At 40.2% G+C, this 72,089-nt stretch overlaps 1 protein-coding gene across 1 annotated transcript; it reads left to right on the top strand.

The window, feature by feature from the left end:
- Window positions 1-36,473: 36,473 nt before the first annotated feature.
- Window positions 36,474-69,254, top strand: nkd1 (NKD inhibitor of WNT signaling pathway 1). The gene is made up of 10 exons (XM_085158149.1): window positions 36,474-37,036; window positions 37,159-37,191; window positions 37,419-37,558; window positions 56,120-56,177; window positions 60,698-60,801; window positions 60,927-61,022; window positions 62,631-62,778; window positions 63,639-63,720; window positions 64,171-64,298; window positions 65,061-69,254. The coding sequence occupies exons 1-10, from the start codon at window positions 37,012-37,014 to the stop codon at window positions 65,591-65,593; spliced, it is 1,347 nt and encodes a 448-aa protein (XP_085014275.1). The 5' UTR covers window positions 36,474-37,011; the 3' UTR covers window positions 65,594-69,254.
- Window positions 69,255-72,089: the final 2,835 nt, after the last annotated feature.

The following is a 72,089-nucleotide window of genomic DNA, read 5'->3' as shown; positions in this document are numbered from 1 at the left end:
AATGTTCTTTTAGCTCTGTTATTGGTCTTCTTGGGGGCTACAAAGTATTCCCCTGTGTTCACAAGCTAAATACTGTGTCTGTACCTGTGCTTCGGTGCTAGTTTGGAGACAAACTAAAGCATATAGGTGTTGTTTTATTTGAATCTGGATATAGTAAAGATACTGTATTTGTGAAAATGAAATATGGAGATTTTTGTCCAGAAGCAGATGTGAATATTGAGCTGAACCGTAGCTAAGTTCTGCACAACTTCTTCATGCAGCTATATGAGTTACCCCTTACTCGACATTAGAAAGGATGCATGTTTAAGGCACTTCAACTTTGTTTCAGTTTTTCAGACTGGAGACTATTTGTGCCTACTGTCCTCCATAGCCATACACATGATTTTCCAGTTTACTGTCAAATACTTATCCTTTTTTGGAATAAAATAAATATAGTGAATACCTGAAACACAGAGGTAAGATGTTTTCAAGAAAATTAAAATTATAAATTGTATTTTGTAGCAAAGCACAGCATTGGACTGGTACACAGTGGCTGTGGTGCGTATGATCAGTGTTGGGTTACATCAAGTGTAGAAGACTAATTTGCAATTTAGATGATGAAGGCGAGATTAAATGACTGAAATCCACCTTTATACCAAATGTTAGTGTAGGCAATGTAAATCAAGTAAAATAACTTGTGAAACTGCAGACATCTTATTGAATTCATATTTGTAAATCTACAAAGAGCAGCAGGTTAGCTGAGCACATGTGTAGGCTAAGAAGATCTACTGGAGAATTTTTTGTGAGTTATGATCCTTTTTCCCACCTTGAGCCACTCCAACTACAACCAATCTTAGCGTTCCCCCACACCACATAGCTCGCTTTAACCCCTGAATGTACTCATTTTCCTGTTCAGGTTTGGAGGCAAAGTCTATCTACAATGTAGGAAACAGAAAACAGTTATTTTATTTTATTGCTTGTGTCCTACATAATAGGTTCAAGCTGAGCACATTCATTAGAATAAGAATTTAGATTTGAAATAACATTTGTATTCTCAGATACTAATATTATTTAATTATTATATTAATATACCATAATGTCCAGCTACCTTTGCAATACATTTCAGAGCCTGTACTTTTTCACTTTTAATTTTGTAAAGAAGTTGATTCAAAACTTCATTTTTAACTTGAATATTTTGTATCTGTACTTCTTTTTTCCTACCTCGGCAGAAACATTATAGATACATTTTATTTTGGTTTGTGCCCCATGGGGCACTGCAGATTCAGGTGATTCAGCGTGCGCTCTTTAACACTGTCACATTGCTTTTACATTGTTATTGTAAATTTATAGCTGAATTAAGCTGAATGTACACCTAACATACTGATGTAAATCACAAAATAAAGCTGAGCCTGATGAAGGTAATTTTAATCTACAGGGGACATTTTCAGGATTTATAATGCAGAAACATCTATTATATGGTTAAGAAAATTTAAGAAGTCCAAATTCTAATTCTTATCTTTGACAAATAACTCCCAAATAAATGTTGATAATTAGCCTCTGCAGGCCGTTGCAGGCCATGTTATCATTTTTCAAAGATTACAGCCCTTTGTGCCCTTTTTAACTACAGCCGGCTAATAGTTTCTCTTTGGCTCTCCCACAGGCTGTGCTGAACCTTTAATTGGGTGACACTGTTTCCTGCATGCTCCCGCTCTCTTTCTCTCTGTATCTGGGTTTCATAAGCAGACAAAGTTATTTAAATTGTTCTAATACTTTCATCTCATATTCTCTTTGTATCATTGTTATGCAACCACATGGACTCAGATGTAAAAGACACTAAGGGTACAAAGAGAGGATTTTTTCGTATTACTTCTCTTCAAATATCTTGCATTCTCACCAGACAAATTATATTCCAGATATGAAGTGGCGGGGGGTGTGCGCGAGGTTGAACAAGGCCAATTTGTTTAAAGGCTGGTCTTCAGGATGAGGCACACCACAAAGCTATATTCATTACATTTGCGATTTTACACTTCTGACGGGCGCTCTATCGTGTGGCCGTTTTCATCTCTGTGTTTGATGATGGTTAAGGGAGAAGGCAGGCATTGTCCTCTGTGGCCTGCAGGCATGTTCGCAGCTACGCAGAGTGAGTCAATGGAGAGTCGGGGGCCGGCTAAATGTCAGGCGCACATGGCCACGCTCGCATAGCTTAATGCAGCCCTGTGTCTGGCCCTTGTCCTTGTCCCCCTCCGACTCTGTGTGTCTTTATCCCTCTGTCTCCAGCTTCTCCCTCTGTCTCAGATGTACACGCCATCTGGTCTGGCTCCACATCTGTGGATATTCTGTCTACAAAGCCCGGACAGCAGCGCCCTTTGTGCAGTAACGCTTTGCATAGAAGCTCTTTGCACTCTCAGGCACCTGCCACGGCTTAAATCACTTTACCCATGCAAAAGAGGAAAGCCCATTAATATTGTCTACCGTTAAACATTGCATGTTGTAAAGCACTTGCTCAATATTGTTTATAGCCTCCGGCTGAGATGTAGCTTTGCTTGGGAATACCATAGCAGCTTTACAGAGGAAGACCATTTGCAATCCTGTCAGCGACCTGCATGACCACAGTGCGCGAGTCATTAATATATCAGCCTTTTGCCAAAGAGGGAAATGTGACTGGAACTACAGTCACATTAATGATATAGTTGAATCATTAATTAGTGTTTATCAATTGAGTGCCTCTCTTTTGATAAATGCTCATTTCTTTCTTTCCAGAAGGCTTTTACTCCCTTTTTTGGTGACTTCAAACAATGATATGAATGCAAAGACTAATTGCCCTTCACTGTTTTGGCAGCACTTTGCTCCACAGATGTGTTTGGTATGGAGCAGTCACAGCAAGTACATGTGCACCAGGAATGAAAATACATGACGCTTCCCACAGGGACAACTGAGTAGCTGTTGGATTCATATAAAGCACTGAAATATCTATGTTTCAAGGTGTCATTGTGATTGCTTTAAAGATGCAGTGAAATCCTTTTTTCTTTTAGCTTTTTTCAGGATTTGCGTCAAACTGACCATTAAAGAAGAATATTGTATTTATTATAGCTTTCTGACATGTGCACATTTCTACAGATAATTTAGTCTACTGTTTTTAACATTTTAAATCCCAGTTTGTTATATGTTGGGAATATGCAGAATCACTCACAGACATGTTTTAAATAAGACCAAAAACAGAAATATTGGGAGATTCACTGATTAAACCGCAGGTGCAAACAAACCTTTCGTCACTGCATTTGGAGTACTGAATTGCAGTATTGTAATAGCAGATTTTTATGTGTGTAACATAAGCAGAATACTCGATTCAGCACACACTGTAGCCTGTTAGAAAACCCTTGAAAACATGGGGAAATTAGTGTTTTCTCATTATTTTTTCTCCAACTGTACATCAAGAAGTAACGTGGATATTTCTGTAGCATACTGCAACATAAAGTAATTTTAACAACTACAAACATAATTCACATAAAAATAATATCAACATTATGCTAATTATTAGCTTCTTTTAAAAAAAGTTAGTCTTTATGCTTGTGTCGCTTAGTCACTATATTTCCCTTGAACCCTCTTGCATTCCACCACAAAGCTATCCCATATGGAAAAGAAATAGTAAAAACTTATAAAAGACTTGCATAAGATGTTGCCTACTTCATATAGTAAATCATATGAGGCTTATATGATTTACTCATGAAAGTGGCCACTTTCTCATTACTTTCATATATTGTTTTAGGAAGTATCCAAAACATACAAGTTTCATTTATATAATTTTTCAAGGGATCTTATATCTGTTTTCACTCTTGTATGCTTTTCATACAGGTTTCACACAAGACAGATACAAACTTTATAAGATTTATATATATCTTTTCCATATGGGATTGCAGTATTCCCCCAGTGATATTTCTCCTTATACAGTTCTCCTTATACTCTTTCATAATACAATATACTGCTCAGCTGATGAAGATAAACATGTCACCAGTCCTCTTTCAGCAGCTGTAATCACATGGTGGTGCTGACTTTGACTGTCTGCATTCATGTACTGTGTCAAAAACTGTATTGCAGTGATTGTTAATGTTAGAATAGCACATGCAGCACCCTTCTATGGGTGCACTCTAACTACAGCAGTAGGTAATCAAAACAGAGACAGGGAGAGTGCTGTTTGGTGTGGGGATCAAATATTTATAATACTTCAACAAACTTAAGCCAAGGCCACTTAAAAAAAAGATGAAAAGACCTTTATTAAATTGCTGCTTTGTCCAAAAACAATAGAAACTCTCATCATTGTGCTTCAGTACATTGGTGAGATATGAGATTCAAGCTCATGGGGATGCGAAGCCTGCAATGGGCAAAAGTCAGTGACATACTCTCAAGAAAGTCCACTATGACCTTCCTTGCTTAAAGAATATTTTATTCGAGTACTGTGCAGATATTTTTGAGAACTTTAATTTTTTTAATCCATCTTGACGAAGACAGCACTATAAAAGAGGTAACTGGTGAGTCCAAAAGTCATTAGGCAGCAAGATAACAAACATAAACACAAAAACCTATAGTCCTACAAAAACAACAGACCCAACTCTTAACTTCATGGAGTTAGTCTGAAATTACATGAAGTGTAAAAAGAAGTGCACTTTAGTCTACCCAAAAGAGCTGGTGTTGTTTTTAAAATAGAGGGTGGACAATACTGATTTTGATTTGATTTTTGTCTATGTCTGTTTGTATCAGTTTAATAGATAAATTATTTCATATCTATTCTTCTTCTATCTTCTGGACAGTGCTAAAATGCATTAGGATAGACTGAAATAAATACACTGTGGTTTCCTGATAGGCAGTGAAGGTACTGTATGTAGGCTGCGATCATTTAAATAACCATAAAATGGTATTATAATCGTATATATTGTGTATATATATGTTCAAATAATAAAATTATTTAACATAACCATGTAGTTTAAATTATAAGTTGCTCTTCATTTCTTTAGACATATTATATTTCTATACGACAGAATATCTAATTAGTCGTTGAGATGTGGAGCAATGGCAAGCATCTGCAAATGAATTGTCAGAAGAGGTGAACAAGCTAAAACAAGGACTCAAAGGAATTCCTATTGCTGGGCTTTAAAGTGTGGGACCAGAAGACATTTTAGTCTTGTTTGCTGATTGGAAGTCATTAAACATCTGGTTGGGCCACAGAATTTCAGATTCCAAAGTTGGCTGTGGAATTCATAACTTGGGAATGGCTGTTTTATAGGCTGTAAAATTTCCAGCAGTGAGAGAAGAAAAACTTCACAGTTGAATTAATAAAATGCATTTTTAAAGTGTAAGTGTGAAAAGTGTGGATTTTATTACTGAGGCTGCATTAGTTTAAATGCAGGTACTGCATTAAAAAGTGAAGTGCCAACAGAGCAGAACAGGAAAGCAGGGCAGAGAGAGGAAGAGGCCAAGACAGTGTCAAACACTGTGAGCCTACTGGGCAGTCACCCTGAACAGACAGCACATACTCAGGGCGGTACTGTCGGCCCTGTCAAAACAAAGGACAAGAGCCTGCCTACAGCAGCATGTCTGATGACGGTACAGGGTTATGGACTGTGGCCTGTGGGTAATGTTGCACCACCAAGGCTTAACTGTGGAGGTTTATTTCAGAGCACTTATGGACATTTAATTACAGTTTATTGAGACCACAGAAAGTAATTATTTCTGTTTGGCTGACAAATATAGTATTTGTGTGAATGATTGAAAAACACTTCTTCTTTATTGTATTGTGAGTTTAGAGAAGCTAAAAACCAAAGCCGCAGTTTAAAATCAGAGACAAACTGAATCTTGACAAACTGCATTGCATGTGTAACACAATTTCTCCCAATATTATTGTGTCTTATTAGTATGAAAAAGTTTTAGTGTGACAATTAAGAGTGAAGCGGGAGATAGTGCTGCCTTATCTGCTCTGCTGTTTGGCTGCTCAGAGGACTCCAAATGCCATCACGTTGGTAAAGTCCCATGCCTCTTTCAGCTCTTAGGTCAGTGTGCTGTTCACACTGCTGAACACAAACCACTGGACACAGTAGTTTACAGCTTAGCAATCCAAACATGTCAGTAAGATAGAGTATGTTGGTTGTGAACTCATATTTCAGAGAATTAAGGGAGTAAAGTGTATTAGTTGGCTGGTAATCTTAAAACATCATCGTCCAGGCAGCTTGTTGATCTGCTTGCCTTTTTTGGTAGCCTTCTGTCTGCTTACAGGGAGATATAAGAGCAATGTGAATTTGGCACAATTCGATCCAAAGCTAGAGTGGTGGGGTGTTTTCTGCTATTATAAATATTAACAGTGCACACCCAACTCTTACGTGCATTGAAAGAACACTCCCATATTTTCAAGACATCCTTTTTTGGCAGAAAAGCAAGGCTTTAAGTATGCACCAGCACACACACACTCGCCTGCTCACATACACGAGCGGCAGATCCATCTACAGTTACTCATGTTTTCAGTGGTGGTTCTTTCTGGAGTTTCTATTTTATTTTGCAGAAGAATAAGCATATCTGGGCTTAGAACGCCAAAGAGACAATGCTGGAGCTCTCTCAGTGGTTTGATGGTGTTGCTGAAGTCCTTTGGGAGTGGCTCTGTTACAAAGCTGACTTGTTAAAAGTGATTGCTCAGTTAATTAGTGCTGTGAAATACTGTATATACTTATAAGTGTGTAGCTGAGTGCTGGAGGCAGCATAAAGCCACTGAGCTGTAATCTTACTTGCATCTCCATTAAAAGGCCGGAGTCGGGAGAGACTCTGATCACAACTAGCTGCGTACTCTCTGATAATGCTGCTTCAGACCCTCTCACATAGGCCTTTCATATGTACTATTTATGTAATTATTATGCTCATGAATTGCGGATTGTCAACAGTAGTTTGAAGATGAAGCGCTGTGTCAATTAAAGTGATCCGCATTTGAAGTCCGCATCATCCACCACTACAGAGAGAACAGTTCCTCTGATGTGCAGGCATGAATACAAGCAAATGCATGTGATTAAATATTGTTTCCTATTATTGTTTACTTGGAGATTTCTCTGAAGTTAATTCAGAAAGTCTTTCACATTGAATCACTTTGAGCTGCACATCAGAGGGAGAACTTGAAATCAAATGCTTTGGGTTTTTTTTTTGGCTTTCTCATGGAAAGTTATTTGAGAGATTTATTTCAAACAGTTACTCTTGTCAGGCTGATCTAAAGCTTTGGAATTTCAGAAATGTGTGATTCTCTCCAGAGCCATCATCAAACCAGACTGAACTCAAACTTTCCACAACATGTGTTCAGCCAAACACATGTTGTGTGTTGCCTTCTCAGAATTTATCTCCGGAGTGGACAGTGTGCATCTAACATTGATGTTATTTTGTTGTGCACTTTTAGATTTTTCATTAAACATTACAATACACCTCTGAATTGTTATTTACTGGAGGTCCCAAATATCTGCACTCCATTTAGAGAACTACTCAAAATTAAATCAGACACTACACAACTCCATTTACAGTAGGGCTGCCACGATTAGTCGACTAGTCACGATTACGACGACTAATTTAATAGTCGACGCGCCATTTGAAGCTTTGTAAGATCCCAAAAGACGCAGGAATAAGTAGTAGTATTTAAGAGTGTAATAAAGGACTGAAACAGAAGATGGCAGCACTGCATGTACAAGGATGCCAGCTGCCGTTAAACCCTGAAGAAGAAGACTATGTGCACTGTCACTACCCGATCCGTACCGGAAACCCGATCGGTACCCCGCATGCGCGAAAGGTGTCTACTTCCGGTCGAAGCGTTTTACGATAGTTACGGGTCAGAGTATCTGTTAAAATGTTAAGAATAATAAGTATCTCTTAAAATGTTTGCAATAATGAAGCATTTCAGTACAATGTAGACAAAAACGAAAAATAAAAAGATAGTTACGGATCAGGACTCCCCGATCCTTACTGCGCATGTGCAAAGTCGGACCGTACAAATCGGGTCTACCCGATCCGTACCGCGCATGTGCAGATGTTTTCTTCTTCTTCTGTTCGTTTAATGGCAGTGTACTCCCCAGTGTACGAGGATACCGCCACCTGTTGACTGAGCGAAAGAACCCTATTGTAAACTGAATTAGCGTCATTACAAACGTGTGTTAAATTTGATTTAGTGATAATCGAGTGTGTTTATGCTTGTCTGTGTGGAGAGGATTGATTGGAATAGTGATGATGATGTCCGCTATCACTGTTAATTGTCAGTAAACACTTCATCTGGCTGCTGAATCTTCACGTGAAACATTGCTAAATCAATATTATTAAGTCTGTAATTAGGCGCCATTCTTCTTATTTTACGGCGCTGTTGTTCAATCGGGGAACGCTCTCTGTTAAGGAGAAAAGCATGAATTTGTTTGTATACGGATTATCCATTGTTTAAATATCCCCGGCAGTCAAAAAGGAGGCAGAGCTGTTGAGAAATGCTAGGAGCTAACTGGGCGCTAACCGTATCATTCAAATATATTGAGTGTCGCAATGTTGGCAAAGAGAGGAAGTGACGTAAGATTTGCGCATGCGGGGTACCGATCGGGTTTCCGGTACGGATCGGGTAGTGACATGCACGTTAGCATATGCTACTTCCGGAGCGGAAACTCCTGTGGGGAGCTTTGTTTCCGGTGTCCTATTCACGCCTGGTTTACGGTCCAAAACAAGTTAAGCAAATGAATGAATCAAGCGGCGATTTACATTTCTATAGATGTCTCAGGCATTTACCCAATATATCTGTAAATGGTGTTCATCGACTTGTCGATACTTTTTTCCCTGCGCCTCAGAGCAAAAGAGAAAATGGATTCAGATGTTATATTTCTCAGCTGTCCCTCGTTTATCGCGGGTGTTATGTTCTAAAAAAAAAAAAACAGCGATAGGTGAAATGAAGTAGCCAATTTTATTTTTTGACGGTGCAAAATGTTTCGTGGACATCGTGGACATACAGTACTGCACTTAAGAGTCACACTGCTAGCGATCATGCAGCGATTCTGTACTGTTCAGGAGAGACGTCACGGAGGAGATCATCTGCAGCGATCAGGGCAGGACACAATGTGACGTAAAAAAAACTTGCACTAAAAAATCTGCGAAACAGCTAGGTGAAAGGTGAACCGCGTTATAGCGAGGGACCACTGTAATTTTTAAGGTAAGTCACAACACACCCTTTGTACATACTAATGTATAGAAACCCTTACCAGCAATCATTCATTTTGTGTGTGGCTTTTTTCACGGTTTGTTAACATGCTGTGTAGGTGTGTACTTGACTAGCTGATCTGGACATAACGGGAAACATCTGGTTTGACTATTCTTCACCTGTAGTTTGAATGCTGAACATTTGCCTGTTTAAATCATAAGACCAGTCACTATACAGAGATGTGCTTCTGAATGTGGAGATCTGTCTTCTGCATGCAGTAATGCAGTTCTGCTTGTGTTGAGTGATGTAAACAACTGATCGATCTAAACTCTTTAAACGTCAAAATTGATCATTAGATTTTTTGTGACACAACAGTGGTGAGTGTTCCCACCTTCTCCTCTTTGTAACTTAACACGATCTTTCCGTTTTCGAGTTTTGGACATGATTTTGGAGTATATCTTCGCAGTAGGATTGACCGCAAAGTAAAGCTACCGGAAATGTACAACCCCACATCCGGTCTCAAACCAGGAAGTTAGCATTTTCTCGTGCACAGGGTCATAGCGCTGCCCAGCGCAGTTGCCAACAATGGCGGCAGCTAGTTAGTTTTAATATTACTCTTATTATTCTTTTTGGGTCACAAAATAAAGTTTAACATATTTTCAGGCGAGAATGTAGCTGTGTAAACCTCAAATATCTGCTCAGTTTATCAAGACACCACATATTTTCAAAAGCGCTCCGACGTTTTCGGAGACGTCTGTTACCCACTAGCTCGATAGCTAGCCGGGGGCAAGGCTCACTAGAGCCCGTGAGAACACCGGACTCCCTGCAAATGGTTTTCAAAGCCACTGCTGTCTTTCGTTACTCAGGTTAAACATATATAAGTCACTTAGATAACTTAAAAATGTCATTGTTTGGCTTTTTTAGTATTTTATTTGTTCCTGAGTAAATCGGTTTGGCTGAGAAATAAAGTTATAGTTTTTACACAGCTGAATAAACGTCAAGCAGACAACTGATTATCAGAAGTGTGAGATGCTTGAGAATATACTCCGGTGTCCTGTTATATTTTAGATAACAAGGAGTTTATTAAACTTCACCGAAACAATCTGCAAATTTCATTAAACTTTAATAAACTATCATCTTATCTTTATTTTTAGTTAGCACATACCTTAAACACTTCAAGCTGTAAGCTAATGATAGTTATATAAGAGCAGATGCATGCTGGTGCAATAAGCTGTACATTTTACGTCCAATGGATGCATGATCTGATTAGTCGACTAATCGCAAAAATAATCGGTGACTAGTCGACTATCAAAATAATCGTTTGTGGCAGCCCTAATTTACAGTTGTGTTTTTGATGGGGTGGAAGAGTGGTGCAGTGATTAGCACTGTGGATTCACAGCAAGGTTTTCTTGTGCCAGCACCTCTGGGTAAGCTGGCTTCTTCCTGGGGTCCAAAGACACGAATATTAGGTGAACTGGTGATTCTCAATTGGCCATACATGCAAGGTAGTTAAAGTGCTTAAAGTTCACAGAATAAAACACTCCACTGTATGGGTAATGTATGGCTTGCAGTCTAAAGTGCTTTTAGTGCTCAGTAAGAATAGAAAAATAAATACTCATCCATTTTCATTTGTTTCCAGAAGGAAACTGTTTGACACTTAGGTTTGACTGTTAGGGGTGGGGAAAATTACTGACAAAATAACCTTTTCATAATTAGTAGATTACCTTTTGGTAGCATATAACCTGTCCATCACCACTGCAAACAAGAAGGGTCTCAGAGCTGATCCCTGATGTAATCCCATCCCCACCTTCAACCCATCAGTCACTCCTACCGCACACCTCACCACGGTCTTGCTGTCCTCTTACATATCTTGCACCACCCTCATAAACTTCACTGACACTTCCATGCCACAGGCACCCTATCATATGTTTCTCTACAAAGACACAGTACAAGTCCTCTTGACCTCTCTACACTTTTATATAATTCATCAAGTCTCATAGCAAATATATCTGCAGTACTCTTTAGATATGCACCAACACAGCCCACAAAAACTGTGATTATCCTTTTCAATACTGTCCTTTCGTCCTCTTTCTTCCAGCCACTTCTTCTATGACCACTTTTTAAATTGACTGGAAGGCAGTGAATGACTTTGAAGATAATATCTCTACTGCCAAGTGTTTTTGTAGTGAAATTGCAGAGGTATTATATGAATGTTGTCATAAATGCTTGGCTTTACATACATTTAACACAGAAGTGAAAATGAAACTTGGCACCTAGCAACCATCCCATAATTTTAAGTTTTCATAACAATTAAGGCATAAATCAACCTTTTCATGCAGTTGTTATACTAAACAATGAGGAGGTGACCATAACTGATTATTTGTGCTGTAACATGAGGATCAAATCCTTAGGTGACCATTAGTGGAACTGCAGTTTTCAGCAATGCTATTGCTCCCTTTTATCTCCCTTTTCAGCCACTTTACTTGCCCGGAAATGTAAAGAATCTTCCGGAAACATGGGCGGACCACCTTTTATCATAAAAATATTTGAATGACTTTTTGAATCTTCAAAAACCTTGCCAATCTCTAGATTTTAACTCTTATAATTTAGCGTTGTATTTGCCATAACCTTTCAGGCAGATAGGGCTCCCACACAGGACTCCAAGCTCAAAGCTCAACATTTTAATAACAGGATTACAGGGAAGCAATCATACAGGCTTGGGCCTTTGTTTAGTTCAGGGTTCCAAAAAGTTGGAAAGTTCAGTTTCTCATTTTCACAGAAAGACTCCTCAACAGATACAGGTTCAGCTCAGCAATCCACAGATGATCCCCTTCCTGTTAAAAGGGAGTTTTCTTTCCCACTTTCACCAAGTACTTGCTCATATGTGGTCATCTGATTGTTGAGGTTTTCTTTGTATTATTGTACGGCCTTCCCCTTAGAATATAAAAAGCCTTGATGCAACTGTTGTTTTCATTTGGTGCTATATGAATAAAATTTAATTTAATCATATGCGCAAAAGATGACAAGGTCAATACAATTGCAGGAAAACAGATCAAACAAAGAGCAAAAAAGCAGTGCGTAGAGCAGAGGGTGGGAACCGGAGATAAATCCCATCCTGAAAAACAAGGCGGGTTAACTCTCACACACCCACACACAACAACGACACATGTACAAGGAAGAGGAGATGGAGAGTGAAAGACAGAAACAGAAAATGAAGGACAGAGGAACCACGACAATTATAGTCATGAGCATAGTTTCATACTGTTATATTTAAACAAAAAGCGTAGCAAATAAATCTGCGTCTGCCAGGTCAGTGCTGAAAGGTCAGAAGCGTTAAACTCTTATTTAGTGGAGGGAACAATTAAAGCCCTGTGGCTTCGGTTAACATACCAGGGCTCTCTAACCTCTAAGGCACCCACTCACCATCTATATTGTCCATCTCAAAAGACTGGATGAAGAAACCTTTGTTCCTTTATGACTTTCTATTTCCATTTCTTCATTTGGATATGTAACAGTCTGGCTGTTTCGAGACACAAATGTTTACAGATATCCTAAAATTTGCCAACCATTTGTTCCAACAAAGCAAAGTCATAATCTGTGCAGAACCAAACAGTCGCTGTGCACAACTAAGCATCACACAAGCCAAGTAATTAAGAATTAACATTGCACAAACTCTCCCTGCTTGTTTGATATTAATAGGAGGATGGGGGGAAAGGAGGAAAGAGGAGTGGATGTCCTGAGGAACTTTGAGGTTTCAGAACACAAACTTTGCCAAGCATTCTTAAACTTTGTCTGGCCAAGTCTGAATCAAAGGGAGCGGACAATCTTCCCTTTCATCTCTCGGAGGATGTGAAGGAACGGACTGTGTCCTTCCAAGGCTGTGAACTTGTACAGCTTAGCACTTTCGAGGGCCATGATGTTTTTTTTTTTGTGAAGGGTCATCCTTTGAGTGTTTTTTTTCACTCTCTCTAACCTTTTGATCTAAATCTTCTTAACTTTAAATGAAGTGCTTCACCCTCTTGAAGATTCAGAGCTTTCATGTCACTGTTCGTCTTGAGATGTAAATCCTCTTGGAGACAAGATGACTTGACCATGTTGGTCAAGTGCAGTTAGCACTTAAGTAAGGACGTTTCATCTCTATCATTTTTCTATTCGGTAAGAAAAAAAAGCGTTTTACAAAAAAAGGAATGTAACTTAATTCTTGGGCTGAAGACTTCTGACATATGTATGCTTTTGTATGATCTATAGTTACAGTACCACAGGTGAATACAGTCCGAGGGCCAAAGTGAGAATTGAACACTAATCTTCTTACTGCTACACTGAACATTTTTATTTTTTGCAAAAACAATCTAAACAACCACAAACAACAACAAAAACAAAACAATATGAATATTTCTTTCTAAGCGAACACTGGAATCCAATTTTCTACTTTATGTCAGAGTCATTTCCTTTTAGCTAAGTGTAAATTAAATCCAAGCTTCTTATATGTAATAGCGCTAGTCTAACTTCTCTTGGGTGGACAAATTTACTGAACAACGTTCATTCTGAAATAAGTTTACTTAGTTTCATTGTAGCATAGATTATGTATAGATCATAGATTATCATGGGTTTAAGTTTAATGATCCATAAAAACACAGGAATAAAGGGGCTTCAACTAAAAATGCTGTTTACTAAAAGACAGAAAAAAATCTTCATAAAAAGCACAGCAAACATAAAACTATAAATTGTTACCAAATTAAGAAATAAAGACTCACTGAATGGTTTCACAAGTATGAAAAAGATGTGAAACACGTGTGTTGTACAGCAAGCGCCACCAATATTCAACAAAACAAAACAATTGGGGGATATTATTTTGAATAGCACTGCTACAATCCACCACCAGAGTTTCAGAGCGCTGTGCCAAATAATTTTAAGTTTTTTATTGGGAGAACTCACTACATTAACCTCACACATTATGCTGTCGCCCTCTGTGCTTTATATGATTATATGTTTTATAGTAAAACTGCTACACAATGTAATGTGAAAAGAAACTAAATGCATCGTAAATGTAAATTTATGTCTTTAGAATTTCCTGCTGTATTTCTTGTCATATTGAGGTCTTCCATTTTTACTCACACCTACTCGCCCATTTGCCCCCGTCTTGATGCACTAGGCACTCAGGTGAGTTTGAGTTGACTGAGCCAGTGTAAGATACCACTGGTTATATCAACACCACAACAAAACTAATTTTCCATTAACGGTCAATCTATAGCAAAAATACAGATTGAAAGTAATACCCTGCTCTGGGCTGAACCTCTCTCAAAAGACCCAACTCTTCACCCTACCTCTGAGACACAGTCAGATGACCATTCAGAGGAAGCTAATTTATGGTATTTGTATTTGTGATCTCAGTCTTTAACACTAAATTGTGCATTCTGTTTCTGTGTTATTTTCAGATGTGCCATATTCATCCCCAACATGATCTGCTCTGTGTGTCAGTTGTTCAATGGTAACTTTATTGTCCCCAATGGGAAATTGATTTGCAGTATGTCCATAGAAAGATATAAAAACAAACAAACACAGCACGTACCCACAAAAATAAGCCCAGAGAAAACAACCTAAATTGTATCATCAAAAAAGTGCAGCGTGCAATGGCAACAACCCTTATGGTTTAGTGTTATTAACCATGATAATAGCACTGGGTACAAAAGATAATCTATGTCTCTTTGTCTTCACTGCAGGCACTTTATACCGACGACCTGATGGACGCAGTTGAAAATCATTAAAGAGGGTGATCTGAACGCAACATGACAGAGGTTGCTTTCCTCAGCACCCACCTGTTATAGAAGTCCACAGGCTGGATCTGAGACCTCCCTGAAATCTGACCAGCCACTTTAACCAGGTTACTAAGTCTGGACTTATTATACAAAGACATATTACCATACCAAGCAATGATACAGAAGGTTGCAGGAAAACAGCATAGCTATTGCTTTTTTCCTTATTATAGGAATTGCTTGGACAAAGGTGTGGCATAAGCAGTATATGGGAAGTTAAGGTGGTAAGGGGCTATTCAATGATTCCGAACCCACTTTGCATTCATGTACTCTGCATGATGTACAGGACAGTGAGAAACACACATTCCTGCACCCAGGCCTATCCCAACCAGACTGTGCCAGTGTTTGGCCAGACAGCTAAGGAAAAAAAGAGGAATCCCTGGTGTTCTGTGCTTAGTGCCACTAAACAGGCTTTTGTATGTGCTCTACACAATGGTCCACCACTGGCACTTTGGACAGCGTGAGGGCTCTGCTGCCAAGGGAGCTCCTAGCTGTTGTTCTTTTCATCTTAGTTAAGCCACTTGGCCTGCGGCAGAATGGACATGGAGAAGAAAAGAAAAGCAGAGGCTTGAGGGAGATGGCAGGATTCCTCCCCTTCTCTCTCTGGGACATGTTTCTTCTGCATTTTATTCTTGCACCCTTGGTCTGATTCACCATGAATTCTTTGGAACACTTTGGTACCGCTTAATTTACATGTATGCCAACAGGCTTTTAATGTATTTAAAACTTGGATGATGTTCAAAGGACGCTACAATTCCTCTGAAATAAGCCTTTTGAAGGCTTTATCTTGTTCTTTCTCTTCTGGCTAATCTTGGAGCCCTCAGTATGCCAGAGCAATTTTTCTAATGCCAATTAAGCTTGACATTAGCATAAAGCAGCTTTTAAAGTTTTTTTTCTCTTTTGAAAGGAAGACTGATGTTAAATGGACACTTATTTACACTCCAATCGTCTGTTTTTGGAGTTTCTACACAGAGCAACCTTGGTAGAAGAAAGGACGCTGGTCTTTGTTTCCATTATCATAGCATTAACAGATGGGAATATAAAGGCTAAGATTTCTCATAATAACAACTCAACACATTTCTTTGCAAATTAGCACTCCCTGTGGTACGACATCACACGTTTTGTGTCCAAAAGAAGGTTATGCTATTAATGCAAAACACGCTGGCACTCTCTTTCATTTCTCCCTAGAACTGTATAATTGCCATGGAGTGCAAGGAATCAATTAATTACCATTAGGATGTCTTCCCAGAGCACAGTGAAACACACACCAAATGGTTTTTCATTAGACACAAATGTGCAAATCTGACCCAGAGGAGAAACATAAATTCTTAGCAGATTTCTTGCATTTTTGAGTGGAAGTTAAAAGTCTTGTTCTTTCGCCACATGGCAAGTTGGGACACATTCCAATCCCTGGGAAAAAGCACAGGTTCCACCCAGGGGAACGGTGCGGGAAACTCAAGATGTTGTCTTGCCGGGATCTTGTTTCTCAGTGCTGAGGAAAGTGGAAACAAATAAATATGCAGTGTGACTTTGTTACTTTGTGTGGATTATTTAAATTATGATAAGTGGCTTCATTAACCAAATCTTTTGAAGTGAAGTCAATTCTTTTAGTCAACTTGAAAAACAATATACTGTGAAATAGACGAGCCAATATGCAGGGTTTGAATTAAAACACAAACAAACAATGCCTCTAGGTCATACACATTTCTCAGTAGTTGCTGCAAGTTTATCTTATCAGTCAGACCATTCTCATTCCCATGAAATAATGCTGTTTCATCAAAGCTGCTACTGTCTCTGAGCGTTGTGACCTTTCATGACACACTGGTGATGGGACACAGCTTTTAGAACCCAATTCCAGGCAAGGGCAAAGCGAAAACAAAGGTAAAAAGTGAGATGGGTATCAGAGTGAATAAAAAGTAAAACAAAATGCAAAACACAAAGGTCCAAACAGGATAAAATCCAAAGTCTCCTGGCTGAAAAAAATCCGAGTTATCTTTGTAAAACTGAGCATCTCAACACTGAGTCTATGGAAACTGACTTGTTTTTGAGCCCGCCCTAATTGGCCATTTAATCACATCACAAGTTGCCACACTGGTCAAAGGGCTAGTACAAGGTTTTTTTGTTTTTTAATCATGCAAAGGATATCTGGCAAAAATAAAACCTACCAGATAGCGGCATATAGATAGATTTAAAAAAATATATTAAACACGCTCTTTTGTGCATGTGCAATTTTCCATGCCAGTTTTCTACCCACACATTTTCTCCTTAATCGTCACTTTTTTTTCTCAATAGTTAATGGAACTGAGCCAAGCAAAATATGTTGTACCTGTGATATTGTTTGTATGGTATAGTATGTGTCTTTTCTACTGCAAACGTCTGCACTCTTTTATAGAGATATGTGTTACCCTGGTTTATGTACATTGCAGTCTCCTCAGTCCTATACAGCAGATTTGCACATTTCTAATTTCTTCCCACTAAACGCTATCTTGGATTGACATTGTGAGGTGCCCTCACAGCTGTAACTAATTATACCTTCATATAAGAATACTCTAAAGGATGTCTTCTATTCAAACATATAACATCAAAGGCAGCGAGAGTAATTTTCAGTTCAAGTTTTTTTGTTTATTTTTCCAGTTCCAGTTTCCTCACCCTACTTTTAGGTGTTACTACTGCAAGCAAGACATTCAGTAGTGAGTGATAAACCTTTGGAGATGAAAAACTATATGAGAAATTATACACTGCTGCACACCTCAGTGACTTCGCTTCCCCACCAAACATTTCATTGTTCTGAGGTATATTTATAGACTGAGGAAACAGCTTTACACTTTTCCATTGTTTTTGGTATATTTTTATGAGGGTCCCCTTTGATAATCGATCATTATACAAACTTTTACATTATGGTAAAGGTCAAAATTAACTACTGTCCTAATGGTATAAAGACTTTTCATGTAATTAGTAGGATCAGTTTAAAGATAAATGCTAATTAGGATCTTGTCCTTAAAATATATTTACACAGGTGGAACGTGAGTAAACAGGTCGATACCCTTAAGTAGTATTTTTAATGCATTTTTTTTTTCAATTTGTGCATAAAACAACTCATTGGTTCTGCAGACAAAATCTCAACATTTTCTTAGCTCTGTATAGAAAAATAGTGTATTTTGACAAACTGAAGCAAACAGCATGAGACCTGAAGCTTTTGCTCCAATGAAACGATGCAAAATTATTTTAGGTAAAAAAAAGTATTAGACCTTGTTACTATTCAACCACTAAATGCTTGAGTAGCCCATTTTAAAATGTGGGGCCCGCTTTTCTGCAGTAATTTCATTATACCAAACTGGAAAATTAACCTCACCTGATCATGGAGTAGAATAAATTAACTGTTTATTCTACTCCAATGATTCGAGAGAAATATGCATTACAGATTTTATTTTGCGGAAAAACAAACAAACAATAACATCTCCTTTCATTTGCAATGTATTGGGACTGAAACTTTCTGAAACCTCACACTTGAACCACCAGTTAGCTTACCCTGCTTTTAACCTTAATGTTTCCATTAGACTTGTTTTTACCCAGCCCCACAACAACATTCTTATACTGTTTTCTGTACTTAAAATGTGTTTTTCAAAGCTACTGAACTGAAGTGAGCCCATGAAGGCAGTGTTGTTTTGTAGGAGACTCTAAAATGTTGATAGGAGGTGGTCCTGCATTGAGGTCAGCTAACATAAAGAACTTTGCAGGCTGCCTGCTCTAACTACATGCGGGAAATGTCAACCAGTCAATACAGCTTTTTGCCAACCGCTTTTCTTGCCTGCCTGTTACTGACCATCATAAGCCTGACAAGCTAAACTGCCTTTTAACTCTACCCACACTGTGTTTTGCTGTTGTTGCCTGTTGTGTTACCTGCTGCCAAACTGACAGTTTGATCATAAAGTATTGATCACACCTGGCCTTGAAACCATGTTGAAGACTTTTGGGGTGTTATACACAGACAGCAATGCAAAACCATGGCAATCATTCCATATTTTAGAGCCTTGCACAGGTCGCTGGCGCGTAAAGCATTTGATTATGTTTATGCCATCCTACAAAGTCTAGTGCCAAAGTAGCACTTTACTGCTAGACATATTTCCACACTCCCAGCATTATGGGTTCATGAGCTGAACCAGGCACTTCAGTGTTATCTGCTAAGTGGGAAAAAGTGACCAATCCATCACGAGTAAGGAATGAAAATACAAGTCAACTGCAGTGTGAAGCTGAAGTGTAAAGCTTTTGCTTTTTGGTTACTGAGCAAAGTAAACTCAGACAGAATGCTGCTCACACATTCCTGAAAAAAGTTGGAGAAAAGAGTAGTGCTGACAGCGAACAGGTCTCCAAGTAAAGAGGCTCTGAGCTCGCTTCTGAAGAGTCCGTGAACATGTCTCTCAACACTCTCTTGTGTTTCTGTCTCGTTATCTGATTCTTTAATCACATTTCTTTTTTTTTCTGTGTGTGATGCCGCTGTGACAGTGCTTTGCTGCTGTCACCTCTCAGCTACTGTGGGGTACCGCTGTGAATCCGAACCGATTCACTGTCTAAGAACAGAGCAACCAGAATCATAGTAGGAGAGACTTTAAAAGGAGCGCCACATAAAGCAGGGTGTCAGTCTGTCTCAGAAAAAAAGGAAAGAAAAAAATCTGAAATACAGGCGCAAACAAGGTAATTTGCAAACTGCATAATTTTCTTTAAAAGAAATAAAAAACTGCTGTTCTTAAGTATCAGACAGACATCCCCTTCCACGTACACACACTGGAAAAAAATGGGAGTGCAACCCATTAGCAGCAAGTCACTTGCACTGAACGTCAGCATTAGAAAGTGCTTTCAACTCTGCTGGCTGTCAGCAACTCTGGCAGCTTCGAAGAGCTTTAGCTTCGACTGAGCATCTCAGCAAAGGGGCTGTGGTCGCAGTGACAAAATCAGTTTGAACTCTTGCATGGAGGATCTGTTAAAAGGGGTTTCGGATCAAAGCAGCCTAAGTGGGTCAAAATTACCTTGACCATCTGAGAAAAGTCACATTTTGAAGGAGGGCGGGGGTAATCTGCAATGTAGAGGGTAGATTAACATTTTGCCTAGAAGATTCCTCCTGCAGGCGTCAGATCAAAGCGGGCGAAGCTTTTATTTCTTCTCTTCCGACGTTCAAATGGCTCTGTGTTAATTTGGTAATTTGGCTGGTGCTTTACTCTGTGTGTAGCAAGGTGAAAATGTGTTTACCCTTTCAGTGGAGAAAATGTCCCGAGGCCTTCATTGCTTTGCTTTTCATATGAAATACAACATAGAGGTCTACGTTTGTTTGGGTCCTTAGGAATATGAATGTACTTAATACCACCTCCAAAATGTGATAGCGTAAACTTTTTAGACCAAAAAATGTTTTATTGTCTACATCAGAGAGAATTTATAGCAGAGGGAACACGCTCTGCTTTCATTTCGAGGAGACTTTAATAAACAAAAATCGTAGCAGCACGGCTAAACTGTGTAAAAAGCCAGTCCAAAGACAGATGGGTACAAACAATGCACTGAGCCTTTCTAAAAAGGGATTTTTATATTTATCTTTTGTTTGTTTTTTTTTCTTTTGGTCATTATACCAGTGTGGCTTTAAAGATGGAAACACTGCTTGTTTGGATAGTTCTCCCTTTTTTTATTACTGACTGAATTATCATAACATTTTGTACAAACACTCTCAATTCCCTGACTGCTGCTTTGGTTGACACTCGTGGTAGTTTTCAATAACTCTTTCCAACAACTCTTAAATGTTTGGAAAATTTGATGCAGATGTTTGTGTCCCACAAAATTAACAGCAGTATCTTTAGTGGTGTTTATCATCTATTGCCACCATTAGGTCATTTAAAAAACAACAACATTATTTTAACAAAATGTGACCAAATATCTGCAAAATTAATTACATTCTAATCCCAATAAGTATTATCATGCTAACATGGTAAAAACATACATACCATAACAAGGCACAATATATTTTGCTTGGCTCAGTTCTGTTAAGTATTAAATAGTTTAGTTTTAGTTTTAGGATCTTATCATAATAATTCCCTGTATTTCAAATTGCTTCCTTTCATGCTTACTTATTATTTTGACAGCTTTCATACTAAAACATGTAAATCAAAGTTTTGAACCTTGAAAGCTGAACACATTTCCCCCTTTATTGTCACCATCTTGAGCTATGTCCACACATACACAAGTATTTTTTTAAACAGATTTTTTTATGAGCTCATTTTGAAAAAATATCTTTGTTCACATGAAAATGCAAAGCAGCAGGCGGCGACATCACCCCAATTGTGAAGAATCATCGGCTAATCAAAAGCTCACAAACAATAACACAGCACAGTCTGATAAAGTTGCACTCCTTGACTTTGGTAGAGGTTTCCTTGTCCACATAGTAATGAAGACACAGAGGTTTTGAAACTCTTCATGCTGGCAGGAGTTTTTCAAAAAGCTCAGTTTTCAGTGACAAAAAAACATTTTGGTTTTGACGAGGGCCAAAATGGATAGACAATATTAAATGTTTACTAAAATACCTGCGTACATGTGGTGGCAGGTTTGGCCATGTAACGGAAACAGAGGAAAAGTAAGATGGCTAAAAGAAAAGTAATTTATTTACAAACTTGAGTTCACTGACTGTACCCATCTTTCTTCTACCTGCCATTTTAAACAATGAGCCTATTCAGTGCCTTTACCTTTAAAATAGTGATTATTTTTCATCTCTTCCCAAGTGTCAATGGCAATGCCAGTGCTAACTTGCTGGCTAACAGGTGCAAATTTTTATATGTGATAGACGTTCAGCATTATATCAAACGAGTATTAAATGATGTCTTTACAGTAAAACAACATAGTATTAAGTGTGGTCTCAGGGATGTACTACAAAGTGCGATTAACATTAAATAACTTAGCGAGCTATGTTGAGCTTAAAATCAGGTTATTGTTTTAACTGGCTAAATCCCCATGGTAACTAGTGCTGAGGGTCAGGAGCTGGTTATGTTCAGAGTTTGTTTGTTTTTAGTTAACTGGAAGTGCCACTGATTCTTTTTCTTAAGTGCAGTATAGATTTTTCTGAAGGGCAAATATGTTTTATATGTGCAAGATGTTAAGCCCTGCCTTAGTAACAATATAAATGAAGCCCAGCTGTGGTGTTAAAGCAGCGCAAACTGTGGATTTGCGCTGGAATTTGCATGCATTCCTTTGGTGGTACAGAAAACATATAAATGTTTTCTGATCTGCTGCTAAGTCTGTCTGCTGAAGTGCAGCAACTAGAGCACAGAACACACTCCAATAATATCTGATCAATCAAAAAATGTACTGCACTTTGGTCTACTCAAGCAGTTTTCATGTTTCCCTTATTAGGCTGTGGGATGCTAGCCTTTAATGTTTAAAATGTATCCACTTTAAAGTTTTAGAGTTCTAATCTGCAGCCATGGCAGCTTCACAAAAAGAGTTATTTGACACACGAAATGCCCCTTTTTATATGAGCAAACAGAGGCAGAAGCCGATAGCTTGGCTTAACAGACAAAGTTGATAACTACTGTTGTGATACACATTATTTCCTGAGGTTTTAGGTTTTGTCAAACCAGCTAACACAAAGAAAGCCTGGTTTCGTAGTATACCTCTCAGTTACTTGAGAAATGGGAAATGTTTGCAATATTACTGGAACTAACATAATAATCCCAATTAATGGTTGATTGGGTTCTCTTTACTCTCTCATCTTTTTAATACCTGTAATTAATTAATTACATATTGTATAAGTGAGGTTATTATTCATCTAAATCCCACTGTACTCATCCTAAAGAGCAAATGCAGCGATTACTTGCTACAGTGTGTGTGAGCCCAAGAGAAGCCAGATCTTGAACAAAACCTTTTTTTAGTCTGTCTAGAAAAAAAAAAAATGATATTGAAGCAATAATGAACCGTGGCAGTAACGCAATGGGAGCTCTGTATGAGTAAATGGACAAGAGTAGAGGAGCCATAACAGATTAAAATCAAACAAAAGGCTGTATTGACAAATTACAGTTCTTCCTGTGCTCTCTGCAAAGAAGGGAACAAATATTTGTTTGCCTTCCCCTCTTCCCGAGAACCTGTCAACTTTGTTTATACAACCTTTATCTTTACAATAGCTGCGGTGCTTTATTTGAAATCTACAGCTGCAAAAAGCAAACAGAACTGAAATGCGTCTGCTTAAAAAGTGCTCATGTTTTCAAGTTATATTAGCAATACATATTTGTCTGTATTAGAAAACACAAACCTATATTTTTTCTCATGTTTTCTTTACTACTCACATGTATACATTGCATACACGTGCACTTGAATGATAAATGACAGAAGCGATATCTGTTACTTTATCAGAGGATTTACTGAAATCGTCTTTCGCCTCAGTTCATTAGCAGAGGTAATTTCTGTTTTAACCTAGGCCGTGCTAATTCCAGCCTGGCCTTTGGTACATGCAAGGCAGCCCTTTAAAGATGGCTTTCTTTTGAAGCCTGCTGGTCGAGCTGTTCAAAGCTGCAGCTGTTTTTGGTGGCGTTTGACAGCTTTAATTGATGTTTATTTTGGCATCGAGTTTCATTCCTTTCATGCAAATGTCCTGCATGCAGCGAAATGGGTCAGGGCAGCACTAGGTGGGCACAGTTTGTGTGTACTAGGATAAGAGCAAAGTGCTTAACGAATTTACATTTTAGATCACAGAATCTCAACAAGCAGGGCACTACAAAAAGCAGTCACACTAAAGCTTAAAATGGGAAAAAAAAAGCTTCACGAGTCTCTTTGATTAGATAATAGATGGTGAAAACATTGTGCGGCATATTAATATGTCTTGTGTAGCAAAGAAGCATTTTGCTTCGTTTCCAATACCATAAAGAGACCATAATTTCCATCATGGAAAGAAGAATCTATCTCATTAACACTACCCCAAAGATGCTTTTAATTAAGGATTTAAAAAAAAAGAAAAAAAAAAAGGTTTATACACATTTGGTATCTGTGTGAATGCCTTGACTGTGTTTCGTAATGGTGCTGATGGCAGTTGGCCCACCTGCAGATCTGCAAAGAATTGCCCACCTTTACTTAATACATGTATCTGCCCTGAACCCATCCCCTTAACCCCCTCCTCATCGCTCAGTCCTTTTCTCTACACCATGGCTGACATCACTCTGGAGGCACGCAGGGGCCTCTTCATCTGCTCCCAATTACAGCCTTGCAAACTTTGCAGTGGAAAAGACTTCAAACTGTGTTGAAACCAAGAGGAACAACCGGAGACATTGAGCAAACAAACCAGTGATGAGGCCTGCCACGTCAAGGTGTGGCTCTGTGTGTGATCTTCCAATGACAAAATGCTTTAAATGAAGGTGCTGCCAGGTCTTAGAAGATAATATTAGATGCAATATTATGGGGATGTAAATGTGGACATGTAGATGTTCTGATGAAGGGGGAAAGATCTGCGTGAGCAGTAGTTAAACAAGAAAGAACAGAATATGAATAGGATATTGTTTGTTTTCCCATTTCATCTGAATTTGCGTGAGAGCAAATAATGTGAGTGGCTGTATCTAGGGTTGTCCTGAGGTCAGAAATGGCCTTTTCAAATTTGTTGCTTTTTTATCCTCACAGATTTATCCTTGGGCTGTTTCTCCAATTTTCAGAGCATTGAACTTTGATAGATGGAGGGAGATTTGTACTTTGTACTGAGAAAACATGCGTAATCTTGGATTAAGCTGCACTACCATTTTAAGGTCAGAGGTCTACTAGCAATAATCATGCCTCAAAGTCAGATACAGCAAAAACAGCAGAGAAACCAAAGAAGCTCCTCTTTGATTCTGCTGTGCTGGAACAGACCAAGAGAAAAATACCAAGACGCGGTCGCAACAGCGAATTATTAATTATTACACTTGTGTGTTAAGCTTTTATGTGTTCCTTCGACTCTATACACAAAAGCAACGATATTTTTAAAGCTTAACTTTTTCTATTTGTATTTTTTAATACTCAAAGATTAAGGAAACACCAGTGTGGAAAGTCACTGGCTAGTGTGGTGATGTAACCTATGGCAGCAGAGGACATCTGGTCTAGCCAGATTATTTGGATGGTGGATAATGGATATCTGGGCTTACAGAGATTTCCTTCTCCATGTTCTAGCCGTTGTTTATAAACATAGAAGAAATTTTAAAAAGCTAAATTGTCTTCAGATGATAGCCAGGGATTTTAAGAGAGAGTTTGCATTTTCCAAAACTCTCTTTTGCCCAGCATGTCTACTGTTTAGTTGCACACAACCAAAACCTGATCAAGCATAACTGGTCATAGCGTTTATACTACATGTGCATTAAAACAGAAACAAAAAAGCTTCTTCTGCCAGAAATATTTTTTCCTTGCCAAGAGATTTTGCATATTCAAATTCCTGTTAAGTTATGTCAGACAAAATTTTTTTTGCATGAATAATATTATTAAAAAATAGCCTCAAAAACTCTGAGATATTAGCATGTGTTAAATCACTTGCATGTTTCCTTATGTGTTAAAAAAGGATCGCTGAAAGGATTTGGTGCTTCTTTAGTCTGTAAGCCAGTGAACGTTTGAAACTTCCATACTGATAAGAGTCACTGAAATAGAGCATTATAAGGTACCTGGCACACAAATTTTTAACAGGTGATGGTGAAGGTTACTGACATTGAGAGTCTCACAGTCAGAGACTGTACCGTGACCCATACGCTTTCCAGATGTTTCCCAACATGCAAAGGGAGACAAACCTGACCCTGCTTCATCCTCCAAAACAAAGACTCATTAATGATGTAGTTGTAGAAATTAAATGAGGTTTTACCTGCAATTCAGCAGTTCAACTGAAGATGGAATCTATAAGCCATAATGGCATAATGGCAAAGTCAGAAAACAAAACATTTTATCAACTATATTGTGAATTCAGATGCATTAAAACTCAGTATTTGATCATGGGGAGCTGGCAGATACTTCACTTATATTTAGCCTGGGGGATGGGGTCATGCTCTCTCTCTCTTCCTCTCTCTCTTTCTCTCAAATTCACTGACCCACAAAGTATTTGGATCACTGGATGTAAAATAAAGTTTGTACCAACTGAAAAGCATCATGATTTTTTTTTTTTTTTTATATCTTAAGCCAATAAACAATGTACCAATTCCAGTCCCTGCTCCTCTCTGAATTTCCTCCTGGTACCCAACTAAATGGGACAGCCTCCAGCAGAATGACATGACAAGCCTCTTTGGACCCTTCACCCCCTCTTCATTTACCTTCAACCCCACCCCCAGCTTTGGAGTCAGTTGTTTGACTGCCAGACATCCAATGGGCCAGCCTTTCTCTCTCTGGGAAAAAGACTTCATTACAGAGAAGAATTGCGGCATTGTGAGTCCCCAACTGCCCCTTCTCACAGGAGAGGGTGGAGCCTGGCTGGACACTGGGGCATCATGGAGTGACCTGGCTTCAGGGGTCAGTTCACTCACTGTTTGGAAAGCATCTCACGTAACGCATCATTGAGTGACTGCCCCCGCTCCTTAATCCAGAACGCTTTCACAGCCAAACAAGTACCAGTGTACTGAGCAGCACTCCACATCTTTTGCAATACTTTATGAGTCACATGTACGTACCGAAATACTTTATCATTACCTGTGTGGCCAGTTTAGTTTCTTAGCAGAGGTGGTAAAATATTTAGTTTCTCTAATGACTCAAAGAGTGTTTGAATTTCTTTTATTATTACATCTGAAAATGTAAATGTGTAAGTATTTAATTTCCACACTTTCAGTTTGACTTTGGCTTTACTCTTCAACATAACTCTAAAGGTATAACCTCCTCTCACGATGAAAGGAGCTTGTGGATGGTCATTTACTGCACCAGCTGCATATGACATCTTTGATGGGTGTTTTTTTGTAGCCTAACAGCTGACCTTGGTCATCACTCTGTAGGAAAGAGGACAATTTCTGTAGCCAGCTTTACTGACTGCGTATAGAAAATTTTTGCGTACTACAAAGTGAGCAGTAGTAATGCATACACTAACAGGGGGACAAATAGGGGGCGAGTTAGGAAGTCTGGTTAATTTAAGAGCAGTTTATCAGCTACTAGAGGGAGCTGCAGTTTCTTCTCTGTAAAGGACACTTTCTGTATACAACATAAAATGCTCAAGCTGGTACATAGGCGTGTCTTGACAATAGAGTGACACAGAAGCTAACCAACTTCTGTGATTTCTCCTTGCGGTGAAAATTCTGGCTCAAGCCAAACTAAAAGACATTTTGGAAACAAGTAGACTTCTGCCAAAGAGAAAAAATTAAAACACAGCTGAATGTTTTTTTCTGACCTCCAGTGATATAACTTCTACCTTTTTCTCCAAGATACACAATATCAGTGCTGTGTGTATTTCCAGATTAAGCTGTACAGATGTTTAACAAACATAGGTGAGTTTGGTGTTAAACTAAGCGATCTAATCTTCCCAATGTTAGAGTGCTGATATGCAAAAATAAAACAATAACCAAAGTAAAGATAATACCAACTGAAAAATGTGAAAAAAAAAGAGTTGGAACCACTGGCAACATAAGCTGGTAGCAACATTAGATTTTTGTCCCAGACAAAAAAAAAATCCCATCAGAGAAGCGAATCAAAGCCGCTGCATGCCAGGATAACTGCAATGAGCCTCATTTGGATAGTAATTGGAGAAGTGACAGTATGTTGCCTGAATGATAAGTTTAATCAAACATAGAGTTAGTTTAGGCAGGGCACAGAGTGAAGCTCAGCATAATGGCTCAGCGCACAGCCTTGTACACATCTAGTTGAGTATCCACTGTTGTGCATGCTATGTAAGCCTGCCTGTACAGCTGTAAAATACTTTGCGACCCATCTCCACCGCAGCTAAGCCCTTCATGCTGTCTTAATCAATATCATATCTGTTGTCACTGATGTATACTTGTTCTGCCTTGATGCTGCTCTCCCAGCAGGGTATGAAGGGTAGTGAGGTGTCCCATTGCTATGCTGCCAAATTATATATTACTGGAAATATCAGTCATGACTATAGTGGTTTGACTGACAAACAGTTTTTAGCTTTGTCACTGGGGGCTTTTTCCAATGGTGCTTAATTTCAAGCCCTGCTGTTCTACTTCACATAGCCAGTAGTGTGGCTATACATTCTTAATATTGTTATTCATGTTTCATGAGTGTACTTATAGTCATGTATCAAATCCGGTGATATACCCATGCATATATAAATATCCAGTGCAATCGCATATCTATTAAGACAATATTTTGTGAAAAAGCTGGGACCCTGCATTCTTTTTCCTCAATACATTATTGATTAAAACCATGAATGTTGTTTTGAAAAAAGAACTCTGCTCAGACTTAAAAACTAAATGTCTAACTTTGTTCTGTCTTCACATTGTAACCATTCAGTATTCAAGTTTGGAGGCTACCACTTACAATTTAAATTGGTTTGGCTTGTGACTGAAACAGGACTATAAAAAGAATCAGTAATCTTTATTATTTATTTGTACAGTGGTTGAAAAATTTTATGGAGGTAGAAACGACCAGTGAGGAATTAGTGTTGCTTTTATTGTTTTTCTTCTTGTTTTGCTTTCTTGCTAAGGATCAACAGGCAGATTTCTGTGGTGTTAGCTGTGAGCCAGTTGAGAAATGTTTTATTGCTGTGGAAAAATAATTTTAAGTACTTGCTTACAAAGCTGATGAGGCATGCCCGTTTCTGCTGACAGCACTCTGCAGCTTTTGTCTGGTTAAATGATGTGTTTTATGAGATTGTTTTTAAGTAAGGACAATTAAAAAATACTTTGCTGCAAAATCCTCCTGATAGTTCTTTCATAAAGCATTTCATAAAATGTTACTGTATTATCCTCCAGCTTAATAAATTGATCATTTAGTGAATGTGAATAATTAAATGTTCATTGGATCTGTATTTACATAGCACTTATGGTTTTACTGACCCCTCAGAGCACTTTATCATTCAACTAGCACTGATGCATTGGGGGATTTGTTGGGTTCAGGATCTTCAGGATTCGCTCTATCTCCTGAGCCACAGCCATGCATAAGTTTTTTAGTATTTTTAGATTGTTAATTAAGATGTTGCCATCATGTTTTGTCTTTGTCGGGAACATATTATAAAAGTCAGATTCTCTAACTTTTCCTCCGTAGTAAATCTACATCTGCAAAGAAAATAATTGATTAAAAGAGGGCTTTACTCTCATTTTTATCCCCATGTGCTCATTCCTGGACACTACTGAGAAGTTTACATGACACCTTGTTCTAAATAGTCTTTATTTATATATATCCCACAGGTCCATCCATCCACTATCCAAAACAAGCTGTTTTAGATTATTTCAATTCTACTTTAATCCAGCTTTCTTTTGATTGGCTGCCTCTTGAAAAACAAAGGTTTGAAACAACAGTTTTAAACACTGTCTACACTCACAGCTGGAGCTGTGTGCCTGAGATGTCCATATTAAGAATATCTATCTAATATAAATGCCAACAAATAAACCAAAGACCATATGAAAGAGAATATTTAACAGCCTGAACTCTGAACTTTTAGCTCACAAGCATTATCTTGTATAGCAGAAAAAACGGTTGAAAAAGTAAAGCATATAGGATAATCTCTTTTAAATTATTCATAAAATAGTTTTTATTGAGATTAAACTCTCCCTTACAACAGAGATTTTAAACACTGAAAAGAAAATCATCAGGCAGAAGCAACAGAAGAGATGCAACAATGATAAAACAAAACAAAACAACCCCCAGTTTTTAAAGGGAGACGGTGCCTGAAACCATTTCTACCAAGCTTAGTTTGAGCATGAATATCTAAGGATTCAATTAATCATGCGCATTTAACAAGATTGAAATGAGGATAGAAGAGAGGTAGTTCAGAAGTTTAAACAATAGAGCTTCATAAATAAATAGCATGAGAAATATCTGTTTGATTACAACAACATTTGTAGCAGTCCCAAAGGTACATGTATAACAGACATAAATACAATTATACGTACAATAATACTGCAATGCAATACACCACAATAGAGCACCTGAGTTATTAACTTGTGTGTATTTGTACCTGTGCAACATATGCTTTCTAGTGCAAAAGTGGCTATTAGTCAAGTGTTTGGCAGAAAACTATGTGATAACCATGACAAGATGACCCTGGACTGTAAGGCCATCTAAACTTTTAATACAGAGCAATCATGCACGATGATAAACAGTGTTTAACTGTTTGAGTGTAGTTTGCACAGCACAACAATCCAAATTACAACTCAGTGGTTGGAGACTGATATGACGTGTGACTGCATATAGTTAGGAAAATATAGGCATCCACTAAATCTAACTCCATGCAGCAATTCTAATACTTTTTAAATTGTTTACAGTGGAATACACAGGTGAACGACAAAATGGTCGAATTGATTGACTTTGATGGTTCCTACAGCTGTGTGGATTACCTTAATTTATTATATGGACCTGTGTTCGCTCCTGTGTTTCACAACACGGTACTAATGTGCAAACTTAATGACTTCTGGTGCCTTTACTGCTTCTCTCAGCAGGAGTCAGTATTTTGTTTGTCAGACTGAGTGTTTTCAACACTTGCATTACAGTGACTCAGTTCGTATTTGCAGAATTTACAACTCTGAGTTGCAGTGGTTGGATAGGGGGATCTCAGTGTGAAAGGTTACAAGTCTGTGGACAGGAAGTCTTTCTGCAGAAAGAGCTTCACTGTGCCAAACCATGGGAGAAAGTGCTGCTAAATATTTGGGTATTAACCTACAACTGTTTACCTGTGTGGACCTCAGGTCTTGAGCTGAATGCCTTGAAGATGATATAACAGTCAGTGCAATTTGATCGTGGCTTCCATGTTTGAACCCAGCAGAGAGAGCAATTTCAAAGGCTGCTGACACTTTTCAAAACACCAATGGCCTGTTAACAGCCCAGGATAATGAATTCCATAGCACCACAAGCCTCTATGTGTGGGAGACTTCGAGCTTAGCTAAATAAACCTTGTCTGACTGAGTGGCCCCACTGGTGCCCAGCCCTATGTGGACAAGAGCTGCTTGGTTTCTCACAGTTCAATGGCTGGGCTCAGTCATAAGGACAGCCTCATTTAACCTAAACTTACCGTGACAACTGCTAGCAACGTCCCACAAGTCACACCACACCACTTTAGCCCCCTTTCCATTACTACCTTCTTGGATCAATGCGTATCCTGCTCGTCATTCGATGAGTCATGACAGCGTCTCGTTCACGAAAATTAAAATCTGGCAACGAGGGTCTGCTGAAAAGCCACAGACGGGCAGCAGGTATATTCTTGCCTCGACGTCCATCTTTTTTAGCGCTTGTGTCAAATATTAATTAAATCATCGGACGCTCAAACACATTGATATGACGACAACCACACAGGTTAATTGCTACAGGATTGTAATGTAAAACCAGTTGTTCTTAGTCGAGTAGTGGCGATCCGTGGCGAGTTGATCTGAGGAGGTACTAATGGAAAAGGGGCTTATGTCTCTACGGATAGGTTACTGTTGGCAAGGCTTTTGTTAGTGGATCAGCTTGAGATGACAAACTGTGTCTCCAGAGGGTTCATAGGAGTTGTGCTGGTTGAAGCTGATAGCAGAGATCACTAGCCTCTCCTGTGGTGGAAATGACAGGCTCTGATTTTTTTTCTTCTCTCTTCATTAACTATTCACATTTGCACCTTATGTGCAGATCACCATCACCACTCGACATGAGTCCAAGGAGTTCAAAGGCAGAGTTGCTTGGAAGTGTGCACGCCATCCCAGGAGTCGCCGGGCCTTGGACGCCTGCAGAGTGGTGGGTGCTGAGAGCTTGGGCGTGTTTGGATCAGGGACTGAATTTTCCTCTGAAGATGAGGAAAAGGTTTATGGCACGCTCCCATGAGAGTGTCTCCTGCTCTTTGAAGCTCCTGTCTTGGTGGCTGCTCTTATCTTTAAGAACGGATTATTTTATCTCCTCCTGTTCCTTTCTTTTTCTTCTTCTTCATCTTCTCCTTGCTTTCCATCAAGACAGGTTTTGTATGGATCTTTTAGGAGATCTTCTCCGTACCCTTGCTCTTTCACTCCATTCATTTATCATTTCCCCCTTTCAGGGTACACCCAGCCTGCTTTCTACCACTACTACCCCCACTCTTGCTTTTGCTTCCTCTGTTGCACCCGACTCTCTTTCTCTTTTCCCCGTCTCCTCTATTCTAGCTTTCCAACACATGACAGACTGTGTAATTAATGAGCATCATAAACCTCTCTTTCTATTAGCTACCCATTAGTAAACCTGGCAAGCCTGTCATTTTGGACAAAAACACACAGCTCCTTCATTTGATCCCCACATCAAAGGGGGAACCCCACTGTTTTCGGCTGAATACACTAATTGTGTCCTCGTTCTGGATGGGGCTACACCCCCACCGCTTCAAAAAAGCAGCCAGTGTCTAGTACAGATAGTAAAGAGAAGTACAGAAGCAGAAAGTATTGATTATATTGGCCTAAATTTGGAGACTTTTTGACGTCAGAACAATTAGTAGTCATTCAGTGGTGCTCCTAAAAAAAGGTCTGCTTCTGTGTGTTGCTTTGCACGCCACTTGCTCTCTTTATTGCTCGCTTTATGTAGACACATTTTACTAAAAAGAAATGTCAGCGAGCTTCAGGCCCCGTTAGAGCTGTTTTATGTGCTGCTGTTAAGATAAAAAGGAATTTTTAAGCGGGATGATAAGGATTCCCCTACTTTACACTACAAACCAATAATGTTAAGTACAGGATCAGCAGTCTTAGTATTAGAATGTGCTGTCTGCAACATGCACTTTTTCAAATTTATTGTTTCACTACCCAATACTTATTTTTTGCGTTTTGTGCATTTTATGCTGCTGTAACAAAGCTAGTTAGGACCAAACCAAGACTAGGAGTGTTGCTTTAAGTCTTCCAATATTTTGGATAATCTATATATAAACTACAAATGTTCCCATTAACATGTACACAACCCATGATTTTAATAGTAAATGTGTTTTTTTTTTGTTTTTGTTTTTTTTGGGGGGGGGGGGGTCTTCATAATTTCAAATGCAGGGAATTTGTTATCTTTTATTTTTCTTTTCAGTGCTTATTTCCAAGCTCTTAAAGAAACTTGTTGCACAGTGTTGCAGTGTGTAGCTTCATGTGATTTAACACACTTTTACTCTACTTGCCTCAAAGACCAACTGACACCAAAGAGTCTAGAAATATTCAGAATCCAGGTTATTTCCATTACTTCCACCATGCAGAAAGGCGAACACATGCCAGGCTGTCGTTCCCCCCCTGCAGACCCTTTGCCTGACACATCACACGCTGAGCCACTACAATGGGCTGAGTCACCACCACTGCAGGAATCAACACTGTACTTCAGTCTCGATTGTCTTCTGCCCTTTACAACATCCACGCCCTTTTGTTCCTCAAGATAAAGGCAACAGTCACATGTTTGAGCTTTAAGCGGCCAGCAGCTGCTCTTCTCTCCCTCTATATCCTTCACATCCCCCTCTTCACCACCAGGCAGCATTCCCTCCAGCGCTCTCGCCAGGCATCAGGCCTCTAACATTGTTACAAGGACATAAACACAGACAAACCATTAGATGCCCCTGAATTTAGCTGCCTCAATACCCCCCATTATGCTTGTTTCCTTGGAGAATGCCCAGTTTTATGATGGAATGAGCCAGAGCTGACCACCAAAGTAGGTGCTCCCCTAGGCAAATAAATACTTACATCAATCAGACAGGTGTCTAGAGAATTTAGCTTTGTTCTTATGAAGCATTTTTTGCCATAATGGAAAAACGGAACAATAATCAAGGGACTGATTTCAACTCCATCTGACAAATGCCTCAATAGAAGCGAAATATTTACTCCATTTATTCTCTGATTAGATTGTGTGTCAGGCAAAAAATAAACTGTACCCCTGATAATGGGGATTGATTGGAGGTTTGGGGGTTCACGTTCGGGAGATGGCTCTAAACCCCCCCCCCCCCCCCCCCCCAACCCAACTCCTCCTCTCTCACAGGCATCAAAGGGAAAGCTAGGAAATAGGGCCTGCAAAGCCATCTCTCCGTTGGCCTCTTCAAAGGACAGGAAGTGTGTCAGAGGGACAGGCCTTCTTTTCCACCGAATTCAGACGAGTTGCTATAATAACACGTTCATCTGTGTCTGCGGCAGACTAGTTCAAAGGGGAGTCTGATTCCTCTTAGTACAACACGTGACGATGGAGTCATGATGCGGAAAACATTGTGCATGTGGACCAGCCTAAGGACATGTGTCTACTGTACAGCCACATCCCGAAAGATGTGTCCTTCCTCAAAAAAATCAGGTCTGAGGCAGGATTAGAGGTTTGATATTAACAACTCTCCTCCAGGCAGAGGTGGTTATTACCTGCTTAACTACACAAGTTATAACTTCTTCTGTAGTATTAAACTCCCATGCTGGTTAGACTTCAGTGAAAGTTAAACCTGTGAATGTTGAATATGTGGCTGATATTCGTCTCCAGAATATTTAAACCATACAAAACATCTAGTCTGGTCACGTCTGTATGTTTCAGTGGGAGTGGAGATTGCCGCAAAAGTATCAAAACTTTTGTGAAATTTGTGACAGATGGAATCGCAGGTGGCTTTCTAAAACTGTAAATCTGCAATGCTGAGCATTTGAAAGCTTCATTACATTTTGCATTTTACATGCAAGTTTTTTGAGGCCCTTTCTCAAAAATGTAACGCTATCAACAACTGTGCTTTTTAAATGGGAATAGTCCTCAGGTGAATATAGTGGGATAAAGATCACATATAATATGCACAAAAATGAAAATCAGCTTGCCTTCTAATTTAAACAAATAAACAACAGTTTGTAGGCTGCCAGCATGTGTGCTTCACATACTGGCAGCCTGTATGCTGGAGGCACACGGGTAAAGGAAATATGTAAACATAAAAACACAGTGTTGACTTCTTGACAGCAGGACCCAGTGATAGTATAGGAGTGATTAGCAGCACTGTAACAACATGGATTTGCATCCAAGGACATCAAATATTAAAATTATGTCCTAAAATTGAACAAAGACTTCTGTTTTAAGATTTAAAGGGAGAGGAAAAAATTTCCATGACACAGAAACGACAAAAGAAGACTAAATTTAGACATCCAGCTCTAGGAAAACCATGCCAGCATCTTGCTGTTTGATTGAAAACGCACATGAAACATTACCTTTTATGCAATTCTCACGACCTGCGTTCAGGTGACAGTCCTCAGAAAACCTTTGTGATTCAAATCCTCCTGTTATTTATAATATGTGTTTAAATGTGATGTGAAGTGTCAGGTGAAACATTTGTTCATAAAACCTAGCTACACCAAATAAAGGACACATGACTGATCGGATTAATTCAAATCAAAAAGCACATAATGGTTTGACTGAATTGAGAAAAACTTTGCATTTAGCAATAATAATTAAACTTAATACTTTAATTAGTTTTTTGTACAGTGTGAGTTCTTTGAGATTAAATCATACAAGAATCTGAGGAAGAAAATGTTGTACAAGTGAAAGGAAAAGATTTCTTTTATCTATTTCTTGAACCAAACACACTAAAAAAATTCCACTTCACATAATGGATCAGGTTGGATTTGATGTGTTTCAGACCAAAAGAACACTGTGATTGAGCACTAATTGTAATGCTGCTAAAATTGGTGCCAGAAAATAAATAAATAAATCTAATATTCAATTCCTGTTCAAGCTCTGTCTTTCACTGGTGATGATTAGAGTATCGACTTTGCAGTGTTTTCCCAAAAGATGATGCCCACTGTGCGTTATATTATGTTCACACTGAGCTACTGGCAGCCTGGCATGAAATGGCACAGTGGCTTCTGTCTTATATCTGAAGACATCAAAAGAATCTTAGCCCGCTTTCATCTGCTGCCTCAGTCCACTAAGACCCATATTTTCATATTAGAGACCCCAAAAAGACAGGCGGGCACTGACCACGGAGCCCCGTATGAAATGACTTTTACCCCTGGGAAGCCCATCTGAGAGGATAATGTTGATAAAAAGTGAAAAAGTAGTCCGAGGTCAAAAGAGAATACAAAGAGAATTTGTATTTAATGATTGCACGCTTCGTCAAAGGTAATTCAATCAAAATAATGAAAGAAAAAAAAAAAAGATTTTGCATACTTTGCAAATGTGAGACGCAGAGAAATTATTCTACCCGAGTAAGCAACCCAAACCCCAAACCGAGGGAAATGTTTCACAGCTTTCCAGTGAATTTATTTTATGTTTTGCTTATTTGTATTTCATTTTAATATAAAAGCAAGCAAGCAAGCAAACAAACAAAAACCCTCACAACAAACACGCTTGGATTTGAAATAACAGCTGAGGTCGCTGGTTTGGGATCATTTAGGATGCCACCAGACCCCAACTGGCAAAAATGAAACAGAGAAATGAATGTTTTGGCGTCACCTCGCGCGCGCTTGAAAGCCAGAGCCGAACGGGATGCGTAAAGGCAGACAGAAAATGTCACGACGCTCCGGAAAACCTGAGATGTAATTTTCATAATAAAAGCATTGTAACGCACGAACATGGGTCACTGAGGGGTTCTGTTGTGTGTGTGTGTGTGTGTTTTAACCCGTGGTGCACCTGTAACCAGACTAGGTTTGGTTTCTGGCTCTACGTCTTTAAGACTCTAAGAGTGTGCCGCATTGTAAATATTTGCTATTTTCAAAGTCAGAATGACATGCCTTTCTCTCGGTCCATTATTACTTGAGCTATCGCCAGTCGCTTGTGCTTTAATCTGAAATCGGTGTAAGGAAGTCGCACAGCCTATTGTCTATCGCGCGTCTAGTCAGTGGCGGCGCTCTGGATCAAAGGCTCGTTTGGCTCCCTGGTCTTATGGTCCTGTTCTGAGCGCAGTCTGCTCTCGGTCTCCACGGACGCTCCTCTGTCTGGATATCGTAGCGCGTCTCTATTTTTTTGTTATTCCTTCTTTGGATTATATTCATCTGATGGTTTTCAACTCCAACTCGATGCATAGAAATGGGTAAACTGCACTCGAAACATGGTAAGACGTCTTATTCCCAAGAGAAAAATCACAGCTGTAGTTGCTGGGTGTTGCGATACTTTCGAGTAACACATTCATTTTCTCTTGTCTTTCTTTTTCTTTTTCTATCTCCTTCTCAAAAGCTGCTATTTGTAAACCGCGGGAGAGTCCAGAAGGTAAGCGCACTTATTCCCCTACACGATGCACTCAAACATTTTCTGAGCATTTCGGTCAGTTTGTGAACAGCGGAGCAGTTTCCAGAGTCCGTATCAGCCTCAATTTATTGCAGCGCGAAGGCTCCGAGAGTCTTTGAAGGTTAACGCGCTTGTAGTGTGAACACACTAGAGAGAGAGGAAGAAAACGGTTTGTACTCACTGCTAATACCGCTGCTTTTGTGTTTCAGGCGACAGTTTTGTAGTGAATGCCTGTTTGGCGAGGAAGGGAATCGATGACTGGCTCGTGAAGCAGAAATACTACTGCACGAGCTCGCGCCTCGAGCAACAGGACTGTCACCACAAGAATAACTGCGGGTTAACTGCACGGGTGAGTGTGACTGTATACGTACACTCGGGTATTCACAATGAAGTTTTGCTCCACGACTTCTTTTATTTGTAAAGTTTGTCTTGTTACTCAAGTATTGCGTGTCTCCTCGTACATGTTTCACACCTTAAGCAGTTTTTTAAAAACATTTTATTTCAGATTTTTTTAATGTCACTTCTACGATAGCACGCGAAGCTACATTTAACCTCAAGTGTTGTCAGTCTTTTTTTGACTCTTTGGTGGATAAACTTTTAACAGTGGCTGTTCACGGTGAGTTAAATGTCGGTGATTAAAGTAAACCAATCGCAATCTTACTTTTGTTTTCCCTGTGAGCAAAATAAGACCGTTGAGCTCACAAATGCGCAGCCGTATGCACTTGATTGAGGGATTATCTTTCAGGTAACAATAGATCAAGCCTTGAAAGCAGCTCAGTGTGACAGTCCGGTGACAAGTGTGAATCGTAAGGGCTGGAGAGAGAAATGTTGGAGGTCATGCTTGTTTTGTATTTTGGCATTGCCGTAAACACGGTGCTGTTATTGTCAAGCGGGGAAATCCTTTGGAATTGCTTCAGAGGAGCGTTAAGCCTCTTTGGTTTGCCATGCCTTCCTCAAAGGCAGCATGTTTGAGGAATTGGAGCCCATCAAGAATTAAAAAAACAACAACACCACCCCAAAAAAAGAAAAAAAAAGAAAAGGAAAATCAGTCCCTCCACTCACAATCCAGACAGTTTGAGAAGAAATACATCAATTTATTAAATGCATCCCACAATCCAGGATATATCACACCTAGTGTAATATTCTGTTGTGTTATTGCATGGCATGATTTTCCTTTTTAAAATACTCGACAGATCCTTTAGTGTTCACTGTTCTTAAATACTAGAATCCTATCATCAGCGACATGCAGCTCCGTGGCATCATTTTCATGCAGCAAGCTGAAACCATGTTATGCCCATGCTTTTGAACTGTAAATAACACAAGTGAGACAGAAATACACATGCAGATTATAATTCCTTAATGAACCACTAGTATGAGAAGTCATTGGCATCCAACCCGAGAAAGTGTAAGGCAACAAAATGGTCTGCTGATTCCCACCGAAGCCAAAGATAAAATCCGCTGTTGTTTTGTCTGCTGGTGCAAGAGTTCTTTGGTAGATTTGGTAAGCAGAGCTGTAGAATAAAGTGTAGGGAGCTTGGCATCTACAGGAAAAATTGTTCATCCTGACATGTGCCCAGAGCTGCAGCAAACTTCATCATATGGTAACAGGATCACACTCACAGCAGGCACTGGGATGTATTTTGAAGAGGGGTTTTTTGGAGGAAAAACAATCTGAATCCCTTTTTTTTCTTTCAGAGCATGTAGCTGCTGCTGCAGCAAAAATCCATTCCATTTATTTAGCTGTTTATATGTTCAGCGGGGTTCGTATGCTTCGGGCAATTTAAGCATTTAAAACCACATTATTATCATGCAATTACCATAAATTGTTACTGCAAAAACAAACATTCGTTACTTTTTTCCTCGACATATTCACATGCTGCTTTTCCCAGCAACAGTCATGTGTGAAGTTTTGGCTCAGGATGGATGAGGCCCCCGCCAAAAGGGTTGGATGTTTTTGAACAATTTAGAGTTCAGCTTGTATAAATAATTCAAGTCTCGGTGTCTAATAGCTTATTTTATAACTCAGAAGGAAAATGAATAAAAGAAGAAAAGTTGTTTCCACATCAATATTTATTTGAGCACTTTTCTCTTTTGTTTTGTGATTATAAAGTGGATTCTAAATCTGTAATGATTATTAAAGTTTAAACCATTTATGTTTTTTCCCCATTCTGTGCCAGGACATGAAGCATATTTTACATTTTTATAAAGCCAAGACTTTGCAATCCCTCATGCTCTGTAGTGTACTGAGTTACACATTTGCCTAATAAGCAAAAGATACTCAGTTTGATCCCGGGAGGAAACACAAATCCCGCGGGAGTTGCGTCAGGAAGGGCATTTGGCGTAAAAATATGCCAAGCTACCCGCATGCGGAAACCCCTTGTGAATAAGGGAGCGGTCGAATGTCGCCTTTGAATAAACATTCACATTAACCTAATCATTAATCACAAGCAACGTGGTTTATAAGCTGTGTCGTGATGTGAAATAGCTTTCGGTAATTTCCCTACAGTCTTATATAACTGCATAGTCATACGTTTTATGTTTGGGTTGTGTGGCATAAGCACCGTGTGTTGCTTTTCTTCACAGTAGTTGTTAAGAAGAGTTACACAAACCATACCAAGTCTCAACCTTTCCAGTGGATTTACGGAATAATTCCATGAGTGGAGGTCATTCCAAACCTGTTTCATTGACTCCATAAATAATGCATTATCTCAGTGATCATGAGTCGTTGTTAAAATGAAGTAGGTTTGCCTCTATTAAAGAAAATGCTTACCATATCATTTTAACTAAATTGAAAGACTTAATGATGTGTGAGAAGAAGTTTAAGAGCCTGGCCCTGCGGTGCTTTAAGCTTAAAATACAATAAAACAAAAAATGGGAGCTAATCTTTTGTGCGAGAATACAAGTCTACTCTCTTTGCTTTAAAAGTTGTCCATATTGCGTAGAATACCTGGAGAGATAGTTATTTATACCCATTATTCTTTAAGCCCCCTCTCCATGCTGAAACAGGGTCCGGCAGAATGTGGGTCGGGTGTCAACAGTGGGGTGTCCACGCTTGGAATTCTTTTGAACCATTTTTTTTTCAAACCATATTCCCCATCAGAACACTGCGGATTTTAAAGTGGTCATTGTTGAGTAGAGTGGCTCACATTGGCAGTTTTTCTTCATTTAATGGTTTTAGATTGAAATTGTGTGCGAGCACACACGGACGCACTAAGGCTTGTACTTGAAAGCACTTGAAGACTTAATGATGATTCCATGCAGGCTCTACACCCATTCATGATTTGTGTTGTCAGATGTAAGGTTGCGGGAGCTTGGCAGACAGTGAGTGAGTGGTGTGGGCAGGTGGACCTGTTGGTCCTCAACACACGAGATCCAGGTCATGTGAGCCTTGGCACACTTTAGCCCGAGTGCACAGCATAGTGTCTGCACGTACCAATAAATCTGATATGTTATGTGCAGCCTGTAAAATTCTTTGCTGACAGAGACATTGATAGGGATTGAAGATTTTCACAACTTTTGGACTTGGAAGTTCAAGTTTCTGGTGACTACTTTCTGAGCTTAACTCATTTGGAACTGAGTGCCACTTGTCACTTGCCTTCTTCATAAGATTTCCCTTTCGATTCTGAAATCCCCTTCCCCCTCTTTTGCTTCTCCCTTCTCCTTTCTCCCTTCCTATCCTCCATCTGTTTGTTGCGCTCACCCTGTGGCCTTGTGTCAGTTGCGGCTGATGAAACGAGGCTGCATTTGAAGTGGGCCACGCCGGGGGGTGTTTTTAGTGACACTGATGGCCACTCCACCCTAAAGCCCTACCCTCTGTATAGAAAAAAACCCCTCCATGTCCAGTCTTGCCAAGCTACCACTCTCCAAGGCCTGGATTAGTTTTTTTCTTCAGCTAAACTTCCATCAGTTTGTGAGGAGCGTAGACAAAAAGCAAAGGTACATCAGTCGACAAATGCAACTCAGAAGTGAATCACAGTGGAGCTTCTGGCCCCGACTCCTCCTGTCTCACAGTTGGTTGCTAGGTCTTTGATTTGTTTTTGTTTTGTTTTTTTGAAAGTAGAAAGGTTTTTTTGGAAATAGGCCTAAAGCTTTTAAACGCATTCCCTCAGCCTCCAAGTCTGATAAAAGACATGGCAGGTTTTGCGCCCCCTTCATTTTTCGTTTTTCGCTTCTGCTGTTGTGCTTTTTCTTTCCTTGTCGTTTTCACAAAGCAAGGGCCCTTGTCTAGAAGCTGAAAGCACCTTTCAAATGCAGACTCCTCTTCCTCTTTCTCTCCTTCTTTCTGTTTTCTCCCTGTGCGTTTTCTTTTCCCACCGCTGCCCTCTTGTGCGTGCTGTGTGACGTATGCCCCTCTCCCATTGGGCTCTACCCCCTCTGTGCTCCCAAGGGACCAAGGGCCTGTTGTTGCTCTTTGAAGAGGCTGGGAGAAAAGTTTGGAGCCACACTCTAAAGAGAAGAAAAGCCCTGGCCTTTGGGAGGAGGGGTACCACCTGGCCATGGAGGGGCTCGGCGATTTTCTTCTTATTTTCCCATGAGAAGATGCTGTGGAAGTCTTGGGCTGACATCAGCGTAGCTGGGGGACTGGGAGGTTCAAGGAAGTGGACGTGGCTTTAATGTCACATCAGGCATCATATGTCAAAAAGATTCCTGAAAGCTGGAAGAGTTTCTCCTGTGTGACAAAGCAGAGTGGATAACTCTCAGCTGTTGTGAATGGTGTCTTCTGTAAAGGGTTTATGTCAAAGAATGTTGAGGTTTTGTGTAAGATTGAGCTCTAGTAGCATTTAGACACTTGATCAGGGTTACTTGTGTTTCTTTTTTGTTAAATCTAATGAATCAATTTCCATATATTTCACCATATTATACCTAAGATGGAATTTATTAAGACGTAGAAGTCTTTAACATATTCTTTGTGAAGGAACTGTCACTGTAGGTCTCAGTAGACATAAAATTATTAACATGTTATTAGCCAGAGTGAAATGCTCATGTATGTGCATATCTGTTCAAGCGTGTGCATGTAAGTGTGCAGTGTGTCTGGAGTCAGCTGTCCGGATGCACTTCACAGATCAAAGGCTTCCACGGGAATGTGCTCTGAATCTCAGGGGATTAGCAGCTGAGATTGTGCTTTGTTTTCCCAAATATATGCTCAGTATGGAGCAACGGATAGCTGTTGATCAAAGTGTCTTTCTGGCTGGAGAGTTTTGTTCCGCACTTGAGGGTGGCATTTATTTCACGACTCGAAAGAATGGATAGAGGATGTTCTCCTCTTTAGTCTCCCTGTGGATTGAAATGGCTGATAAGTAGTAAACAGTATGGATGGTGCGACTCTAATTACAGAGTTTCTTTAACTGACGTCATTATCTTTTTTGATGTGTTTCTGCATGGGACGTGCTAAACTTAGAAATGTTTTGCTTTTTAAATTTTTGACAAGAAACATGAAGTTATAAATAAGAGTAATAAAATGTAAAACATGTAGATAACTAGAAGTTTCTCGGAGCGAATTGCAAAATTTTGAAGATTGAGAGGATGAGAAAGCTGTGGTCTGATATGTTGTTGTTATTTTTCATTGTTTTTCTTGCGTAAAGCGAATGCAAAAATAGTCTTTCATACTTCCGGGTTAGGCGGCGTTGTGTGCATGGGTCTGGGAGAAAACTCTAGGTGACTGGGGACCCTGCGGTAGTCCTGGGGTTTCTGTGGAAGCTCAGTGCTCAATTTAATCACCCACTTAAAAGGCTCAGCTGAAGTGGGTGTTTAAGTGTTTAAACCCTGAATAATTCTCTGTTGTTTGTTTATCGGGTCCCCCTGCGGGTTGCGCTGTGGCCCATGCAGTAAGTGCTGAATAATTTGACTGAGCACTCAAACTGACTCTCATATAAGACGAGATTAACATCTGCATAAAACTGCGATCAAGCTCTCATGAGTGTGTAGTGAACATGCACACTTGTGGACCATGAAACGCAGAAGCACTCACTGATATACATACACGCACTATCCATGTGTTTATCCTGTTATGTGACTCTATTTATCACAGCTAATAGTCTCAGTGTGATTCTCTTCCGCATCTTTGTCTTACAAACTGGACCTAGGGAAATGCCACTGATGGAGTTCACAGCTTCCTTGAACCCTGCTGGTGTATTTATCCTCCTTGTGTTTGTGCTCTTTGGTGACCAAGGCTCTAAGGCCACCTGAGGTGGAGGGAATGGAGGAAGTGGGTTTAGGTAAACAGAGGTGGGAGAGCATTGTGCCTCTTACTGACAGAGGTTCCAGGGCTCCTCAACTTTTCCTGTGGCGCCAGGGATGGAGGAGGTCTGGATTGTCTGTTAGGGGATGTTTTTAGTGGAAGGAAAGTTAAACAGAAGATCAACCCTGCTGAAAGGAAAGCTGTCCACCCCCGGTGTGTTTATTCTCCACAGGTGCCACAATCCAAGGAGGACCTCACCCTGTAGGCACTGAATGGAGAAGATCAGCCCTCTGCTCCCCAAAGAGCCATTTACCCTGTCTTTCAAACTCACAACTTCTTCGCTTAACTTTTTCATAGCAACAGAAATGTCCCACTCACATGTAAAAAAAATCTTAAATGTAGGATTTGTACGTCTTTAGGGACTGCAGTCTAATTTTCAAGCTCTTTAGACTTACAACATGGTCTGAAATGTAAATATAGGTTTGGCTGTGGGTTTATGAGAGATGATGTGCAAGTCTTATTACCATAGGCGTGTATTTAGAGTGTTAAAGTGTCCTGTTTTTTACCATCAAATATTTCCTCTTCATTTAGACAACTTTATATTTGGAACCCAATTCAAACAACATTAAATTAAATCCCCTTTTGTCTAAATTGAAACCTACATTTGTGTATATTACTCTGATCTTCTCATTGTCATTATTCATAAAGGATGTTAATGCTTCCTGTATGCTATATATGGCAATTACGATTCTGACACAATGCAGCTGGTCTATTAAACCATTAGGAATTTTATTTTTAATTTTATCTATGCTTTAATATTAACAATGTTAGTAAAATTTGGAAGCAGTTTGCAAATGTGTAACTACTCCACTGCAAGTTCATTATGGTGAGCAGTGACACAAGCCACTAATTCCAGTCAGCTATGAATAGAAACGTGCCTCTGGCACCAGCGCGCTTGTATATAGTAGTTGAAGTGTCTATTTCTGCTGCTATGTTTACTTGCTAAGTTGAAACACTCTCTGTAATTACAGAGATTATAAGTCCACAGTTAAAAGGTCAGATGTGAGGGATGTTTTGAGGTGGTGGCTTGTGGCTGGCAAGATGGCTGCTCCAAACATGCTGCGCGTTCATGTGTGTGTGAGTGCATGGGCATGAGTGTGCACAGACAGAAAGGAAGAATTTGGCCACCTTGGTGTTGAGGTCAGTCCCATCTGGTCAGCATGCACATGTTAGAGGTTTTCATAACTGCCACCTACCACGTGGAGTCCCACTGTTTATTACAGTGACAAGGTTTAGTATTTGGCTTTGAATAAATGCACCAGCAACTGTCATTTGGGGGGATTTGATTACAAAGATCAGATTTTATGGCATTTAATCTACAGGTTGTTTTCTTGTGTATGGTGGCTGGAATGAGCCCAGAATGCAGACCTAAAAGAGACCTTACAAAACTAGCTTAGTAGATGAGATATTTGGTGTGTGCCAGCTTTTAATCTGACATGTAGTATATCCAATAATGAAAAATTGCTCAAAAAGAGTCCGTTCTTAAAACATTACAAACTTACATACAAATTATGATTTTGTTCAGAAAATGTAAGATTTTAAAACATCGTGGAAACATCATCATCATGCATTTTATGCTATTTTGGAGCAAAAACTTTAAACTGTAGCCACTGGCATGTGAAGTTACTGGGGTGGATCTTCTCATTTGTCTTTGGTAAAAGGCTGAAGTGCCTGTCACTGTCTTGCTGCCCTTGAGGTAGACTTCTTGACTAAAACCCTTTTCCTCCCACACTTTGCAGTACTTGAGACTGGCGTCTGAAGCCACCCAGACGACTGAAGGACTGTCTCTCCTCAAAGAGAGCTTTGACTAATTACTAAAACCCTCTAGACACAATGTAACACATTGAGTCTTGCACTCAGACACGGAAGCAAGAGTGTTTCCAAGCATTTGTCTTAAATATATAATCCATCCTATTTTGCAGTAATGACTGACACATAGCTGTTCATTTGGCAAATACCATATTCTGTTAAAATGCACAGCCTGGTTCTCCTGGAGAGCTACTAAAAGTAAACCAGCTAACCTAGAATGGTCTCTGAAATAACGTGTTAGTTACAAATGTGATGGACACAGAAACACCTTCACATTGGTGCTTTCCTCCACCGTACTTAACCTGAATCATACAGATCTTTACATCACTAGATTTGCCAGTCTTACATGATGAGAATCTCTGTCAGTTTACAACTCTTAGCTCTAGTGCAGATCTTAAGTCAGACCAGTAAATAAAACAAAATAAAACAAAACAAGAAAAACCTTCACCAGTTGATGACCTATGCCAATGCCCATATACTCAGAAGCTGCTTCAGCCTAGCAATGAAGTTGTTCTTTATACAAATGCTGCGGAAGTTTTGACCTTTTCTTTACACCTTGGAAGTAGTTGTGCCAATATATTTGGGAAATTACCCAACCATAGTGCATGCATGCACTCTGTAACCCCAGAAGAACTGCTCTGCCCTTTTTGCCAAGAAAGGTTCAAAATGGAACAGATTTCATGAGATATCTAACCACATAAGCTTTTGGATATGAGGTGTGTCATTTTGTGTAAGACACCCTCTCTTCTCTTTTAATCTGCTCCTATTCTCTTTTCCCTATTCTTTGGAACTGGGCTTGGCTCTGAATTCAGAGGGCCATAATGTTGTGATTTGTTACTTTTGGCAGACGGGAACCACCTGTAAATCAAGGCCAAGCGACAGGCCGTCTCCATTCTCTTCCAAACTGTAGCTTTCACTTGAGAATTGACGTTCCCAAAATGCAGTTCACTGGCTGATTGAGAACATGTTATAAGGATTAACCTCTTGCTCATATCCCATTTAACTCTCTTGACTCCCAAAGAAAAAGTTAAAATAAAAACCTTGCTTTCTGTTCACATGTCATCTTTATGTCTGTCTGTGACTGTTTTCTATGAACTCTGTTAACTAGAAGTTCAACTGTAGACATCTCAGTAAAAGAAGACGCAGAATGACTATGGTTAACATGTTGGAGTGGTAACTGCTGTAAAGCATGCGTGCTAATAGTTTTGTTTACAGCTTTGGCAAAGTATATCTAATCCTGGCAGAGCTGGCTCTGTTATTTTTTAATACTCTTCAATATCCCAAGTAGGGTTTGAACAAAGTAAGAAAAGTTTCCTAGATGAAGCTCAATAATTCTCCCATGGTAGGAAACGAAACAAACGCAATGAGTTGTCTAAATTGCTGTAGGGGCGATCATGGCATTAGACTCTTGATCTTGACACCATGCTTCCCCCCTCTTCTCCTGTCTGGCAAGATGTGGCTTTGATAAACACTGTGATAAATGTTAATCGCAGTGGTTACATATTTTTCAAAAGCTAATCAAGGTTGTTACCTCAAGTAACACGCAGGGTTTACTGCCCGAGGGGCTGGCTGAGTTGTAAAAGCTTATCTTTGCAGGTGTAAAAGTTTTGTAAATGGGTCATTAAAGTGTTGGCCAACTTCACACATAGAACACAAAAAAAAAAGCGAGAGGGGGAGGGAGATTACTTTGGATCAGCATGTTTCTGAAGCATAGAGATGAGGGCTGTAAATCTCTGCTAATATTCCACTGAGCCTTTCAGGAGGCAGCCTTTGATGTGGGTGAGGTAATGTGACCAGCAGTGTTTGCAATGTTAATCTGACGTGGAGAAATGACTGGTGGCTGTGCACTATCGCTCCACAAAGGAAAGGCATCCAATCGCTGCCCTTGATGGTGGTGTAAAAAAAAAACAAAAAAACAAAAAAGCAATAACAACAAATGAATTTGAAGAGAAAGCCAACACGTGTGCAAAATTTGCACTTACACCACACGGACACGTGTTGTTTAATTTAACATACAACACACAGGGCAAGGTCTGCTGAGCCACACCATATGCAAGGATTTTTTTTAGCCTGGTGTGTGTGTGTGTGTGTGTGTATGTTTGTGTGTGGAGAATCTCTCCATGACCTGTGTTGTGAACTGGAGTTAACACAGTAAGCCCTCCGGCATGTGCAGCCTCCTCAAACCCTTCCAGCTTTGTGTATTGCTGACCATGCACACTTTAATCATAGAGCTGCTTCCTCCAACCTGCCTGGTGATGGATCCAAACTCTGTGGCTATAATTTCCTTCCTGGGGTGCAGGAAGAGAGGTGGGTGTGCCGTGACTGAGGGGGTGTCAGGCATGGGGCCGCCGAGTCTGCAGAGAGTGTGTATGTCTTTGAAGCTCCCTCTGAGACGTCAAATTACACATTTAGCCCTCTTTAGTCAACAAAGTTTAAAGAGTTGCAATTGCTCAATTATTCTTTAGGTTTGTTATCCACTCAACTTAAGTGTTGCACTTTCTGTAGAGGGGGTGAAAAATCAACGCAGACAAAGTGGTTGAGATGAAGGAGAGGAAACACTTTTTCACATTGTCTAATCTGATTATAAGCCTTCTGTTGTGTTTTTGTTTCTCATTAAACCGGTAACAGTGTTGGTCAGCTGTGTCGTATGTTTACTATACAGTACGTCTAGCATACGCCAGATGTACCGTAAGGTGCTTCAGATTAAAAGCATCCACCAGATAGCAGTTATTTTGTGAAAGGGTGCATGTGAAAGGCTCAGCATCAAAAGATTTTCTTACTGTGACCCCTTGGAAAGGCATTGAGTTTCTTATCAAAGGCATAAAATTGCATTGTAAAACAGAGCAGATATGACTTCCTTTTGGCATTGCAGACTACTTATGAAATGTGTCTTACGCATTTGTTCAGAGTGCTGCAGTGCTCTGAAATTTTAGACAGCCTAAGCATCTTTTCTACTGGAGTGATTTCAGTAAACTACTTCATCATATCACGATAAGCCTGGTAGTCTCTTTGTAAAAACAAAAAAAAACAGATTTATCATGTTTGACTGGAGAGAAATGCAGAGACATTAATTTGCCATGGCTCTCAGGCTGTAGGTGGTTTAAAAAATGGCCCCATCTTCCTACCCTCCATAAATGGGACCGTCTCACGTCAGCTTTGCTATGCTATATGATTATCTGAGATCTTTATTTCATGTGTGAAAACCGATCCCCTTTGAAGCCTCACTCAGAGGCAGTGCATTGCTTCACTACCTCACATCAACACCCTCTATCTTGGCTCCATCTCAGAGCGTCATGTTTTACTGCTATGTAGTGTTTTGAATGAGGCTGTTTAATGTTGCTGGAAGGTGAGGAGCACTCCAGCATAAAGAGCTGAAAAAGAAGCTTGAATCCAGGTCTAAACTGTTTTTTGATGTTGATTGGTGGTCCATTTTTTTCCCTTCAGCGGCACCACCGTGACGCTTAGCATACATTGCAGGATAGGTACTGCTCCAGATTCCAAGAGGTGTGTAGCTCAGTCCTTTGAAATTGCCTCACTTTACTTTTTAGGATGGTGAGGGGAAGGGAGGGGAGGGGGAGGGGAGGGGGAGGGGGGGTCCTCTCTTGAGGTAACACTACACCTATAAGCTAATTTGCAGTTCTAAAACTAATAAGATTTTTTGTGGTTGTTTTACTCTTGGTTTTCAGCACTGGGGCTGTGTGTGTGTGCTTTGGAGCTTTGGAAAAATCCCCATGCTATACAGCTGTTTTCTCCATTAGTAATTCATGAACTTTCCTAATGGCTTCAGTCCAGGTTAGTCGGAATCAGTCAAAATCATTCCGGTTGCCAAGTCGACTAGATTTATGGAAATATGTATAAATATATGGTGACAACTTCAGTGTGTGTTGACATACCTGGTATGAGGACGCGCAAGTCATATGCTTGTATTCTGTGATATGGCCTGTGAATTAACATATATAAATGCAAATATTGAACATGTTGTGGCTATAACGAATCTTTTACAAGTGAGAGTAATCACTTCTCACTTTCTGCAGTACTCTTCTTCACCCCCTCCAGTGCCTGGTGGCTTTTATGTAAGTGTCAGTGACCTCAGCCCTCCCGTGGTTGAAAGACTCAGGGAAGCAGCCATACTTGGAGAAGCATCGCTGCTATTCCCACTTTCTGCCTGTCTTGCCTGTTTGGCTAAATGGCTGTCTGTGTGCATTGCTCGCCGCTTCAAGTCCGCACCGCTGCTCAGAACTGTGCAGCTCTGAAGGTGTTTTCTTGCAACGGAGGGAGGGCCGCAGTTCTAATGAGATTTTTCCTGGGTTTTGATGGAGTGCCAGTAGTGCTGCCATTGCTCTCGAGGCCTGACTCCACTGAGCCCTGGCGTGCGATCAGGGAGAGCTGTCGTCAGCCGCATAAATTGTCAGCCTGTGTGGTGGGTCATGAAGGCAGACAGCATAGAGACCAAGACGTCTTGTGGGACTTTCCCCACAATCACATACAAGTACATATTACTTGCACTTTAATGTACCCTTTTCCTTCAAACACAGACTTGCAGAAAAAGTGGCCCAGTGGGGTCCATGTCTGCAGTGCCTGTGTAAGAATGACACTAGAGGCAACTTTCTAACTTAACTCTGCAAGTTGGTTCTGTGCTGACATGTGCTCACTTTTTCACTTTTGCTGTCTCCTTGCTCTATCCAGGGAGGCAAGACCAAACCCATTCAGTTACTGGAAAAACAGTATATGAGGCAAAAGCAGAGTTTGTATGATTGTAACAAGCTAGAATATTTGATATGACCACTGTTGTTATTATTTTGAACTCCCTTAGACAAGCTTTCTTCTAAATTCTTTAAGTTGTCTTCTGGAATATGTTTACAGGCTTCTTGAAAGACATTCAAAGCTCTTCTTTGGATGTGGCTGCCTTTTTCTTCATTTTCTGTCAAGATGATTGTGCACTTCATCAATAATGTTGAGGCCCAGGCTCTGGGGAGGCCAATCCATGCGTGATAGTGTTCCACGGTGTGTTTCTCTATCCAGGTATGGTCAAAGGAGCTTGCAAAGAAAAGCGTCTGGACTTCTTTAAGTTGCTTGAAGACGTTTCACCTCTTATCCGAGAAGCTTCTTCAGTTCTAAGGTCAAATGGCGGAGAGTCCCAGATTTAAACCTGATTTAAAGTCCAGATGCTTTTCTTTGCAAGCTCCTTTGACTACGATGACCTGGATGACTGAGAACCTTCACAGACCTATCCAGGTATGCTTTTACTGCCAGTGCAGTAAAAGCATACCTGGATATGCCTTTACTGCCTTGATATATGTTTGGGATTAGTGTCATGCTGAAAAATAAAACTGTTGCCAGTCAGACTTCCAGATGATTTTGCATGGTGGATATGATAGGCAGGTACAGAGCCTCCAGTAGGTATTTTAAGACCTTTTATCTGGGTTAGGCTGGATAAAAGGTCTGTCCAGACATCACGAACTGCATCAGGGACTTATCTGATTATTTCAGGATTCAAATAAGGGATCCTTTGAGTCATTTATTTATTTATTTTACAATTTTCAGGTAGTAGTCAGGTGACCATGGGGATGGCTTCAAAAGGAAGATCCCTCACCTGCTTTCTTCGTTCCTTTCACGTCAGGAGCTCGGATACTTTCTGGTCGTCAGCCTTCGTTTGTCTCCATTGGTTCCATCAGTGTTGTCTCTCGTTTCACTCTGACATCCTGGTCTGTTCGTAACACCGATTCCTTTCCAAATCCGCCTTTAGCGCTCCGGGTGTTACTGTGTGCCCCTTCCTACCCATTGTCAGGTCTTTGCCTCGTTTGGATCTAGCCAAAAACACAATCCATGTGTCTCACCCCGCACCGACATTAATCTCAGAAAATATTATTTTAACTGCCAACAAGGCCAACGTTTTAGTACCGTGAGGTTGTTTACCGAAGCAAGATGAAAATAATTTGTAAAATGTGTTAATAGGACTGTGGCATTTTAATTTAATTTCCTTCAGAATGTGCTACAACAAATTATTTAGAATTAAATTGGCTTCGTATCAGGTTGGGCTATGACAAATATATCCATATTAGCTTTGATTCTGTCTCATGCACACTGCTATAAAAACTTAAAACAGTCTTTAGCCTGCCAGCTCCATTGTACAAAGATGTCTGATTGCATCTGTGTGGGAACTGCCTAGTGAACTCACAGGGAGCTAGTGGTTTCATGTGTGTTGCCTCCTGCGAAGGCTACCCAGGCAGCTTTGTTTACAACAGGCGTAAGCACTGTTTGCAGTATATGAAGCCGAGTACACATCCCAGCTGAACAGAAGGTGCTACTGAATCAAGTGCTGTCTTCATGATAAGTTGTAAGGTAGTTGAAATACATTGCTATGAAGTTAATAAACAGTGACCTCATCATTTTCCCTTTAGTTAACAAATAAATATTGGAAATTTGCATAAGTCATCCTTTTTTTGTAGCTTGCTACCTTTGGACTTGGACTTTGCTATCTTACATATATTGCCAATTTAAATAAAATAGTGTGACGTTAACCTGCTTTTACCATTGACCCGCCCATTTTACGAGCACTCTTATTTTGTAATTTAACAGCCAAAATCACAAAATAAGTAGTAAAACATATAACAGCTTTGATAAAGAGTTAAACATGAACAAAGAGGTGTGTAAACCCGCCATCTATGTCTAGACTATCTAAACACACATTTTCTGACTAATGGGTTTTGGAAGGTTGAAATCTTTTCAACACAGTTTTAGCACCAGATAATATTTTATTTTTAGTTTGCTTTATACTAATGTAACCCCAATCAATGAAACAACTGATGTTAATTTGGCATTCTTTTTTTATAACATCCAACAGCTGACAGTTTTGTTAATAAATAAGACATATAAAAGACATTTAAAGTAGTAACACTGTATATGATGTTAGCACAGTAAATATTATTAAACATTTCATCCGTCTTTGGCACTTCCACATCCATATTTATAAAGTGTACCGTTGATGAGGTTTCCAAAACAGTTCCAATGGCCAAACTAAACAGGCCTTCAGACCAGCGAGCAATGTAGATGGGATGTTGTAATGGGACTGGCACACTGTGTTCTGTGTTACAGTCCAGTAATAAATCACTTTCTGGTGAAGGGGATTGAACAACTTTAAAGCACACAGGATTCACACGTGTACGCTTACACTAAAACGCTCGAAGAAGCTCTGAAAGAACGGGCTGCTATTGAAAGCGAAATGCTTTAGTCTCTGGTTTCCACAGAACATTTAACATCATGTCAGCAAATTGTTTTAGCTGGTCCCAAGTCGAGAAAAAAACGCTTGTTTGTGCCCTAGAGGCTGCAGTTTGGGCTGAATCCCACAGAGACACTAGTGGAAAGTAACTCCATGATTGAGTTTTCATAAAACCGCTTCAATGAGAAACAGGAGTGCCATCACCTAACGCTGTAACACCTATTGTATAACAGAGTCAGATCAATAGTGCGTCAGTGTGGCTTTTATGTCATTATGGAGGTTTAAATTTTGTCTAAGCTGAGGTTGTGCTACTGTAGATGAGAGGGGTGAAAGGGCGTCTTCTCTTTGAAGCGCTCTGTCACAGTGACCTCTGCCCTCTGAATTTACAAGAGTCCCGTAGATGCCCATTACTGCCTCATTTCTTTTCCAAATAAGATTGATGGCTCTGTTGCGGTTACTGTTTTACACGCATTTTCAAGATTATTGCGGACACGCACTGTGTGTGAATTTAATGAGACACGGTCTTCTCGTTTGATAGCCCTGAGCATTCAGACTCATTACGTGTTTGTAAATGTTGCATCAGTCGAGCCTCGTCTCCACTCATTAGTTCAGAAATACATTTCAAGAGGATGACCAGCATCGCAGTTTAGGGCAAATCCATGTTGAGCTTTTTCATTTCAAATCCAACCAGCACAAATGAGTTCAAACTTTTATTTTTGTGGTTTTGAAAAATGTGACTTTTATATTTAAGATCAACTATAGCTGCTAGTACGTGATTTTAATTGCATTTTTATGTATTCATTATGTGCAAATGAGTATTTGTTGTTTCTATTTCAGGTGTTTTTTGGTGGAGTTTTTGACTCGTATTGCATCTAGAATTGGGCGATAAAATAACAAAAAAGGACATTTGTCTAGCTGAAAAGAAAAGATAACTAGAAACAATCATCTTTTATTTGGAATGACATAACAGTTGTGTTGAGGACGTTAAACAGGGACCTGTAATTCTTATTTCCAGCTCCACTTTTTGTTCTTCAATTATTCAGAATAATCTTGGCTATCTCATATTGGCCGTTTGTGAATTCCCTCAGCTCACTCTCTCCCTTTTAAAGCCACCCTCTCATAAAGCCAACTTTATTCTAATTGGCCGCCTGTTGCAAACAGAAGGTTTAAACAGCAGGTGGGTGGGGCTTTGGTTGTTACATCCATAGCAGCATGTTTGACATGACCTTATAAAGACTGAAGAGCAGAGTCTACTGAGGTTTTGGCTTGTGAGAATTACTTGTATATATGCTGACCTCATTATTTGGAAACTTTGACTGCATATTATATAAATAGGTCACATAAAACGCACAGATAAACCAAGAATCTTAGTTTTGCAGTAAACATCTTCCCTTTTCTGTTGCTTTATTGTTCTTGTGACCAATTGGGTGGTGGGAAACCTTGAAGCAAACAATGTTTATTTTAAGAACTAAATGGCATTTTGGTGATTTGATCCATCATTGCCAAAGACAGAAGTTATGCTTCAAGGTAAAGTACTTTTGTAAGTCAGATTTAACCATTATATCTTTATACTTGACAGCTTTACAACATGAAGTTTTTAATTAGACTGTCAAAAATAATCATTGACATGCTACATGGAAAAGGGAAATGCACTTTAGAGGAGAAATAACGCTGTTCTGTTCCAGTTTTAGAATTATTTCTGTTTGGTCTTTTGGTATTTTCACATCTATTTGTGGTTAGAGAGTTTTGATCAGAGGAGAAGGCGAATGTGTTTGGATCTGCTTGTGTGTGGGTGTGTGCATGTGAAATTACAAAAAAAAGAAAAAAATCCTGGGATATTTTCTTCTTAACACTGACCAGAGCAAATCCCAGAGAGTAACCCCAGCATGCTAATAATATAGCTCCCATCCATCACCACAGACAACAACCAATTAGTACATTCCTCTTCCCCCTTTTTCTCATGTTCTTGGCTAACCCCTCAATAATTCTGGATCATTCATCAAAAAACTGAAACGCATTCAAGATGCTGTTTGTGTGCGTGCGCGAGGGTCTGTTTTTTGGTGCGTAAGGAATTAAAGGAATGTTTGTTGTGGATTGATTTTGTTTTTCTGGGGTTAAGTGACTGTGACAGTGTCTGTAAACCATCTGAATAGGTTCGCACACATCAACAGGCTCACTCCTTTGTGGCTTTTTCACTATCTGAGTTTAAAAATGAGGTGGAATTATGTATACTGATATAAAAAGAGAAGTCGATACTCTATCTAGTAACCATGCAGTGTTATTCTGTATTATTTTAGCACTTTAGTAGTGAGATATGTGTACTGTGGAAGGGAGTCTCTGTGACGGGGGCAAGTAGTGATTAACCGAACTCAGGCTGAATAATTTTCTTTAAAACAAGAGACTTTGTATAAGAAATTAAAACTTCCACTAGTAAACACTAGTATTATCAGACCTATAATGATACTTTATTTAAGATAACTGCAGCTTACTAGAACATTTACTGGAAATCCCAGGCATAAGTAACCTCAAAATCAAATTCGTATAATTTTCTTCTGGCCGATTCTCCTGTGAATCAGCCAGGTGTGAGTTGCCCAGATTTGCAGACATCTTCTGTAGAGCAGGGTCATGAAGCCAAGTTGGAATTTATGTTGACCTACTCATACCAATAACAAACAGATTTTTCCCAGGTCTCTGCTTTGGGGTATTAGTCTGTCAGCCCTAGTCCTGTGGTTAGTTGTATTCTCTTCCACAGGCCACCCACGGTGTTGTAACCTAGCCAGTAGTAGACTGAGGAGAGTAGGATCAGCCAATTTGACCCTTTACCACACTGGAGTACTCAGAAATCTGCTCTCACACTGTAACACACCTGTCTTTCTCACATTTATGATCACAGAAGGCACAATAAACATGCACGTTGTTTTATAAAGTTCGTTAACAGTTGTCTGGGTTAATCACCGCCAGTGACAAGTCTCCTTTTTAACACATTTTGTGCAGTTTTAACAATGGAGCAGCTTTTCTTTTGCAGGGGTTTAGGTGCAACGAAAAACATTCATGCATTTATATGCATTTGTCAGCCTGTGAGTAATGATTTTCAGCTGAATGAATGTGTTGCCACATGGATACCTGAGCCAGACTTTTCCATAGTAAACTCTAAGGATCACATGTCCCTCCAGCCTCGGTGGTATGCACTAACAGTCTCAGCTTCCAGAAGAGGGGTCCCAGGTGAAAATGTCCCAGGATAAAAAGAAATCCCCAAGCCTGCTGCTGTAGTGAGAGTCTGACACTGAAATAGCCAACAGTCTTTCTCAGAACCCGCTGACGGGTCAGTGGTAGTAATTTAAAAATTTCTTTCATAGTCTCAAATCTGACTGCCAGTCTTTTGCTTAGTTTGTTTCAGTCCTGCAATTACCAGACTCTTAAACTTTCCGCTGCTGTTTAAGCTCAGCGCGCACTTGTCAAACTTTGTTCATATATAGACATATAAAAGCTGTAATTTCGATTCGGCCATGTCAATCTGCGTTGAAAAGCAGTGCTGTGGATTTGCATCGTTAAAGATGTTTGTTTTTATGTGACAAAAATATGACGACTTTTGCTTTATGTGACTTAAAACAATGATATATGCGTCTTTTTCTTTCTCTGCTCAGGACTCCATGGATGAAGCATGTGCTGAGGGGATTGGTAATGAACACTATCGTTTAGAAGGTAGGTCTCTCCCAATCTTTTTCCTCTCTGTGGTAAAATTAGTTGGAGTACTGTTTCAGTTGAATGAAAAAAAAAAAACCCTATCCCAAAAACACTATTTGGAATTGAACTTCAGGTATTTGTGTGGCTCTTTGATCCAGTGCTTCATCCCTTCCTCCTCTGCTCCACATCCATTCTCTAAGCCCCAGCAATGTGCTGATGAAGTCCCTTTTACTTTCCCTCCTGCCTTTTCACCTCCTCCATCTCTCATCCGCCCCTCCCCAGCGGTGCACTGCAAAGTGCCTCCATTCCCCCATGTTTTTTCCCTGATGTGATGTGATCCTGGATTAAGAGCTCTGGGAGGAGAAAGTCTCTCCCTCCCATTTAAAGACACAATTGGACGTGAGGTGCAGGCAAAAATGTAGGGTCGAATGAGACCAAGCCAGAATCTGGAGGCATGTCAGAAAATTCCGTTTTACTTCAGTTTCACTTCAGTGGATAATAGCAGAGAGACAAGAGATAATGTGACTGATAAATGGAGTTTGAAATGATTTTTAGCAACTGGGCTAAACTGTGTATGGGCCAAGCCTGTCCTCCCTTCAAGACAGATGTTGCTAATTAGAGTATGCTGCTCTCTTCATTCACTTTGATTAATAGCCACAGTTCAAGACAGCTTAATAAAAGACTTCATAGTTTATGTGTCAATATCAATATAGTACTGACCTCTAAAAAATGTTGTTTTTGTTTGAGAAACAGAGTAGTTACAGATCTTGCTTAGATCTCAGGTTGGGCAAAGCTGATTATAGCTTGAATTGTTAAAATATTTCTATAGACATTTGATATGTTCATGTTGTCTGTTTTCAGTCTTGAATAAATTGACCTTTTTTTACACATAAAAAGGGACTACTAGGTCCCTAATACAAGTAGCTGTGGAGGTTTTATAGCATTAACTCCATTTAGTTTGATCAGATCCAGTATCTATAGATTTCACAAAGATGAGTACAGATAAAATGGGAAGAAAGAAGAAATGACAGCATGAACAACAAAGAGAAAGGGCTTCTGTTGTCTTAAGGAAGTAAGTTAAAGAAAACATGCAGCAAAAATTGAGAAGAGGAAAAAAAGCTCAGTGATGAAATTAGCTTAAGGATTATTTACATCTGTACTGATGGATTTAAGAAAACCTACCGTTGCAAACTTTTTAATATACTCTTTAACCTTTTGTTAAAAAACGAGAAACAGTCCTTTCCATCCATGCTATGTGTAATAAAGTATTTTAGCTTAGCCAACTGAGTGTGATTGCTCACAGTGTGTGGCAACTTTCCCAACCTGCCTGCGATGCTCTCTGCGTGTGTGTGTGTGTTTGCGTAACGCGTATGCATGCACAAGTGTATTTCTGTCACTGGAACGGCCTTGGCATGGAGGGTGCCAGACTCGACTGCCCTCATCTTGCCCCTCAGATCTGATGTGCAGCCAATCCCGTAGCGGCAGCTTCACTCATAAAGAGTGGGCTTATGTCTGTGATTGGGAGGGGGTCAGAGGGGGGGAGGAGGGTGATAACAGATTACTGTTACTCCTCCCGGCATTTCATTAGCCGTGAGATAAGCATCTCACCACCATATTGAGCCTGCTTCGGAACAGATTTGCCTTCGCACACAATGTTCCCTTTGAGCACCTCAGATGATCAAACAGCAGGACCCCAAATGCTGCTTCTCTCCAAAAAGTTGGTAAAAGCTCCCTGGGATGATGCCTTTCATTTCTGGCATTTTCCCCTACCCAGGGATGAGACAGGTCTGCTTTGATCTGCTTTGGATCAGGAGGAAAGAAATTGGGCTGTTGTGTCTGCTCTGTTGGCGAGCAAACAAACAGTGTTTCAGATTTGACTTGGCTTAATTAATTAGTGATTCTGTTTTACAGCCGGTCTGATCCTCTTCCAGAAGGTTTGAGAATGGAACTTCAAAGTGTGGTGGGAGGGGTTTGGGGAGGGTGGGGGTGAGGGGTGTGGCTTTATGGGTGGATACAGCCTTCGTGGCTGTGATTGGGTGATGGGGATGGTGGAAGGGGAAACCTAAATGACCAGAGGTGAAACATACTAGGGGCTACGGCTGAATACATCTGTGAGAATAAGGTAATGATGTGTCTGGGTAATTCATAGAGTTGTAAAGGTCCTGACTGGTACACCTCCTGATTCTCAGTTACATACTGTTTGTGTCTGTGGCCTTGTGTTCTAAACAAATGCTTGATTTCAAAGCATAGAAGACAATTTTGGTTGCATTAGATCTGGGCTAACACCCAACACTGAAAGTTAGACTTTGAACTGAACAGCGACAACAACAACTCCTTCCTCAACTTTGACCTCATGTTTAAAGGCACTTCCACTTCACTCATTTCAAAGTCAAGGTTTATGAATTTGTCTTTCTTTAGAGGCCAAAACATACAAAGAGTGGTTAACACAACTCTTTGAACATTTACAGGGCGATCGTGGCTCAAGAGTTGGGAGGTCGCCTTGTAATCGGAAGGTTGCCGGTTCGAGCCCCGGCTTGGTCAGTCTCGGTCGTTGTGTCCTTGGGCAAGACACTTCACCCGTTGCCTACTGGTGGTGGTCAGAGGGCCCGGTGGCGCCAGTGTCCGGCAGCCTCGCCTCTGTCAGTGTGCCCCAGGGTGGCTGTGGCTACAATGTAGCTTACCATCACCAGTGTGTGAATGGGTGGATGACTGGTTGTGTAAAGCGCTTTAGGGTCCTTAGGGACTAGAAAAGCGCTATACAAATACAGGCCATTTACCATTTAAATACTCCACTGGTGAATTTCAGAGCTTTTATGTATCCCAGAAAAGGCGCTTGCTAATACAAGGTTAAACGAAACTAAACACGTTGTTGGAGACATTTAACATCATCACACCAAATGAGATTAGAGATCAGTGGTGGTGATGCTGAAGTTGTCATGTTGTTTGTTCATAAGCTAATATTGCATTGTGACATATGGTAATTGCATATAATGTCACAACTGTCACAGCTGAATTAACTTGAGGAGAATATGTTTAAGATCATAAACAAATTTTCTCGAGTAAACCAAAGATTTTTGAAAAATCTTAATGGATTTTTTTCCAAGGTAACCATGGCGATGCTTTCTTCATGGTTGGCCTACAAAAACACATCATCCCTGAAGCACTCTATACAGACATTTGTGCCAACTGATTCATCAAAAGGCAGAGTCATGGAGCCAGTGCAGATGCATTCACATCAGTGGTAGATTTGCTTTCACACACAGTGTTCACTTTGAGCACCTCTGATCAAACAGCGGGACATAGCCTCACCTATGCTCACTGATTTGGGGTTGAAAGAACGCTTAGGTCTCGTGGTTTGTATTAGCACAACACTGTTACTTTGAACCCTGTCCAGGTGACTCTGTGTTCAGTAAAGACTAGTACAGTAAAGAGGTGAATAACGATGTCATATTAATTGGTAAAATGTATGCGACACATTTTCCACAGACTGTCTAACTGTGAGCCTGGATGGTGATGTACGGTATATATCTTTCCAATAAAATGGTGAGCCCTGCTGCACTGAGCTGGGCTCGGGGGCCTCTTGGAGACCTTCAGCTCTTTCACTTCCACCATTTATATTCAAATGCTGGTTGCCATATTCTATCATGTTTTAGTCATGTTATGCCATTCAGTTTCATGTTTAACATCCCCTCTTAGGGTGAACCTACTGAGATGATATGCAATATATTGTAGCTAACGGCTTAAAACTATTACTATGTGTGTGGATGATGGAAGAGCTTTTGCCACCAGAGAATTAGGGCTGTCACAGTTTCAACATTTCATCTCCCAGCCTTGATTTTATTGTTTTGATTCTGTAGTACTTCTGCTCAATGGAATGATGAAGTAATGAACTCTTTGCCTAACTTCATGCAGAAAAATACAAAAGTGTTTTTTCAGTTTCTGGTAGAGGCTCCTTTAAATGTCTTTTAAAAAACAAGAATCACATCCTTGTTTTTTTTTATCGCTGTAGGGACTTGACCCCACACTGTCATGGATCAGTTTGCTCTGATTGCTAACATGAAATGCTCCAAAAAGCATTTTTGAACTGTGAGAACCAAACTGTGCCTTGATTTTCTGCCGCCTTTGAGCATGATCAAAAACAGTGTAAATAAAACCTACAACTTCAGTGCACCTCAGCAGCCCAGTGAAAAAAAAAAACCCAACCAAACAAAAAATCCAACCTAATTTGCAAGTTGTTCCTAAGCTCATCAAAGTGCTGTTCTGCTTGTAAAATATATAACTGGGATCAAATAAATAAAAATACAATTTAATGATAAAAACTGTAAGGCAAAAACGGTTAAGAGTTTGGCTGTGTTTTTACATCCAGGAGCGCTGGAATGGATGACATGTCTTAATTGTGGCTGCCAAACTCGGAAGTCAGAGCTTACAAGGCGCACTTGATGGCGACAACATATCCTCAGGTTGTGGCTGCACCCAATGCTGCCATCCTCAGGCTCTCTCTTTTATCTTTGTGTGTGTCTGTGTGTGTGCCATTGCAGTGGCTTTACCCCCGGAGAAGACAGACAGCTGCTGTGTGGAGGAGAAGATGCAGGAGAGGGACAGCCAATCTCCCGCAGGGCCTCAGAAACAGCTCCAGTTTGAAGTGAGTGTCAACACAAAACAGGACATTTATTACTTCCCCCTCTGGATGAAACTAGGGCAATAGCAGGACACACAAATACACACTCACATGCTGTATGGTACTGATTCAATGCTGGGCTGTTTCAGGAGTTGGAGTGCGCTGTGTCTGTGGAGGAGGATAACAGGCAGGAGTGGACCTTCACCCTCTACGACTTTGACAACAGCGGCAAAGTTACGCGAGAGGTAATCGTCTGCTTCAGTGGAAAAGCCTTTAATTGCCTAATGAATAAATAAAAGAAGACGTGATAATAAGACAGTGAATACATCCAAATAACTGCCAAAAACATGCACTAAATTTAAATTGAAATCCTTGAAACGTGAAATCCGCATTTGTTTATTCTCCTGCATGTTTCACACATTAAAGAGATTTGCACGGAAAAAGCCTGGCCAGCAGTTTGCTTATCCTGAATCATGTCCCACCTTAGGTTGGAATAAAAATCAATAACTTCCCTGTTCACTTCTTTTTGGTATCGCCACACCCAAAAGGGAAGCATGGATAGAAAAAGCCTCTAACCCAGTCTTACTTGTAAGAACTGAATCCAGCAAAGGTATGTGTTTCCGCTCCTGTGAGGCACCTTGTGGCTTGCGTCTGCCTGGTACAGATCTGAGAGAACATCGAGAAAGGCCCGTGTTTTTTGAGAACAACTTGAAACAGCGCAAAGAGACTGGAGCTGTCCTCTGTGTGGTTGGCTGTGCAGCTTTTTTGGCATTGCCTGTGGCTCCACGGCTCATGAGACAGCGGCTTGGAGGGGGGAAAGAAAAGCTTTCTTCTCCAGCTCTCTCTCTCGCTCTTTTTTTGTAATCCATTCACACAAATAAAAAGAAAAGGAAACCCAAAAATGACACGGGAAGCTTTTATTTTATTTTAATTGAAATTTTTTTACATTTTGTCTGTGTCTGAAACCAGTATGTGGAACTGATCCCTGTAGAATTTATAATAGTCCTTTTTATGAGTCATAGTGGTATAGTGAGTAAAAATCATGCTTTTGCAGTCTTGTGTGGTTCGGTCTTGATTCTTAGCCGTTATAGTGAAACCCTCTTACTTCCTAAAGACATCTGAGATGCAGCACATGATACGAGTCTGGACATTTTACTTCTGTACCCAGGAAAGAATCCATCATAGTTCCTGATACTTAAGCGGGAGTCATTAGTTCAGTGCAAAATATACCGATTAACCAGCCACAAGAGCTAGCTATGCTTACTGCTACGTGAACTTTTTTCATTTTACAGCATTGACAACAAAAGTTATTAGTTTGTATAAACAGTTTTAGCTTTTCCACTTTTCAGCATAGTATTTATCTGATCCTTGTTTGTATGTGTTACTATGCCTAGATGTTGCCGCTACTGTAGATGTATCTTCAACAAATTTAACAAATATAGAAAGTGCAGCGCTCACAGCTTAATACAACTCATATCAGGCCTGACAGGCTTCCGTGCCACTGACAAGACATTTGTTTTTATGAATTTATAACTTGTCTTTACACCCAACTTGATCGCTTCACTTGGAAAGCAGAAGTAACTGATGTCAGTTTCTCTGTTCACTGTTGTCTAAGACACTTCTGTAAATTCTTCGCTAGCATGATATTTATTATGCATGGTCTAAATGCTTAAAGCTTAAGATTCTTGGATTCAGAGTGTCGGCATAAGAATACTCTCCCATGTTCCATTTCTCTTGAAAAATCTGTATTTGTACCAGTGTGATTAAGAATCTGCAAGATTGAACATTTAATTAATGAAAGATGAAAAAAACCCTCTCCAATTTAACAAATTCTCATCTTCTGTTTCCTGCAGGATATCACCAGCTTGCTGCACACCATCTACGAGGTTGTCGACGCTTCAGTCAACCATTCTCCTGGCAGCAGCAAGACATTACGTGTCAAGCTCTCTGTGGCTCCTGACTCCAGCCAGCGGTGGAGGAGCTGCACGCAGGGTGCCACAGGTAAAGCTCGCATTAACGCAGTGGGTGGGAGCAGCGGAGAAGAGAGGGCATTTCGGGGTCCCCCTTGTGTTGCATGCTGTCAGCTCATCCAGACATGTGTTTGTTGTCATGCAGAAAGGCGGCTTCTTCAGGCCCGTCAGCGCTTTGTTCCTTGCAGTTTCGGCGTCGCTCCATCTCTCCCACTCAATGGGGTTCATTTTTAATGATGGGGGGAGTGACAGAGCCAAGAGAGAGCCCCCTCCCTCAGCGCCTTCAAATACTCTGAAAGAAACCTTAAGAGATGTGCTGAGTCCTTTTGATAACCACAGCCATTTTTCTTTTCTCCAAAGTTCCCTTTTTTCCCCCCCTGCTCCCCCTTTCTTCGTCCCCCCTTCTCAGAGCTGCTGGGAAAATATAGCTGCGTTCAACTTAACTTTTCTCCCTGACGACTTGGTAAACAAGTCGTTAGGGAGAAATATCTCAAAAAGTATATATTCCTGTGTGTTTGCGTCCTATTGTTTCGGCTATAAATATCTGTCAAGAGATTGAGGCAGAGCATGCTTTGAAAAGATTGCTGGTTGACTTCATGCTAATTTCAAACCGCATCAGATCTCACGTCCTTAATAAACTATTTCTGAAGTCTGCATGTTTTTTTTTTATTCCACGCCTTATAAAAGACTGGGAGTTGAAAATAGAATAAATGAAGCACTGTTGTTTTTCCTTTTCTATAGATCTTCAAAGTAAAACCCCAAAACAAAGGTTGCTTTCTTCTGAGGCTTGTGTGACTGTTGTCGTTCGTGCTTGGGTGCGTGTGTGTGTGTGTGTGGCAGCTCTGTGTTGCTCTCTTTGATAATAGCCTCCTGTCTTTCACACATACTCAGACTTACCCCACCCAAGAGAGAAAAATGACAAGTGCATTGAAGACCCCAAGAGTGCAGAGAAGAAGTCTCGAGCACTCCTAAGGTAAACCCATCTCTCTTGTACGTGTCTCAGTGTCTGCTGGTTGTAGTGTATACAGTTATATATGAATAAGCAGCATGTTAAGGCTTGTGCCACTGATTTTTCAATCTAAAAGTAGAAGCATTCCTACAAAACACGTCTAGGGGCAAAGTTTGTTTTAGGAGGACTTCTTACATGGGTTCTGTAATATTGCTTTACTCTCTAATTAGCTGTGCCCAGTGCATTGCAATGAGGAAGAATAAACAGCAGAGACACTTCACTCTCTGTGCTGTTCAAGTACTCCCAGTTGACATTCAAACCAGTGATTTTCCTATCACAATCTCACTTCTCTAACAATTACCGTGCCACAGGCTGATCATAAGGAACACTTGTTTTACTTTCTCCAAACATTACCAAAGTGAACCTCAGTGGCCCAAACTGCTACCTAATGAGCGGTGCCGCTTGTGTCCACAGGCGCCACCACAGTGACCACCACACCCAGCCTGGCTGCCAGCGCCACTGTGTGGATGAGAACCTGGAACGCAGGAACCACTACTTGGACCTGGCAGGCATCGAAAACTACACGTCCCGCTTCGGAGCCGGTGAGTGGACAGGGGCCAGTGGAAGGGGAGGGGAGGGAGAAATGCAGACGGTGGCCCTTTGAAGCTGCATCCAGGGGCCCTCATTACTGCGGCACCTGCTTGGAGCCATTAGATGGAACTAGCAGCCCACTGCGCTCCTCGCCAGTACAAACATCTGGGCTCAGGCAAGCACAATACATCAAGTGTTCAAGGCTAAAGCCCATCAACAGAGTGGGCTGTTGTTAAGTGAAGTATTAAGTGTAATGAGCAACAGCCTTGATCTGATGGTTAGTGATGACATGTGATTATTTTAATGTTAGCTCTGTCAGGAAAGTGCTAACAGAGATCTGCTCTCTGTCAAGTTGTTTCAGGGTTATCTGCATGGAGAAAGAACCTGACACGTGGCTGCCAGAATCCTACCGTCAAACCTTAAGTCAAAATTTATTAGAAAGCTGGTCACACAGCATTTTTTACACTGTGGTTCACTTTAGTTTTATCAAATTCTTCTTCCATTTGCCATTGTTAAGATAGCAGAGTTGGAATAGATGGGAAATTTGGGTAAAGAGAGCAGGGGAATGAGATGCCACAGACTGGGAGGTTATACCATTCTCTGCCACACAATATGCTTTCTATCCACTCGGTTATTGAGTTGCTCCATTTTCTCTGATTTTATTACTGAATTTAAAGGGCCCATTTCACTTTGAATGTCAGTTCTGTGACCCCATCATAGTTTTTAGTTGTTTGCAGTTGTTTAAAATAAACATTTTTGTCTCTCCTTCACAGCCCCTGCTGCAGAGATGACTAAAGCAGAGCCCCAGGCCAGGTCATCTAACCAGACTCGTTCTCGCTCCCATGAATCAGAAAATGGTCACTCCCATCCCCATCACCGCCGCTTACAGACTGTTGTGGACACCGTTGCTCCAGACAACCTCCACTCTGCCCGGCTGCGAGGCCAAGACTCAGGGAAACATGCCCTCCGTTCTCCAAAGACACACAGCCGTACACCTCCTGCGCAGATCAATGGCAGAGTGATGAGGAGCCGAGGTATTCCCCCTCCTCCAGCTCTACCCAGTCAGACTCCTCCTCATCAGTCTACAGCTCCGTACCGCAAACACAAGCAACGGTCCAAAGAGAGCCAGGGCTACCGAGCCTTAGGCCCTCTACCAGCACCTGGGCCAGTGGTGGAGAAAGAGCAGGTGAGGGACCTACCTAGCGTGCTGCTCTATGAGGGGGGTCTGGCGCAAGTTGTGCAGCGGCATGAGCATCACCATCACCATGAACACCATCACCACTACCACCATTTTTACCAGTCCTGAATTTCCATCTTGCCTGGAACAGCTCAGCACTCCTGTAAGGCCACAAAACCCATCCCGGTCAGCAGACACAGAGTGCAGGCTGCTCCCTCCTAAAACTCTGGGCAGTTACCCATGTAGTGGCATGCTGATAGACATTGAGGTGGAGAGGAGGATCATGGGACGGGTGCACATACTGACATGTTGTTAATCAGTATTATTAAAGAGGTTGCCAAACATAGAAAAGGTTGGGTATGCAGCAGGAGGCCACAGTACAGTAATATAAGACTAAGGAGCTTGAGGGTGGGGGGTTGAGAGGAAGCAAAGAGGAGCTGCTCACTTGTTCCTCTCGCCCTGGTTCTCTGATCCTCTACTGGATGAACTGTACAACTCCAAACCAGCACCACAATCCTTCCAGACCACTAAGCCAAAAGGTTTTCAAGGAAAAGAGGGACAAGAGGAAGAGGAAGAGGAAGAGTGACATTAAGATGAAAACATATGAAGGAATTTAAGTGATTGCAGAGCAGGGTGCAGTGTGTGTGTGTGAGAGAGCGAAATTTTGTGTGAATGCATGGGTAAACAAAGGTCTGCGTGTGCGTGTCTGAGTGTCACAACACCGCTGTCTGCTGAAAACCACTTGAAGTGCACTCGTTTGTGTGTGAGTATTTAATGTAGGCTGTAGAGATGATTATGAAGATTCTGATTTAAGCATACAACGCCCCGTCAGCAAAAATGGGAAGGAAAATGTTGAAATGTTCTGAAGTGAAAAAGAAGAGCGATCCTAAATCCGCTGCTACCTCTAATTTTATCCTAATTGTTGTTGTAAAGGTGACTTTGACTAAGTATTCAGAGGTTATTTTCAATGTACTTTTGTCACAATCTGCAGTACTGAAATGTTGAATAGCTCCTTACATTTATTAACTAACATTTGCTGTACATAAAGTAAATATTGTTGTCAATTTTATAAGCTTTATTGATAATGTGATATCTTTGTATTCACTATCTGAAGCTCTGTGTTTTCCTTCACAACTGCATTTTTATTAAGACCACTAGCAGCCTCATTTTTTCTATCAAACTCTGTTAGTGATTCAGTGTCACACACTCCTTCACACTGACTTTCAACTCTCACCCAAATGTAACCTGTAATCATGGCAAGTGACTAAAATCCCAACCCTCAACAGTGCTGTTCAGAAGCTCTAACTCATGACACAAGCAAAGCTGAGTTGCCAGTGTTTTTAAAATGTTATGTTATTTTATGTTATGTCCTGTGATTTTTTCAGACAGCAGTTAGCTTTTAGAGTATATCTGGTGTAAAGATCTCAATGCGCTCCAAGAAGCTCTTTCTTTATTTAAATATTTAAAATGTTAGAGATAAATCACATAGCTTTAGTGGCATGTTTGCATAAATTGAAACCTTGTTACCAGCACAAGGTGGGTGCGTTCATTCATCACTGTGCAGTGTGGCCTTTAACAAGACTTATTTACAGTTTATTATTTATGCAGCAAAAATGCTTTGCTGAGCATGCATGCAATATTTCCGAAGTGTTGTGTTTCGGCTCTTAGCAGAGACACATATTCACACTCCCAGAATTTGTCCACAGTTTTGCGCACTCTGGTTTTCTGTTTCCAAGTCTAGTTCTTTCCCCAATTGGTAGCAGCTTTGTCATCCTTGCCCAGGGTCGCACGGCTTCTCCCTCTGTTTCCATGGCATCTTCCTGTCCCTCAGCTGTCAGCAGGTCTTTCACCGTGCCGCCATGTGGCCTCAGCGCTCAGCCAACAAGGCTCTGTTTGTGGTGCTCTTTCAGCTGTCTCATTCCTCTAGTGCTGGATGACATGGGGCCCTGCAGTCTCCACTGCAGCCATAATTCACCGCTCACTGCTGCTGTCCTGCCAGCACCGGGGACTGTCTATTCATATTGTCCCCTGATGCCCGAGGGGACTAGCATCACCATACCTGTGCCATCTCAGCTCTGACAGAAGCAGTAACCTACTAGCTGCTGATATGAGGGTGTTGATTTCCTTAATTCTAGGTAATCACTTTTCAGAAGTGTCAGTGTCACACTGAAAAGAACTTGCCCCTGTGCAGCTGTAGTTTTCTGTGTTTAAGTGCCTTGTGCAATGAAAATCTACTCCATTCAGAGGAAGGGCGTTTTCACCATATGGCTTTTGCAAATCAGGCCCCAGGGCTCATAATTGTCCACAATGCATCCATTTGAAGTACACTGAAAGGATTGTGTTTGATTGTCTTAGTTTGTTGTAAGGGTGTGTGTGTGTGATTGTAATGCACAGGAATGCAGCGTATGCCAGTCTTGCCCTTAGCCCTGTGGTGTTGTCTCACAGCTGTAGCCTGTCTTCAGCAGAAGCCATCAGACGGGCCATCTCATGGGACCTGGTGGCAATGACGGCCTCATTTTCAGGCTGGGGTCACAGCTGTGCTCCATGCCTTAGCTTTCTCACCTCTTACTGTTTTTCCTAGATAAAAAGTCATTTCTACTGGAGCCCTCTCAGCGCTGTAGGTTTGTAGATACTAGTTTCCAAATACGAGTGTGAAAATGGTTCTCCCGTGGTAATGGACAGTGAGCAGGCGACTGTAGGGTGGTCTCATTTGTCATGGTGGACGAGGGCTTCTGAAGGAATTCGAGTGAGTCAGACCCAAAGCCAGGTTGGAATTTTTAAAATTTCTTTTAACCCCGAAAGTGTTTGACTGAACACACAGAGCTCTCTCTTCATTTGAATGTTTTTAATGCCCTGCTTCACATTCATAGACTAACCTTCACTAAAAACCTCAAATGTTCTTGATAGCGTGTGCCTCAACAGCATTTGTTAAGGGTTGGGAAAGCAGTTGCGTTTCTGGTTTGTCGAGCAGACTTTCTTTGAGGGAGCGTACCTCAACCTCTAAGAAACCCTTGTGTTCTTACAACCTCCCTCTGTAACCAGCACTGTTGCTATCCCTATTGTTTCTTTTATCACACCAAGGTAACAGAGTTATATTTTGTGAGGAAGAAAACTCAGATTTTTTGTTGTTGTTTCTTTTTTTAGCAGCCAAGTCCTCAGCTGTCCCTCAAAATCTAACAAAATGTATTTTTTATTACTCTTTTTGGCAGATTGTTATGTGGGCATGAGTGTAACATGAATTTCAATGTATGAATGCCGCTTTTCAGACATAACATTTTAATCTGTGTCACACAAACTGCTTTTGATGCACCTACTTTGGTCCCGTTGAACTGTCAGTATTCTGAGTCACAGTAGTATCTAATGCACCAGTAATTTGCTTTATAAGATTTATGTATCATCACTGTTTTTAACCTGATGTATATATTGGACTGCAGAAAGGTTAAACCAGCATCATATATAAAGATAGGGTTTTTTTTTATAGTTAAATAACTGTCAAGGTTTTTCATTTTCCTGCTGTCCCACAGTATCCACAGTGACCGTCCCACTTATCTGGAAGGAAATCTGTCTGTTCACCCACAGAGATATACACTTTCACTTGCTGTTTGCTGTAAACCTGTTTAGCTCTAGCTGTCTTCTCGCATCTTCCATGGTCATCTAATGTTTTTTTTCTATTTCCATGACTTTTAGTTTATATTAGATTGTATTTGATTAATTGCTTTATTTATTTGATAGCAGATCTGTGCCAAGGGAAAATACCCTTTTATTAAAGTATGAACCTGTTCCTATTAAACTGCATGACTTCTGGAGTTACTTAAGAATATTTTCTGTTTAATGTTTTTAAAATTATGCACAGGACATACAATATCATATTAAGTAGTCATTAAGCACTCATAAAAACTTTACACTTTGTCTTATGTACACTTTGTGCATTGAAATATAAGAAACCAGTTGGGATGTATAGATATGTTATCATGGGTTTTTTTTGTTCTTTTTCTCAGTGTATATAGATTGCTACTACTCTTCCTCCTCCATAGTGATACACAATTTCTTTAGACTGTAAGAACTGTAGACTGTATCAATATCCCTATCCGGTCGTTAAGTGATGACGTGACGAATCCTACTTCCGGGCCTAAAGTAGTCTGCGTTTAATATGGCTTTTGTGTTGTTAACATGTTTAATGTTTTGTATTTTCTTCTATTTAATCTCAAAAAGCTCCTAAAACAGTCAGTGATCACTGTTGACCTCCCTCGTCTTTTATTAACGCTAATCATTTATTTAAGCTCAGTTTTTAAAACCTTAGGATGTAACTACAGCCCAGCCCATGCAGCAGTATATGAATAGGGCTGGGTATCGTCACTGATTTCTAGAATCGATTCAATTCCGATTCCCAAGGTCCCGAATCGATTTGTTCCACGATTTGATTTAATTCGATTCAATTCGATTCGATTTGAATCTGGGAAATTTTGACAGTCAGAAATATTATAATTCAGATCAGTACATTTACATATTTTTGTATCTATAAAAAGGAAGCTGACACATTATCAAAGGTGTAAGCACCACAGCAGATGCCTTTGTGTCAAAGTAGCTGAAGATAAAACACAGAAAAACATGAAGGCGATTTTCCTGGCCTGGGATTTTATAAAAATATTCTGCAGTACATCAAAAACGAAAGAAAACCATTAATCAACACATGAACATTACCTCTGAAGTTACAGCGGTTTTATTAGAGACAAGGCTAAGCGTTTTGCATTTTGCATAATTTTAAAAAGTTTAAATTTGTTCAGTATTGAACGGCAGACATTAGGTTTTCTTCTCGGAAGTATATAAAACGAGAAAAAAAAACGTCGACTAACAGCGCTGTAAACAACGGTAGACTTGTGCATAACAAGCAAGCGAATAATGCAGAAAACAGTACAGAGAGAGAGGGGGAGAGAGGGGGGAGGAGGGAGAGAGAGCGAGAGAGCGCGAGAGAGAGCGAGCGCGCGGGAGAGAGAGAGCTGTGCATCGTGGTCGAAGCAAAACAGTAAAAATAAGAGTGAATACATGACGATGTTTATGTGAAGCGTTGTTTGGATCTTCTTTTGCTGCTGGTTCGGTCAATATTGTTTGGAGAGACATCAAACTAACAGCTTTAGAATCAGCGCATAAAGGGCGTGAACACAAAGCGCAGACCGCCGACAGATCAGAATCAGCGAGCTGTCGGCTTTCAGCCCCGACTGTGAGAAAGGTGACGTCTAACTGATTCTGATCTGCGGGTCCACGCTGTGTGTTTATGTCTTTGTGCAGAATCCGTGTTCCTGCTCTCATTTACTGTCTTAGCTGTTTGGTGGTTGTTGAAATTTTGTGAGATTTCACAAGAGATTCTGGCATTTCGGGCAAAATAAATTTATATTAAAAAATCGATTCAGGATTTTAATGAATCGATTTTACGTTATCCAAGCCAGAATCGATTTTAATCGATAAATCGATTTTAATCGATAAATCGATTATAATCGATAAATCGATTATAAAAACCCACCCCTATATATGAATGACTAACCTCGTATTGTGGATGGATTATCTCAGTTCTCCTGGCTGAAGTTTGGTCCTTTTACAGCATTCCTGACCACCAAGAACACTCACGTTAACTTTTATCGAGTGGAAAAAAGTTAGCTTGTTTATATTATGCTAACATAGCTGTGTCTCTAGCGGTCACGTAGCACATCATTATATACCAGCTAGCCAAACTTCAGTAATCCTACAAACGTCACTGCTGTTTAGTTTTCTGTCTTCATTTATGTTGGAAGTGATAGCAGAGCTGTACGTTTTAATTTGTTTACAAAACCCCGCAGTCAGGACATGGTATATTGTATTTAGATAGAAGCTAGCGAGCTAACTTCCTGCTAACTTCTAACTCCGTTAAATGTCATAAATTCCATTTTCATGGATGCCTGGATGTTAAACTCAATTGTTACACCTGGTACAGCAGAACGCTGATCATTTTATTAAAGATGAAAGACTTTAGACAGTTTTTCAACTCTCAGTAATGCCATAGTGATCGTTTGATATATGGACATGCAGCGGAGTTTAGGCCCAGACACGGCTAGTGACGTCAGATAGATACAATCTACATGACTGTGTACCTCCTAGGGGAAATTACTGGACCTCAAGGTAACTGCATGTCAAAATATCTATTGTCAGAATACTAAACCCTGAGTTACCCCCAGTATATCCATCAAAGTGTGTCTGAAGTAGTGTGAATGCTAAATGTTAAAGAAGAGCTTGTATCAGAGTGTGTGTGTGTGTAATTGGGTGAATGAGGGTTGGACTAATAGTGTGTTGAATGGTCAATCAGAATGAAAAAGCACAATATAATCACCAGCCCTTCATCCATGTTCAGAAAAGGTAAAATGTATATATTACCAAGGCGCCATAATGAGCATGTACAAAAAGAAAATAGTCGAATGATTTAATGTTACTCTAATTTTAGGTTCTACAGTTTCCTTGCTTATAGTGAGAACCCACACAAACACAGGGATAACCTGAAACTCCACACAGAAAGGCCACAGCCAGAGCTGAACTCAGGGTCTTCTGTGGTGTGGTGGTTAGCACGACCACACCACCATGCAGCCCTGTTAAATTCAGA

This window comes from Neolamprologus multifasciatus, chromosome 1, assembly GCF_963576455.1.
Source record: "Neolamprologus multifasciatus chromosome 1, fNeoMul1.2, whole genome shotgun sequence".
NCBI classification, from domain to species: domain Eukaryota; kingdom Metazoa; phylum Chordata; class Actinopteri; order Cichliformes; family Cichlidae; genus Neolamprologus; species Neolamprologus multifasciatus.
This window is presented reverse-complemented; position numbering and strand designations above follow the sequence as displayed.

Bases quoted from the DNA above. Each gene is read 5' to 3' on its own strand.
- nkd1 (XM_085158149.1), top strand. From the start codon at position 37,012: ATGGGTAAACTGCACTCGAAACATG. The intron at 63,721-64,170 runs GTAAACCCATCT...TTGTGTCCACAG, and splicing joins AAGTCTCGAGCACTCCTAAG to GCGCCACCACAGTGACCACC. The intron at 64,299-65,060 runs GTGAGTGGACAG...TCTCCTTCACAG, and splicing joins CACGTCCCGCTTCGGAGCCG to CCCCTGCTGCAGAGATGACT.